Source organism: Acanthochromis polyacanthus, chromosome 8 (assembly GCF_021347895.1).
Source record: "Acanthochromis polyacanthus isolate Apoly-LR-REF ecotype Palm Island chromosome 8, KAUST_Apoly_ChrSc, whole genome shotgun sequence".
In the NCBI taxonomy this organism is placed as follows: domain Eukaryota; kingdom Metazoa; phylum Chordata; class Actinopteri; family Pomacentridae; genus Acanthochromis; species Acanthochromis polyacanthus.
Genome location: NC_067120.1, coordinates 24,584,215 through 24,642,568, shown reverse-complemented (window position 1 = coordinate 24,642,568; position 58,354 = coordinate 24,584,215). Strand labels below are relative to the sequence as shown.

General features: G+C 39.6%; 4 protein-coding genes across 7 annotated transcripts; 1 reads left to right on the top strand and 3 right to left on the bottom strand.

The window, feature by feature from the left end:
* Nucleotides 1-4,871: 4,871 nt before the first annotated feature.
* Nucleotides 4,872-24,712, bottom strand: LOC110963847 (mixed lineage kinase domain-like protein). The gene is given in 12 exon segments (XM_051952251.1): nucleotides 4,872-5,467; nucleotides 5,608-5,748; nucleotides 6,203-6,252; nucleotides 6,514-6,613; nucleotides 6,616-6,655; nucleotides 6,732-6,816; nucleotides 7,372-7,507; nucleotides 10,908-10,987; nucleotides 12,477-12,675; nucleotides 14,539-14,637; nucleotides 17,860-18,313; nucleotides 24,555-24,712. Coding segments are annotated over 11 exon segments (1,443 nt in total). The 5' UTR covers nucleotides 18,308-18,313; nucleotides 24,555-24,712; the 3' UTR covers nucleotides 4,872-5,402.
* Nucleotides 24,713-29,671: 4,959 nt separating this feature from the next.
* tmed6 (transmembrane p24 trafficking protein 6) lies at nucleotides 29,672-36,431 on the bottom strand. Its single transcript, XM_022212347.2, has 4 exons — nucleotides 34,801-36,431; nucleotides 32,130-32,256; nucleotides 30,948-31,123; nucleotides 29,672-30,045 (listed from the first exon to the last, which is right to left on the bottom strand). Exons 1-4 carry the CDS (start codon nucleotides 35,011-35,013, stop codon nucleotides 29,812-29,814), a joined length of 750 nt encoding a protein of 249 aa, XP_022068039.1. The 5' UTR covers nucleotides 35,014-36,431; the 3' UTR covers nucleotides 29,672-29,811.
* A 111-nt stretch (nucleotides 36,432-36,542) lies between these two features.
* LOC110963841 (zinc finger DHHC-type palmitoyltransferase 7) lies at nucleotides 36,543-49,017 on the bottom strand. Of its 4 annotated transcripts, none has more exons than XM_051952243.1 (8): nucleotides 48,923-49,017; nucleotides 47,428-47,536; nucleotides 46,933-47,241; nucleotides 45,145-45,269; nucleotides 44,939-45,035; nucleotides 41,937-42,018; nucleotides 41,715-41,845; nucleotides 36,543-39,229 (listed from the first exon to the last, which is right to left on the bottom strand). In XM_051952243.1, exons 3-8 carry the CDS (start codon nucleotides 47,233-47,235, stop codon nucleotides 39,050-39,052), a joined length of 918 nt encoding a protein of 305 aa, XP_051808203.1. In that variant the 5' UTR covers nucleotides 47,236-47,241; nucleotides 47,428-47,536; nucleotides 48,923-49,017; the 3' UTR covers nucleotides 36,543-39,049. The 4 variants fall into 4 exon arrangements, with proteins under 4 accessions (XP_051808203.1, XP_051808204.1, XP_022068033.1 ...); XM_051952244.1 differs by having other exon boundaries at nucleotides 47,428-47,514; nucleotides 48,923-49,013; XM_022212341.2 differs by lacking the exon at nucleotides 48,923-49,017 and adding an exon at nucleotides 48,715-48,916.
* Nucleotides 49,018-52,365: 3,348 nt separating this feature from the next.
* LOC110945315 (serine hydroxymethyltransferase, cytosolic) lies at nucleotides 52,366-57,731 on the top strand. Its single transcript, XM_051952250.1, has 9 exons — nucleotides 52,366-52,772; nucleotides 53,529-53,579; nucleotides 54,582-54,734; nucleotides 54,909-55,004; nucleotides 55,490-55,571; nucleotides 55,688-55,750; nucleotides 56,704-56,820; nucleotides 56,995-57,105; nucleotides 57,190-57,731. Exons 4-9 carry the CDS (start codon nucleotides 54,981-54,983, stop codon nucleotides 57,360-57,362), a joined length of 570 nt encoding a protein of 189 aa, XP_051808210.1. The 5' UTR covers nucleotides 52,366-52,772; nucleotides 53,529-53,579; nucleotides 54,582-54,734; nucleotides 54,909-54,980; the 3' UTR covers nucleotides 57,363-57,731.
* The last annotated feature ends 623 nt before the right edge of the window (nucleotides 57,732-58,354 follow it).

Genomic DNA, 58,354 nt, shown 5'->3' with positions numbered 1-58,354 from the left:
TTACAGGTCAAAGACTTGATTTCCACCAGAATGGGTCTTTAAAGACTTTTGTTTTGTTTTTTACCACAAACAACCATTTTCTAGGCAGTGTGCAGTCCAAAACATGTATTCTCACCATCCAATCTGTCATTTGTATAATTTACAGACATGAACATGTCCTGGTCAGTTTCTTTCTTTTTATTCCGACTGCTTTGAGTATGCTTGTTTGGGTACTTCTTCATTGCAACATATTATTCTAGATTTGAAAACTGCTGGGAATAAGCAGACGAATGGGGTTCACAGTGCTGTGCTGTCTAGTACAAAAATATCCTTTGAAAACATGTATCTACACATTATTTCTTCTCCAGAGGACGTTCCTCTTGTCCCCCGCTGTGACCTCAGCTTGAACAAAGGCACTTGCGGAGATAACAGTATCCACTGGTGTTATGACAAGCAGGCCAACTCCTCGTGCACAGTTTTGGAACAGAGGCTGTGGTGGAAATGAACAATCGGTTCCAAACAGAAGTCAAATGCAAGAAGACTTGTGTTCTGCTCAGAACAGTAACCTTGTGCTTTTATGTTCATATTATATTTTGATGTTTTTTAATGATTTTTTTTCTGACTGTTATACTTTCTGTCCCTTTCAGCTGATAAAAAGAGGAGAAGCCATCCGAAAATGGACTTACTGTTACTGCTCTGAAATCCGCTGATTTGTACCTTAATGCGATGCATTCTGTCACGTGTGTTTGGAAAATTTCATGCACTTTTCGAAACCACTTCAGTCCTGAGACATGAATGCATTTCTCTTTCAAATAGAAAAGCTGCTGACCATCAACTGGTTTAACCCAGTAAATGTCTTACGATCTTTTTGACCTTTACAAAAACTGACTTTATACCTCAGAAAATGATATTGTGCTTAACACACCTGAAATGGTGAAATGTTTATTCAGGGTTTTCTGTCTTGGTTTAAAAGGACTTCTGTGACATTTAACTTATAGATCATTCCTTGGTACCTCTCTGAGCCCACGTGCTTTATGTACGCTGATTATATTTTTAGTCTGACAGCAATAGTGAGAGTTTTACTTTATTTTGATAAGATTTGCTAAATGTGTTTGGAGTACTTTTGTGTGTGTGCTGTTTGTTTTTATTGCAACATGTCCGTTTGGATTACAACTGCTGCTGTAATAAAGGGCCATTTTTATCTGGGCACTGCTTCAGAGGTCTACTGCGATGTCATCCTGTGATGAAGATTGAGCCTTCTGCGATCTATCCATAAGGCCTGCCTATTTTGGCAGTGTATGTGTGTATCTGAATTTATGTTTTGAAATGTTTTTTTAATAATAAAATATGAAAAGCTGTTGTGTATGTGTTTTTTTTTCTTCTCTTTTTTGTCTGCAAGTCCGCTCAAAATGACACCAACCAACCATGGGTGTCATTGCTTAAGCTTCATGTGCAATTTTTTTTTTCTTCTTGTGACTGTGACCATCACTGTCCTCATGCAAATTACCTATCATGTTTATTTCAAGCTGTTTCCTACATTATGCCATTGAGGGCTGGCACACCCAAGTGAAACATAAAAACAAACACAGGACAGACAGAAAGGTGAGCATAACAGTGTTCTAGAGAAAAGGTGCATTTTATTTGTTTGTGCTCTTTAATCACACCTTAAAACCAGTTACAAATCTAAGACCCTTCACAAACACCAAATACGGACAAATCCCAACTGGATCAATCATGAAGACGTCAGGAGGCCACAAGAAAGGATAGATAAGCAGAGTGAGATCCACAGACACTAACCCAGCAACCTCCACTGACTCAGCGACCGGAGGACAAACTCAGATGTAAGACAACATTAAATAAATCAGAGATACACTCTAGACTTTGCTGACTTAGGGCGAAGGCAGGGGACACCCTGGACAGGTCACCAGTTTATCACAGGGCTACATAGAGAAAACAGTCTCACTCACAGATAATTTAGAGTTACCAATTAACCTCAGCATCATTTTGGAGGGGGATGTGGGAGTACCAGAGAAAACCCACACATCCACAGGAAGAACATGCAAACTCCATGCAAAAAGAGCATGAGAAGGCGGGGCTGCGAACTGGGGATCTTCTAGCTGCAAATCAAAAGTGTTAACCAGCATGCCACTGTGCAGCCCAGAAACAAAGTACAGATATCAAAACTATGAAATAAAATACGGAATTGTGTAGTGTGAAAAACAAACAAAGGAAGCAAAATATGTGTCAGTATGTTGTTTAGTTTCTTTGCAGAGATGACAGCTTTGCACACTGTCATCACCATGTTCATGCAACTGTCACCTGGAATGGTTTTTCATTTATCGGTAAGTGTTGTCAAAGTGGAATTTCTTGCCTGATTTAAAGTCAAGTGTAACACCCTTTCCAGGAATATCTAAAGGATGTTTGTGATGTTTATAGTGCCTTGCCTCAATCCCTTTCTTCCACTACCACTACACTGCCTGGGGGACATCTGCTGCTATAGTTTGTGTCTTCTTGGCCTATTAGAGTGAAGGGCCACTGTAAATCAGTATAAAGTAATTATGTGTGATTGTTAGGATTGTATTTGTTACCTTTTCCTGTTTTCCCTTCTGTGTTGGGTCTTTTGTCTCCCTCTGGTCTGTTGCTTTCTGCTTCTTGTTTTTGGTACTGATTGCGTCACCTGACACATCAGCTCAGAGTCATTTCACCTGTTGCCCCTCTGTATTTAAGCCCGGTAATTGGTTCAGTGTTGCTGGCTCATCTTGTCTGGACTCACCTTGTTTTCCATCCTCGTTCCTCCTTTTCCCTGGAATTATTTGCTCACAGGATTACCACTGTTTTCCCCTGTTTGGATACATTTGGGACTTTGAGTTCATTTTGGCCCTTCAGTTAGTTGTCCCTGGTGTGTGAGTATTTCCTCAGTTCTTTAGTTTGCTGTTGTTTGTCATAGAAGCCATCTCAGTCTTGTTTCAGTTAGCCGTTTTTATTTAAATAAACCTTTTCATAAAATAAGGCTGACTGTCTATTGTGTCTGCATTTGGGTTCTCCACACGCCACAGCCTGACAGTGATCACCTTTACCATATGATGAAACTTTCTATCCTGGCAGTAATGCCGCTTCCAGCTGATATTGCCACATCCCCTAGGTCGCAAGGACTCATTGAGTTGGATTGTATGATTCGTATGCTATGATTTTCACAGTCACCAGATCTCAACACAGTTGAACCATCTATGGGAGGCTTGGACCACTGTGTTAAACAGCCCTTCTTACCACTTCCATCAAAACACCAGATGAGGTAACATATTTTGGCAGAACACTGTTCATTTCTCCACTAAAGATCCAGAGACTCAGTGATCATGCCGAGATGCACTGAAGTTGTTGTGGCTGAGCTTGGGGGCCACCACACTCCTAAGACAACTATGGTGGTTTTTCCTCCATTCTGACACTCCTTGTTACTCAGCCAAGGAACACAGCAGAGTTAAGTGCCCATGGGCATTGGTTTGTCTGTCTGTCTGTTAGCAACATTATTCAAAAATGGATAAACGGATTTGAAAGAAATTTTCAGGAATGACAAGGACCAACTGATTAAATTTTGGCAGTGATGCAGCTTATAGTCTGTATCCACAAATTTGTTAAAGATTTCTGTTTCATTATGAGATAGTGGCATGGCGTCACTGTAACTATGACAAGTGAACCCTGCATCAGCTGCCTGCTGATGATCACATGATTCCGATCCTACTACAAATCAAAACTGCGGGCCACAAATTGTTTAAAGATTTCATCTGTTGAAAATCATACAATGACTGAGCAGCTTTGGCAGAGTACTCTTTGACTAATTTTCTTGTTTAGTGTATAGTTAAACTATACACCGTAATTTCCAGACTATGAGCCGCTACTTTTTTTCCTCACGCTTTGGACCCTGCGGTTTATACAAAGATGCGGCTTCATGCCATCATTAAGTTTAGTCTCCTCACATCAGACCAATAAAATTACCAAACAGGTCACAGTGGACCATTGACACTGTTCGAATTAAATCAAAACACACACTAAATTCTTAGATCATCATTCTGTGCTTCATGCACACACCCTCATCATGGAAAACACGAAGAAATGCGTATGATGCAGCTGTTGCAGGCCAAGCCTGCTCTCCTTTAACCTATAGGGCAGTGTGTTGGTGTGTGGTGTGTGTGTGTGTGTGTGTGTTGTGGTGTGTGTGTGTGTTGTTGCAGAACGAGTGTGAAAACGGAGGCAGAGTGAAATTATCTGATGACAAGGATACTGAACAGGCAGGTGAGCAGAGGAACCACAAATCCCTCTCCACATATATATACGTAATACAATACAGTAAAAAACTTAAAGATAAGTTTTAGCGCTAGCCAGAAGTATTCAATTGCAGTTGGAGTTGACCGCAGTGAACGACTCAAATGTGTTACAGCACTGTCTGGGAGAAAGTATGCATTTAATTAACAAGCTAAATAAATCTTTCTGTGTAAATATCTCATGTACAATGTGGACACCGTGTCTTATAGTCAGGTGCGGCTTATATATGTACAAAACTTTTTTCTTTTTAAATTTAGTGGGTGCAGCTTACATTCAGGTGCGCTCAATAGTCTGGAAATTACGCTAAATTTCTGCTGAAAAAGCTTCAGGTGACATGACCTTGTAAAGCTGGTTGGAGGATTAGGAATATTCAAAGTTTTTATCAAAGCGAAATGTGTTTTGTTGTTTTGTTTTTTGCCTACAATATAAATCTAAGTATGTGCTTGTACTAGGGAAAATTTGTCTCTAGCCACTGTGGCTAAAGTGCTAGAATTTTGTTTAGCCACACTTTTCCAGTATCTGTACTGCGGCGCGCGAAGTTGCAGACAAAAGACAAGACAGTTGAGGACATCATCTTGGGATTTGGGAAATACCGATACAATATATTTTTCACCCTTTTCTGACAGTTCATAGAACAAATAATTAATCAATCAAATGAGAAAGTAATGGGCAGATTCAAAAACAATGAAATGACCAATTAATTGCCAGCCAAATAGCAGCTGAAGGCCTGAATAGCAATAATACAGGAAGGAAAAACGCATGGGTTAACAAGTTGGGATGCACAAGGACCAGAGGATTGGGATGGGAAGTGTGTGTGTGTGTGTGTGTGTGTGTGTGTGTGTGTGTGTGTGTGTGTGTGTGTGTGTGTGTGTGTGTGTGTGTGGCAAAGGGGGAGGGGTGTTGGTGGAAATGGAGTAAGCCAGGTGCAGAGCGAGAGCTGTAGTCCGGCAAAGTGGCGAATGGCTAGCGCAAGCACAGTAAGTGTGCAATTGAATACTTCTGGCATCAGCAGTGAAATAGAAAAATAATGAAAAACCACTAAATATGCAAGTGTGCCCAAACTTTTGACTGGAACTGTGTTTACTGAAGTTACAGGCTAGTTTTATTCAAAGTTGGGTTTCTTTCTTCTCCTCCATCTGGGCCACCACGCTGCGCAGTTGGTCCACCAGCACTGCAGAAGAGAAAATTTACCACTGATTTATTATCCAATACATGTTTCTTCTCCAATGCAGACACACCTCTGGAATATGTTTTTCTATTCTGTTAGTGGGAAGAAAAGCTTACAGAACATGGTGAAAAATAGTAATTTACCTCCAGCAGATGGCCTCCGGAAGCTCTCATAGTCTCGGCAGGCATTGATCAGCTGCCCCAGTGGCTCAGGACAGTCATCGGGAAGCGGTTGTTGATATTTCTCCTGGCACACTTTCTGATAAATTTCTGCGTTTCTATAACCTGAAAGGAGTGTGAGAACACTTTAAGGACAGAAAGAAGTAGAAGGCAAGAAATCCATAGCTTAGCTTAGTTGTATTTTTAGTTATGGTAGTGCCGTGGCTCTATGGTTGGCAATCTGAAAATCTAATGAATGGATTACAATTAAAAATTCGTGCACATGTTCATGTTACTTTAAACCTACTGCTAAACCCTAATATTTCATTCTTTTCATTGAATACTTTGGTTTATGACCAGATACTTGCAAAAATATTGGTATTCCTATGAGCCTCAGCTGTACTTTGTATTTGGTGTTTCTTAACAAGTACTAGCAAGATAGCCAAATTATTGAAGTGAAAATGTCCAGACCAGTATATACTTCACTAATACATAGCATATTAATGATTATGCATTAGTATTTGAAGAACTTGATACTATGAACCTGCAACTTTCAACAGAGTTCTCTGCAGATACACACCTTCAAAAGGTTTCTCACGAGTGGCAATTTCCCATAGGACGATTCCAAAACTGAAAGACAGTAAGTCAGAAGGAATGCTTTCTTTGTTTAATTAGATCATTAATATTTGTATATTCTCTTCTATTTGGTTCTAGTAGATTCTATTTACAGAACCAGGTAAAAAGGGAAGTCAGCCATGAATTAGTCTGACTCACTGGATGGTTGCGAGTATAAGCTTGTCGCTGGCTGATAATCTCAGGCAGCATTCATTTTAAAATCATGTACTGCTGGTTTTCAGTAGCTTTGCTTGCTGAAATTTGATTGGTGCTCACCTGTACATCTCACACTCTTTGCTGTAGACGTGGTTGATGTCGTTGAGCATCTGGGGAGAGGAGTAGCACAGGGACCTGACATCCTTATCCTTTGTCTGCTTTTCAGTGATGTCTCCGTTTTCGACAGCTCAAAACCTCCAAGCTGAGAACAACAACCACAATGTTAATGCTACTGTTATGCGAGTTGGAAGTGATCCCGCATGCATGCACTTGAGTACCTTGACTCTGTAGCCTTCAGCGACAAGGAACTATGTAACTGTTGATGCACCCGTGAACATTACATTTTCTTCTGTCTGGTGCAGTCTGCAAAGTAACGGTAACATTCATTAGTGTATTTCATCCTAAACATGAAATATCACAACTATACATTTAATTTATAGTTTCCATAATCAGTATTTTCTATATTAACATAGAATTAAGTGGCTGAGAAGGCTTCATTTGTAGTATCACCAACTCTGCAGCCCTGTGGAGCATGTTAACCTCTTTTGGCTCATTGTTCTGGTTTTTGGCATAATCAGGTCTAGAACAACATTGGTAGTTGAAATATTGGTAAAGGTCAAAAACATCTAGCTAACAAGGTCTATTTGCTATAATTTAGCGATATGAGTAATATATCATGGTAAAAATTTGTCAACTCTCAGACAATTATACTGTGATAGTTTCTCACAATTGTGAGAAATTTTGGAATAAATAAACATGATTATATATAGTAAAATTTGATGAGTACATTATTTGTGTATCAGTGTAATGAAGTACCTTCATTTGAAGATTTTGTGTCCAAAGATCCATTCTATTTGATATTAAAATCTGTGCTGTCCTGCTTAATGTCAGGGCAATAACAAATCATAGCACACTGACCGATAGAGTCCTTGCGCTGCATCCAGACACATACGAGTTTCTTGGTCCAGGACAGTTTGCAATCAGAGTCAAGAAGCTGTCGAAAGACTTCCTTTCTCACAGTATTCCATGACGATGAGGAACTCAGGGTTGGGTCCTACGGGATGTCGCAAGACATTTTACAATACTAAAAACTTGAAAAGTATCCGCACAATGTGAGATACAGTTGTGTTCAAAATAAATAGCAGTACCAATCATGACTACCCAGATTAATTATGGTTTTTTGGCAGAAATTTTATTATTAGATGGCAAATAATTTACTCGATGTGTTGTAGTCACAGACACCAGCAGACCAAACATTCATGGAATGCATTGCTCCTGAGTTGTGATTTGAATAAATAATTGAAAGGGGCGTGTTCAAAATAATAGCAGTCTAGAGTCCAATCAGTGAGCTTATTCGTTATGTGACGAAACAGGTGTGATACAGGTGGTCCTTATTAAGGATGAAGCCAGCACATGTTGACCATGCAATTCTCTGTGAAAACCAAAGATGGGTCGTTCCAGACATTGTACAGAAGAGCAGCATACTCTAATTAAAAAGTTGATTAAAGAGGGGAAAACATACAAAGAAGTGCAGAAAAATCATAGGCTGCTCAGCTAAAATGATCTCCAATGCTTTGAAATGGAAAGCAAAACCAGAGAGACGTGGAAGAAACGGAAGACTACAGTTCGGATGGATCGATCAATAGTCAGAATGGCAAAGACTCAGCCAATGATCAGCTCCAGGGAGATCAAAGACAGTCTGGGTTACCTGTGAGTACTGTGACAATTAGACGACGCTTGTGTGAGGCCAGTCTATGGGCAAGAAGCCCCCGCAAAGTCCTACTGTTAAAAAAAAGACATGTGCTGAAGAGCATACAATTTGCCAAAGAGCATATGACCTGGCCTAAAGAGAAATGGAGAAATATTTTGTGGACTGATGAGAGTAAAATTGTTCTCTTTGGGTCCAAGGGCCACAGAGTCTTTGTCAGGCGACCTCCAAACACAGAATTCAAGCCACAGTACAACCTGAAGACCGTGAAGCATGGTGGTACAAGCCTCATGATATGGGGCTGTTTCTCTTACTATGGTGTTGGGCCCATTTATCGCATACCAGGAATCATGGATCAGTTTGCTTATATCAAAATACTTGAAGAGGACATGGTGCCTCATGCTGAAGAGGAAATGCCCTTAAAATGGGTGTTTCAACAAGACAACGACCCCAAACACACCAGCAAGCGTGCAACATCTTGGTTCCAGACCAACAAAGTTAAGGTTATGGAGTGGCCAGCCCAATCCCCGGACCTTAATCCAATAGAAAACTTGTGGGATGACATCAAAAGTGCTGTTTCTGAGGCAAAACCAAGAAATGCAGAGGAACTGTGGAAGGTTGTTGAGTCATCCTGGGCCGGAATACCAGTTGACAGATGCCAGAAGTTGGTTGATTCCATGCCTCACAGATGTGAAGAAGTTCTCAAAAACCGTGGCTATACAACAAAATATTAGTTTATTTATTCACAGGAATGCCAAATCAAACTGTTTTTTTTAAGTTTGAAATGAACAGTGCTGATACTATTTTTTTTGAACGGGCAAAAATATTTGTTCCTGTAATTTTCTGCAAATGATTTAAAATATTGAGAAATTTCTCACCATGTTTTAATGTAAAATGTAAAGTGCATTGTTCTCAGTTAATAAAATAAAAACTTTGAATTTTCCAAGCAGGATTTTGAGCTCTACTCACATTTTGAAGAACACTGCTATTACACAACGCAGTGGACAAAATTGTTGGTACCGCCTCAGTTAAAGAAGGAAAACCCACAATTCTCACTGAAATCACTTGAAACTCACAAAAGTAACAATAAATAAAAATTTATTGAAAATTAAATAATCAAAAACAGCCATTACTTTTGAATTGTTGATTAACATAATTATTTAAAAAAAACAAACTAATGAAACAGGCCTGGACAAAAATGATGGTACCTCTATAAAGATTTGAAAAACTATTTGACCCAGAGTGACATGATTAACTCAGGTGTGTGTTCATTTAATTGACATCACAGGTGTTTCCAAACTCATAATCAGTCAGTCTGCCTATTTAAAGGGAGACAAGTAGTCACCCTGCTGTTTGGTGAAAAGGTGTGTACCACACTGAACATGGACAACAGAAAGCGAAGGAGAGAATTGTCCCAGGACATCCGAAAAAAAATTATAGACAAACATCTTAAAGGTAAAGGCTATAAGACCATCTCTAAACAGCTTGAAGTTCCTGTGACAACAGTGGCTCATATTATTCAGAAGTTCAAGACCCACGGGACAGTAGCCAACCTCCCTGGACGTGGCCGCAAGAGGAAAATTGATGACAAATTGAAGAGACGGATCGTTGGAATTGTATCCAAAGAGCCCAGAGCAACCTCCAAAGAAATTAAAGGTGAACTCCAAGGCCAAGGTACATCAGTGTCAGATCGCACCATTCGTCGTCGTTTGAGCCAAAGTGGACTTCATGGGAGACGACCAAGGAGGACACCACTGCTGAAAAAAACTCATAAAAAAGCCAGACTGGAATTTGCAAAAATGCATGTTGACATGAGGCCACAAAGCACCTCTGCGGAGATTGTCCTTTGGACCAGCATGAGACCCCATAACTGATAAGCATCATAAATCACTAAAAACTGCGAGAGACTGCTTTTTGGTTAAAGGACCATCAACTCTAGTTACAATAGACTCAAAAACCAAGCAATGACGAAGAAAGATACCACGTCTACGGTGAAACATGGGAGGGAAAGGGAGGGTAGCTCAGTAATGTTTTGGTGGTGGCTTGTGCTGCATCTGGCACAGGGGTGTCTTGAAAGTCGTGCACAGGGTACGATGAAATCTGCAAGGAGCTATCAAGGGCATTCTGGAGAGAAATGTGCTGCCTAGTGTCAGAAAGTCTTGGTCTCAGTCGCAGGTCAATGGTCTTCCAACAGGACAACGATCCAAAACACACAGCCAAAACAACCCAAGAATGGCTGAGAGAAAAGCGTTGGACTATTCTAAAGTGGCCTTCTATGAGCCCAGATCTGCATCCCATTGAACATATGTGGAAGGAGCTTGAAACATGCCATTTGGAGAAGACACCCATCAAACCTGAGACAACTGGAGCTGTTTGCTCATGAGGAGTGGGCCAAAATACCTGTTGACAGCTGCAGAACGCTCATTGACAAATACAGAAATCGTTTAATTGCAGTGATTGCCTCAAAAGGTTGTGCAACAAAATATTAAGTTATGGGTACCATCATTTTTGTCCAGCCCTATTTCATTAGTTTGTTTTTTTAAATAATTATGTTAATCAACAATTCAAAAGTGATGGCTGATTTTGATTATTTAATTTTCAATAAATTTTATTTATTGTTACTTTTGTGAGTTTCAAGTGATTTCAGTGAGAATTGTGGGTTTTTTCCTTCTTTAACTGAGGGGTACCAACAATTTTGTCCACGTGTGTATTTTGAACACAACTGTACATGCTGTAGCTCACTCACCATTCTCATCGCGGACACAGATACCAAACATTCGCAGGATGTTGGGTGACTCAAACCGCTTCATCGTGTCAACTTCTTTATTGAAATAGACCTCACCTCTCTACATATGGAGAAAATGTTCATGGTGACAATGAATAAAATATACTACAGGGTGTCCCTAAAGGTCTGGACACACAGGAAATTTCATTTACTATAATTATTTTGCCTCCACAGATTAAATTTGGTTTGCCAAAAAAAGAAAGAGTTGAACTGGTACTTCTCAGTGGATGTGAAGGATGACATATAGGGCTAGGGTTAGGGTTCTTGTTAGGTTTAGAGAAGGGATTTTTTGGGGCTAGCATAAATTTTAGTCATGACCAATTCTTTAGCTTCAGCTGACACTTGATCGTCCAGTATGGGGTTGGTCCATGACACTGCCTGTTTCTTAAAGCTTTTTAACCACATTCACCACTGTGGAAACCCAACTGGAATCCTCCTTTGGATGATTAAATTCATCTCCTGTCCTTCAATATGTCCATCCTTCACGTCCACCACGAAGTACCAGTTCAACTCTTTCTTCTTCCAACAAAGCTATATTTAATCTGTGGAGGCAAAAAAAGACAGCTAATGAGATTTTCTGTGTCCAGACTTTAGGGACACCCTGTATAATACACACTTGTATATGCTAAGATGCAATAAAACACTCACATGTATTTATTCACAGCTAATATGTATTTCAGTTGTGACTATTTCAATTAAATTCAGGATCACTTTGATTTATTTTGCTAAATAATCCAATACTAATTCTTCCTCTACGCTTACTATGAAAATCTAATATGAAGTAACTGCAGTACACAACAGAAGTGAGAAAAAGCCTGCATAATATCACTAAAATGTCAAATGACTCAAAGTTATATCATCTCTCAATAACTGCATTATTTTTAAGTAAGTTAGGAGCACTATAACACAAAAACCTTATGATGTTGCTGTTGTAAAAAAAGAAAAAAAACAGGTCTTATTGCATTAAATCAGACTCTATGGGCGCCGCCCAAGAAGAAAACTGTTTCTCTCTGGCACTAAAATGCAAGGTGATACTCCTCTAAAGAACATGAAATGAAGCCTGATGAGTACTGGGAGCACATTCTTTGGTCAGATGAATCATTTGACACCTAAGTGATGTTGCACAGGGGTGTGAACACATCTGTTGTATATTGTATGTCCACACTGATATGTATGTGAAACATTATTTTACATGTCTCTTATTCAGACCATATTTAAGCACTTTTAACCCCATTTACCTTCCTCGTGGCCTAAACCTCATGAGTACATCTGTGTGATCTAAAAATGTGATGCAATGAAAATGACTTTCCTCCAGCAGTAAACTGCTTTGGAATAAGCACAGTGATAGTCATGGGGATAACTGTAGGTGTCTATTTGACAAATCTGGGATACTAGTGTATGTCAAAATCCATTTTGGAAGGAACAAGTTTAATTTAAAGTCAGGCATGCTCTACATGTACTTAGTCCCTGGATTCTGCTCAGGACAAAATTGATTGAGGCAGAAGTGATTATGAAATACTGATCAAAATCAAAAATGACTGTGGGACAGACCCTGGGCTGGTGTTCACGGGCTCGGTGTATCTCTTGATTGCCACTGTAAATCCACGATACTCTCCTTTGTAGACCTCGGTGGCAGGTGATGTCATGAAAGGTTTTTTGGGATGTCCGTACTTCAACTCGTCTGGTTTAATCATTCGGATGTCCACACTAGTGACTTTGGGCCTATTCACTATGAAAATACACAATCACAAATTATATTTAGCACTTTTCCAGTATTTGCCATGTGACTTGTTAAAATGTGTTGTAAACCTGCACAATTTGGCCACTTGTAGGCATCAGGGACAAGTTCTAAATACCACACATCATCACTATTAGAGATTACGATGCTATTTGGTTTTATTTTTTTACTTTTAAACTATTGTGTCTCTGTGGGTCATGCTACCTTTACATCTCCATTGTAGAGATCTGAGGAAATGAAGTCTCACCAACAAATGGAGGCTTCATTTTGCAGCCCTATAAGCCACCACTTAATAGTCTCAGACTTTTAGACTCCACTATACTGTTGTCAACTCTCTCATACAACTCTCTCACAGCCTGCAAGTGAGATAGCCATCAGGCCATCACATCAGTTACATATCTTTGACTGGAGTGACAAAGAGTAAAAGACTATTTTACATTTTATAAAACATCTAAGATAAGATAGATAAGATGTTATTTTTCTCGTCAGTCTCCGTCAATCTTATTATGCAAAACTGAGTTAAGAACTTGAAACTTGACCTTCATATGTTAAGATAATAATCGACTGTTACTTGTCTTTACTGAGCAGTTCTTGCCATAAGATGACTATCGTAGTTAAATAGAACTATGTGGTCTACACAAGCACAATTTTACAATACACACAATGTTATCAGACACATAGGAAGGCCAGAAATTTAACTACCTAAATTTTAACAAGTTTCATCTGTTAACTGGAAACTATTCCAGGAGACGACCTCATTGAAGCCGATTAATATATTGACAATAGTTTATGAAACTGTCATCAAGGCAAACGGTGGATAATTAAAATAATCTAAAATTCGATATATTTTAGCTTTTTCTAGTTTTGGTTTCATTAAAGTCTATGTAAAGAAATTCAGAGATTTTTTAGTAAACACATTGTACATCTTAGAAAAGAGTGTAACCCATAGACTGGATGCAAAAGTTGACCCCTCCCCTAACACTATAAAAACTAGGCATATTTGCTTCTCCTGCTCAGTCGAATGTTATACCTCCTACACCCTACAGTTTGCCAGCTATCTATGCTGTTGTCCAGCAAGTGGAAATTTTTGCAGAACAGTTTATTCAAGTTTCCTCTGATAAGGTTAAAAAGAGGAGGACTGATTCTATGAAGAGCCACACTGACGATATTGATCACCACCAATACCATCTTCTGCACATCTCAGACTTTTATGAACTGACTACCTCCAACGCTGTTGGCAGTACATGCCAATCAAGGATTGCAAGTTGCCTTGTGTGCGTAGTTTAGTTTATTATGGCAGGTAGCTATTCTTTATCCACTGTACACAGTTGTCATTTCACATGTGACCAGTGTGGTTTGTATAAAACCAGCTCATATCTGTTTGCACGGTTAATACAGTTCATCTGTGCTGCTGTGAAAGCTGTCAATCAGAGCCTTCAGCAGACAGGCCCCTATTTTTTCAGAGCAGAGAACATTGCAGAGTTTGTCACCATTTTGAAAACTGCTTCCATACACACTGATTTCTTTATCTGTCAAATTTGGTTGACTGTCATGGGCCTGACAGTACTTACTCCCATTCCTTTTGTTTCCTTTGGTTTTTTTCCCTTCCCAGGTATTTCTCCCTGTGGGGGTGTGTGCTTGTGTGACTGTAGCCACCTACTTCACGTCCCTCAGCCTTAGACTTTGTCACTTTTTCTTTACCGCATAACTTTATATGCTATTTTGTAGTTGTGATATCTTCGATTCAATTGTAGATTGTAAAAAAATAAAAGGAAAATTAAGTAAACCTCTTAATTATGTCCAAAACTTTGACTGCCACTGACATTCAGTACATGTAAATTATGGTGTACTCACAAATCTCCACGACTTTCTCCACGTTGACTTTGACATGTTCAAACTGTCTCTGCATGGCTTCTGCTTTCTCCTTCTGATCTTTCATGTACTCCAGCAGCACTACGTAACAAACAAACAGTCATCATACAAGGAGGCCAGACTATCAGCCAGAAGTCAGTTTGCTTACAGTTAGAAACAGGATAAACTTTAATGAGTGCTTTTATGATGTGCAGCTAAATTTTTTGGAATAACAAAAGTTCCATGACCTCATGTTTGATTTTCTGCGTCACGTTGACAAGAAAGTAATAAGACAAATTTGAAGGAACGCTTTTCCAAATGATGTTTGTGCTTTTGCATTGTACCAGTTTGAGATTTAAGGAGTGTTACTTCTTTTAAACTAATTATTGACTGAAATCTTTCTTCTATCAAGTAAAAGCACGCTATTATTTTAAGCTTTATTTAGCAGTGTTCAATTTTGCAAACACCTAAACTGCAAAAGTTTGGGGACAATAGGAGCTACACACGTGGACAAAATTGTTGGTACCCCTCAGTTAAAGAAGGAAAAACCCACAATTCTCACTGAAATCACTTGAAACTCACAAAAGTAACAATAAATAAAAATTTATTGAAAATTAAATAATCAAAATCAGCCATCACTTTTGAATTGTTGATTAACATAATTATTTAAAAAAACAAACTAATGAAATAGGGCTGGACAAAAATGATGGTACCCATAACTTAATATTTTGTTGCACAACCTTTTGAGGCAATCACTGCAATTAAACGATTTCTGTATTTGTCAATGAGCGTTCTGCAGCTGTCAACAGGTATTTTGGCCCACTCCTCATGAGCAAACAGCTCCAGTTGTCTCAGGTTTGATGGGTGTCTTCTCCAAATGGCATGTTTCAGCTCCTTCCACATATGTTCAATGGGATTCAGATCTGGGCTCATAGAAGGCCACTTTAGAATAGTCCAACGCTTTTCTCTCAGCCATTCTTGGGTGTTTTTGGCTGTGTGTTTTGGATCGTTGTCCTGTTGGAAGACCCATGACCTGCGACTGAGACCAAGCTTTCTGACACTAGGCAGCACATTTCTCTCCAGAATGCCTTGATAGTCTTCAGATTTCATCGTACCTTGCACACTTTCAAGACACCCTGTGCCAGATGCAGCAAAGCAGCCCCAAAACATTACTGAGCCTCCTCCATGTTTCACCGTAGGGACAGTGTTCTTTTCTTCGTATGCTTGGTTTTTGAGTCTATGAACATAGAGTTGATGTGCCTTACCAAAAAGCTCCAGTTTGGTCTCATCTGTCCAAAGGACATTCTCCCAGAAGCTTTGTGGCTTGTCAACATGCATTTTTGCAAATTCCAGTCTGGCTTTTTTATGAGTTTTTTTCAGCAGTGGTGTCCTCCTTGGTCGTCTCCCATGAAGTCCACTTTGGCTCAAACGACGACGAATGGTGCGATCTGACACTGATGTACCTTGGCCTTGGAGTTCACCTTTAATTTCTTTGGAGGTTGCTCTGGGCTCTTTGGATACAATTCCAACGATCCGTCTCTTCAATTTGTCATCAATTTTCCTCTTGCGGCCACGTCCAGGGAGGTTGGCTACTGTCCCGTGGGTCTTGAACTTCTGAATAATATGAGCCACTGTTGTCACAGGAACTTCAAGCTGTTTAGAGATGGTCTTATAGCCTTTACCTTTAAGATGTTTGTCTATAATTTTTTTTCGGATGTCCTGGGACAATTCTCTCCTTCGCTTTCTGTTGTCCATGTTCAGTGTGGTACACACCTTTTCACCAAACAGCAGGGTGACTACTTGTCTCCCTTTAAATAGGCAGACTGATTATGAGTTTGGAAACACCTGTGATGTCAATTAAATGACACACCTGATTTAATCATGTCACTCTGGTCAAATAGTTTTCAATCTTTTATAGAGGTACCATCATTTTTGTCCATGCCTGTTTCATTAGTTTGTTTTTTTAAATAATTATGTTAATCAACAATTCAAAAGTAATGGCTGTTTTTGATTATTTAATTTTCAATACATTTTTATTTATTGTTACTTTTGTGAGTTTCAAGTGATTTCAGTGAGAATTGTGGGTTTTTCCTTCTTTAACTGAGGGGTACCAACAATTTTGTCCACGTGTGTACGGTATAGATTAACACTCTCAGTTTAAATCCAGCTGATCTGGTAGAAGTTAAAATAAATTCCGTATTCATTTTCTGTCCATGTGACAGAAAAGACTAGCTTCACGAGATAACAACTAACAATTATGTCAAAATCCAACTTAGAAACTCCGATGTTTCTGAAAGCTTTAACTATCCAACTTAGTCCCTAAAAATACACGAATGCCTGATATCAGATTATTATTATTATTATTACAGTTACTGATGTGAAATTGGGGCTGCACAGTGCCTTGGTGGTTGCCTTGCAGCTAGAAAGATCCCCCACCTGGGCCTGGTCACAAAATGACAATGATGTCAATTACGCCGTCCAACCTCAAAGAGGTCATGTCAAAGAGGAGTGGACCAAAGTTCCAGTGGAAGCACAAAGAAAGAGTGTTAGTATTAACGCCAACGAACTGATTGATGTGGGGGCAAACAAAGATTGATTACTGAGAAAGGAATTATGTAAAATGTGAAAAATAAAACCAAAAACATCATTTTTAAAAATGTATCATTAACATCTCTAACACGGCATCTTACGGTCTTTTGACACTTGTTTATGTCATGTCCAGCTAGAAGAAAGCTGTTGGTTAAATACATATTTACTTTAAATCAAAATTTGAAATTAGTATTAATAATTTGGGGCTGAATAGAATATTAGAGTGCCCAGTATTTGTAACCCTTACACAGCCAACGCTGCAGCCATACAATGGCTCTAAGTTTTTAGATGACCTGAACACTTGTAAGATGTAAACATGGGTGTCGTACTTACTCTCCCCCATATACTATTTTATTTTTATTATTTGATTCTTCTTATTTTATTATTATTATTTATTTTATTTATTTATTTTTTAATTTGTGTTGATGCTTTGTTGTTATGCCTTTGGCAAATGTAACACTGTTCTACTCGTTTGAGGGCATCATTGTATGTGGTACGTGTCTGAAAATGAATAAAGACATTGTTGGGAAAAAAAGATGTAAACATGGAAATCTGTTCTATTGCTAGCATTCATCCTACAGGGTGTGAGTGCGATTTTTTCCAAAAAGCTTAAAGAGTTGTGAATAAAGGTCCTGCAGTGGACAAGGATTAAATTTCAGACCATAACTTTAAGAAAAGTCAATTGATTTCTACTCGACCTGCTCTACAAAGGCAAAGCCATCACAAGTTTCTCACACTTCTGCAGATCCTGGTCATCCTCCTTCCCATCCAGCTCATCTTCTTTTTCTCTGGAGGTCAGTTCGAACACCCTATATATCATGTTGCCCTGCTGCACCTGCTGAGCTCCGGACAGGATCTGGAAGGCGTCATTAAGACGTTCGTTCACACTGCTGAACTCATCTCCATGGCTGTTGGAGTTCAGAATGCGTTCCAGCATGTTGGCCGATACATATTTTTTAATGAGCTTCTGTGCTGATTCCAGAGTGATGCACAGTTCCTTGAGGGCATTTCCTACCTCCACACAGTTTCTGACTGCTTCGCTCTTTTTGATAGACTTTACCAGCTCCTCCAAGGCTTTTACTCGTTTAGAAACACGGTGGCAGCGGTTCTTATTGGCTTTCACTCTCTCAACCAGCCCGTAGATCTCTGTGGCAATGCTCAGAATGGGATCTATAAAGTCCATGGCCAGCTAGAAAGACAGATAGGACATTATCTTATAACAGAATAAAATGAAATGCATCAATGCCAGTTCATATCAGTTAGTACAAACCACAGTTTGGGGGAGTTGGGGCTGGAGTCTATCTCAGCTGACTCGGGCGAAGGCAGTGGACACCCTGGACAGGTCACCAGTCTGTCACAGGGCTACATATACAGACAGAGAATCACACTTATGGGCAGTTTAGAGTTATCAATTAACCTCACTTAAACTTTTTGGACTGTGGGAGGAAGCCGGAGTACCAGGAGAAGACCCACGCATGCACAGGGAGAACATGCAAACTCCATGCAGAAAGATCCCAGGCCCATGTCTGGATTTGAACCGGGGATCTTCTTGCTGCAAGGTGAAAGTGCTAACCACTACACCACTGCGAAGCCCTATATCAATATATAATTTTCCTAAATGCATTAGAAGCATTTTACTCCCAATTTACTGAATATGTCCAAGTATCAAATGACAAATTGTTCAAATAAAACCACACATACACTACCAGTCAAAAGTGTGGACACACCTTCTCGTTCAATGGTTTTTGTTTAATTATTTTCTGCATTGTAGATAAATACTGAAGACATCAAAACTATAAAAGAATATATACAGAATTATGCTGTGAACAAAAAAGTGTTGATCTTCAGTATTAATCTACAATGTAGAAAAAAACAAATAAATAAAAATCATTGAATGAGAAGGTGTGTCTAAACTTTTGACTGGTAATGTAGATGCAAAGAAAAAACACACAAGAAGACCTCTAATGCTCAGCTAAGTCAGCCTTTCATCTGAACAGAATAGCTGGGCGTTTCCTTGGCAACCTTAACATCCTGTTTTGATCCACACACCCAGACTTACAAGAAAATTCACTATGGAACTGGAAGTGAAACTTTTCTGGTGTCATAAAGGTTCCACTTACTGAATGGGAAGAAGCATTCAGGCAGATTTAGTGCTTCATGGTGTTTGTTGGCAGTTTGCTGGTAATGATAGACAATTACACTATTAGAGATGTCATGCTCTCAGAACATTGAGTCAGTACACAGACTGTTGTTTGATCTTGATCCTACAAGCAGATATCTGTCAGGTCTCACTATTAACAAAACCTTGAGACTGACTGAAAAATGAAAACTTCTCAACAGCTGTTTGCTAACTGATTGTAATTTGTGGCCCTAGCAACATAAACTAAACCAAAAAATTAAAAAGGTAAACATTTTCATGACAAGACCAGTTGCAATATAGCCAACTGTCTTAAAACAACTCCTGCTGCACTTGTGGGAAAACTTTATGTTCTCTGTTAGACTTTGAAACAACTGAAGGTTCTCTTTTTCAGATGGTTTGGGTTGAAATAGGAGGAGAGATTTGTGTCCACATTTGTCATGATGCTTTACAGAAAGGGCTTCAACACACACAACATTAATCAGCATTGTATACTGTTTCATTCAGGTCAAAGCACTTCACAGATTACATGATTACAAGATGAAAAGACACAAAATCTACAAATCTATATGTCTGTCCATTACTGATATCAGTTTTCAGAAGGGATTTATTGTGTTCCAGAACTGAACCCTTTCAGTTTCAAACATTATCAGTCCACCAAGGAACGGAGTGAAGTTATGTCACGATTGGCGCTCTGTCTGTCTGTTTGCTACATTACTCAAAAACGGACTAACGAATTTGGATGAAAGTTTCAGGGAAGGTCAGGAATGACACAAAGACAAAGTGATTAGATTTTGGCAGTGATGCAGCTTATAGTCTAGATCCATGTAATTGTTAAAGATTTCTGCATCACTGTGAGATAGCGGCACAGCGACACTGTAACTATGACAAGTGAACACTTCGTCAGCTGTCTGCTGACAATAACGATTGCATCCTACTACAAATCAACCACTGCAGACCACAGATTGTTTAAAGATTTCATCCGTCGGAAATCATACAACGACTGAGTAGCCTTGGCAGAGTACTGTGCTCTCTGAGTGCTTTTCGTCTTCTCAAGTCATTCCCCTGCTGTCCTTCACTCTTCAACCAAAAATCCAAATGCGAATCTCACTACAGAGCAAACTTCTGAAAGCAAAAACAAAACAAACAAAAGTGCATATTCAAGAAAAACGCTGCAAAACCCAAACATGACGTGAAGAGATTTTGTTGTCACAGATGACACTCTACATGAACCTTGGTCTTTAGTGTGAAAGTTTTGCACTTTGTAAGCATGTCATCTATCCTAGTCACCTCTGGCTGACTGCAGTGGCGTAAATACACCAATTCATTCATTGATTCCTCTCAATGTAATAAGACTATTCCAGTTTTGTTATCTGGATGGATGACAAACTGAAGGAAAAACCTTGGAAAAAAAATAAATCAAAGATATTAAAGGATATTGTTTGTTAGCATGTTTCCCAGATCATGCAAAAGAGAGTTGTTCTTCATTAGTGGGTCAGTAAACACCAGTCTTTGTTCAGTCTGCATACTTTTGTTCTTTCTTCCTTCCGTCACACTTTGATTCCGATTACCAAGCAAACACTACCTTAAAAGGGAAAGATGATACTCACCTACAGATCTAAATGTTTACTCTGGAACTCCACAAGAGTCACAGTTCATTTATCTCCCACTGCTTGTAATGCAGACTCTCAATTGAGCCTCTGTGTGAAAACAGTAGCTTTAGCTTCTGCTGTTTAAGGGCCCTCCCAAAAAGTCCACTTTCCTCTTATCTTCATGTTTGCATTTTTTTTCTGATCTATTGTGCTTCCATGTGCAGATTCTCCTGTGTACCTTGTTGCCAACTGCAGATTCGCCTTATCTGTGCTCCAGTGTTTCAAGAGCTCAAACCTTCACTTTGTAGTGTAATGTTTTTGGTTATGATGTGCGAAAAGTAAAAGATGATATAATCATGGCAAATGCTGTTAAACTGAAAAATAGAGTTAAAGCATGTATATAAAATACATAATGATGAATATTCTAGTATTTACTAATGTTTTGATGGTATGGTGTTTGTTTGAGGAAGACACACACACAGCTGGAAGATCATAAAGTAAAGCATGTATTTTTGGTGTGAAGACAAATCACATGTTTTGCAGAAAAATGATATATAGAGTACAGACATAATGGTGTCAACTTAAGGCAATACAACTTTTAAAAGAAGCATATCAAAAACAAAACAACACATAATGATGTAAAATGCCTGAAGATTGTCATAAAAATAGTAGGGGTGAGTACAGAACGCAGTCTGAATGTGTGTGGGCGTGTTTTCTGTGAAGCATAACCCAATAACGTAGTTTGCATGTCCTCTGTAGGGTGTGATCTAGTGGTGAAATATGATAACCTGAGGTCAAGAGCTGACCAATAGATTTAGTAAAGTATAATGGTGTCAAAACTGTCACTCCAATAATACTCTCTAGGCGTGGAAAAATGAACAACTCTCACAGCATAAAAGACAATGCACATCTCAGTGTCTTCAATGTTTTCTTGGGGTGTTAATCCTTGCTAAGAACTACTCTTGGATATTTTGTCGACAATAAATCCTGCTGCTTCTGAAAGGTGATTTTTTTTGAAGATCTTTAAAGAAGCTTTTTGGACTCTGGCCAATGATTTGGGACTTAGTTTCCACGTCCCTTTTATGATATACTTTGTGTTCTGTGTCTGGGTTCGGAAACAACTTAAACCTCACAATTACCTGCTCAATAATGGAATGATATATCCGTGTCTTATTTTTTCAGCCACAGTTTTCTATAAATGTCACTGTTAATAGCGACATCTGTTTTGGGAGAATGTGTACATGTGTATATTCAGTAAGAAGATCAGAGTCTGGAGGTGTGCTGCTGTGCCTGCACCAGAGGAATGAAAAACTAGAAAAAAAACTGTTTGAAAACCATTGTTCACAGCTGTCTAAGGCATGCAGTTTTTCTCACAGGGGTTGCTTTAATACAGTGGGTACGGAAAATATTCAGACCCCTTGAAATTTTTCACTCTCTGTGTCATTGCAGCCATTTGCCAAAGTCAAAAAAGTTCATTTTATTTCTCATTAATGGACACTCAGCACCCCATCTTGACAGAAAAAAAAACAGAAATGCACAAATTTTTGCAAATTTATTAAAAAAAGAAAAACTGAAATATCACATGGTCATAAATATTCAGACCCTTTGCAGCGACATTCATATTTAACTCACATGCTGTCCATTTCTTCTGATCCTCCTCGAGATGGTTCTGCTTCTTTATTGGAGTCCAGCTGTGTTTAATTAAACTGATTGGACTTGATTAGGAAAGGCACACGCCTGTCTATATTAAGACCTTACAGCTCAAATGAGAATCATGAGGTTGAAGGAACTGCCCAAGGAGCTCAGAGACACAATTGTGGCAAGGCACAGATCTGGCCAAGGTTACAAAAGAATTTCTGCAGCACTCAAAGTTCCTAAGAGCACAGTGGCCTTCATAATCCTCAAATGGAAGAAGTTTGGGACGACCACAACTCTTCCTAGACCTGGCCTTCCAGCCAAACTGAGCAATTGTGGGAGAAGAGCCTTGGTGAGAGCGGTAAAGAAGAACCCAAAGATCACTGTGGCTGAGCTCCAGAGAAGCAGTCGGGAGATAGGAGAAAGTTCCACAAAGTCAGCTATCACTGCAGCCCTCCACCAGTCAGGGCTTTATGGCAGAGTGGCCCGATGGAAGCCTCTCCTCAGTGCAGGACACATGAAAGCCCGCATAGAGTTTGCCAAAAAACACATGAAGGACTCCCAGACTATGAGAAATAAGATTCTCTGGTCTGATGAGACCAAGATTGAACTTTCTGGTGTTAATTCTAAGCGGTATGTGTGGAGAAAAGCAGGCACTGCTCATCACCTGCCCAATACAATCCCTACAGTGAAACATGGTGGTGGGAGCATCATGTTGTGGGGGTGTTTTTCAGCTGCAGGGACAGGATAACTGGTTACAATTGAAGGAAGGATGAATGCAGCCAAGTACAGGGATATCCTGGAGGAAAACCTCTTCCAGAGTACTCAGGACCTCAGACTGGGCCAAAGGTTCACCTTTCAACAGGACAATGACACACACACAGCTAAAATACCAAAGGAGTGGCTTCAGAACAACTCTGTGAGAACCAGAAGACACAATTTTGCTTAAAGGTTTTACTCTTATGTTCTGCACTGCCCAGCCAGAGCCCTGACCTAAACCCAATTGAGCATCTCTGGAGAGACCTCAAAATGACTGTCCACCAACGTTCACCATCCAACCTGACAGAACTGGAGAGGATCTGCAAGGAAGAATGGCAGAGGATCCCCAAATCCAGTTGTGAAAAACTTGTTGCATCATTCCCAAGAAGACTCATGGCTGTACTAGCTGAAAAGGGTGCTTCTACTCAATACTGAGCACAGGGTCTGAATACTTATGACCATGTGATATTTCAGTTTTTCTTTTTTAATAAATTTGTACATTTGTACATTTCTGTTTTTTTTTCTGTCAATATGGGGTGCTGAGTGTACATTAATGAGAACTAAAATGAACTTTTTTGATTTTGGCAAATGGCTGCAATGACACAGAGAGTAAAAAATTTCAAGGGGACTGAATACTTTCCGTACCCACTGTAAATAGCTGCCTCTCTCAGTCTCTTCGTACTCTCCCATAGACTGCTCTGTGTGATTTTGTACCTTTGAAGCTTCAAATAAAACACAAAGACAACTTGTGATTCTCAGTAGACTTAGTTCTTCAACCTGAATGACTGATAAAGAATTTTCCACAAGTTTTCATGGGAAACATGAAATTGTCTGGGTGACCCCTAACTTTTGAACGGTAGTGTACTTATCTTATTTAAAATGTTGTTCACATTTAACATTAGCATCTATTATTAGAACATTATATTTATGACAGAAAACAAGGGAAAGCATAACATGTCCACTTTAAACCCAAAACTGATAAAGCCTCTCCTCAGTAAAAACACTGCTGGCAGTTAGCAACAGAGGAAAAGTAATTTGCACTCTCTCATGCCCTGGAGGCAATTAGCTTGTTTTTGTCTATGTGTCAGTTTTAGGTTTCAAACTTTTGGGCAGGAGACAGCGTGAAATGTTTCACTTGAGCACAGCAACATTATTATAAACAGTGTTGTAACAAAATGACTAGATACCCTCCTTATCTAAATGCTCAATCTACAGCAAAGTTACCTCCTCGGAGAGACATCGAGCAGACGAAAGACTAGCTGTCAGCAGAGAACTTAACATTAGAGGATCAAAAGAAGATCATTTACCTGTAAGATTCTACAATGAAGTCAGTGAAGGCTGCCCGAATCGACAGAGGTATACGCTGTGTGTGTCAGCGGTAAGAAAGAAAATGAAACTGGATTCTGTCACCCTGCCCTGCTCTTTGTGCTGCTCACTACTTCCTCTCCGACAGTTGTAGTCCCTCCCTACTCTGTGCGTGACTTCTGCTCCTCCGCTGTGACACGCCTCAGATTTGTTTGTTATATCCTTGAGGCAGAATCATGACTCACATAACTTGGCTGAGGTGCAGAGCAGATGAAGCCTGGAGCCTTGCTGACTAACTGCTTTATTGATGATCTGTCAACTTGGTGTAAATCCTGTGAAGCACTCATGGTCAGGGGCCTGGTAGTATGGGGAAGATACATTTAGCAATGTACAATTGCCATTGCATCATATCATATGGCTTTTATTTTAAAACACATCACCACAGTTGTCAAACTAAATGTTCTACATAATGATGTTTGAGTGTTAAACAATAAAACAACAGATCAGTTCAGCTGCATCCTTTAGGTTACCGAAGTGCACAACAACTGTGCATGATGGAATCGTTCGGTTTCTGTTAACTGTGGTGAAAGTTTTCTGAAATGAGATGACACAGTTTTTCTTTCCATGGAATCTCATAGATGGTGCATAGCTTTTAGGTCAAGGCTCTGGTATTGTCATTTTATGACTTTGAATTTTTTTTTCTGAGGAAAAATGCTTTTTTTCATCCAAGTCACACAAGACAATATTTTCTCCTATCACACTAAGCAGTTTTGAAACATCCAGATAACTACAGTTTTACATTTGACATAATTACTCTGCTGCGTTCTTTGATGAAGTAATTATGTCAAATGTTTGTCTGTCTGTCCGTCTGTTTGTCTTTCTGTTTGCATCATTACTCAAAAACGGACTTGAATGTAATTTTCAAAGGTCAGAAATGACACCAGGACCAATTGATTAGATTTTGGCAGTGATGCGGATTATAGTCTGGCTCCATGGATTTATTGAAGATTTCTGCATCATTGTGAGATAGCGACAGTGTCTCTGTAACTATGACAACAAGTGAACGCTATGTCAGCTGCCTGCTGACGATCACATGATTGCAATCCAACTACAAATCAGCCGCTGTGGATTTATTGGGACTTATCGATCGGAAATCAAACAAGGAACAATTGATTGCATTGTGGGGGTGTTTCTGAATCCCATCAATTTTTTAGGTCATGTGATTTGGTATCTGTACATAACATACACATGCAAAACACATGCCCGTGCTTAGCACAAGGTCATTTTTTATTAAGGATTCCATCCATCAGAAATGATACAATGACTGAACAACCTTGGTGGAGTGCTACTCTCTGAGTACTTTTCTTGTTACCTCTGAATCTAGAGCCACTACGACAACACCAGGGAAAATATCAGGTTGTATTTTGGGGTTCTACACAGCAGGTAAGATGCTTCTAGGGTATGTTCCAGTTACTCAGAAATGTGTACAGAGCACACTATAGACAGCTTTTACTGTTTGTGTGCTGATATGAAGTGAATCAAAGTGGCTGCACTGAGCTGATGTTATGTGATGTTAAGTATAGATAGTTTCCCACGTTACCGTAATGCTGAGCTCAGCCTTCAGGTGCATGAGGAGACAGTGCATAAATAATCAATGTTGATGGTTTTGTAATCTCACTGAGAACATGACTGACTTCATCCTCAGAGTTTAAAGTAGAGCAGAGTAGTTATTTCAAATCACTGAACATTTTAATGCCAATGGTCTCTGTGTCCATAAGCCGATAAGCAGTACGTGGATGTGGCTCTGTTCATACTTCAATAGAGTTGTGCTGGTCTGCTTCACAGCTGGTTTCATTTCCTTTCATATCGAATACAAAAAAACAGACGAGGCAACAGCAGCTGCTTACAAATTGGGTTGTGGCACTGTGTCGTTGATTACTCCTAAAGTGTGCTGGGCACTGTGTGTGAACAGAGTGTAGGACTTCAGGAGAAATGAGGACTTGTTACTATGTTTGGTCTCTGTAGATAAAAGCATGAACAAAGCTCCTCCAGTCCACCAGTAACTACTTTAACTGCAGCTCTTTTAATGCTGAACTATAAAGGTGTGGATGACAGAGAATCTCCCCTTTCAGTCTCTCATCGTACTAAACATTTTTTTGGGCATTTACCGCCTGTTTTCCTGGCACGTGCTCAGCTGCACAGTCACAAAATTTAGGCTGCACATGGACCCTCATGGACTGCAGTAGATGAGGACATTGACGTCATGCACACCCCTGCCATAAATAGGCTTTTACATATCGATGCAAGATAGATCAGTTTCTGTTGACTTTCTTGAACAGTCAAAGGAGAAATTATATTGACAACTGGACAAATAGGGTCAGCAGCAACTGTGTGGAGTTAAAATAGATTTTTTTCAGAACAGAGAAAGTCTATACCTTTTAACAGAAGCCATATGTTTTCAACCAACAGTTTTACTTGAATGCAATTCTCTCAAGAAATGAATCGAGGATAACAGGAGGATTAGACATTGTATGTACATACAGTGGATTCACTTTTTTACACAATGTATTGAGTAGGTTTCTGAAATAATTAAAAATTTTAAAATTGACATTGTCTCACCAGCTGGGAAGCTTAAGGAAACCTTTAAAACTCTCTCTAAAATATTGTGTCTATATCTGTATATGTCTTTTAATAGTGTAGGGAGGGGCATAGCACAGGAGAAAGTGTAATTCAGTAGGTTCTCTCTATACAAATGTTAATAGCAGTGCTAATTTGTGCGATTGCAGTCCCTACAATTCTACTGTTTCATTTAACAGACGCTTTTATCCAAAGCGACCTACATCTGAGAGTAGATACAACACAAGCAAGGATCTAGTCAGGAGAAAACAACTGGATAAGAGCCATAAGCCAAGTCCAAGTGTGACAATAGGACCATAGTGTATATAGGCAGTGCAGACGTAATAGGATTATTAAAAATTTACTTTCATTTAATTTAATTTAGTTTAATTCATTTGCAGTCTGTAAAGTGCAAAGGTGTCGAGTGAAGAGCTGGGTTTTTAGTATTTTCTTAAAGACTGAAAGGGACTCAGATTAAACAGAGTTTGGTAAGTCATTCCAGCACAGGAGAACCATACAGGAGAAGAGTCCTGCTATCCACCGACTCTGTTGTAGTGGTTGTATCAGGCGCCTTTTGTTGGCCGAGCGCAGTGAGCAGGAAGGACTGTAGACCTGAATGAGAGAGTTAAGATAGGAGGGAGCTGTTTTCATTGTAGTTTTGAATGCAAGTGTCAGAGTTTTGAATTTTGTGCAGCAGCAGCTGGAAGCCTGTGAAACAATCTAAACAGCTGGATGACGTGCTGTTTTTGACTGTCTGAAAGCCAGAGATGCTGCTACATTCTGGATCATCTGCAGAGGTTTGACCGTGTATGTGGGGAGGACTGCCAGTAAGGAGTTGAAATAGTCGATGCGTGATGGTACATGAGCCTGGACCATTAGTTGTGCTGCAGATTTAAACAGGAAGGATCCCTCCAGAAGAGGCTGCTGTTTGCCTTCAACTAGAAGTCTCAGCGAGATGTGGGTTTGCAGCAGCATTTATGCAAGACGTGGAGTATGGAACATTGTTGGGCTCAGCAGTCTGCTAAAGTGAAGGCATTCTGTCATTTAAGCCCCTTTCAGAAAAAGGTCCCTTTTCCATTCATATTCCTCACAGCTGCATTCAGATAAACCCAATACAATTCCCACCTCGATCCAGTGTGTGAGTGCTCTAAGAATCAAAGTGGCTGCACTGAGGTGATATTATGTAATGTTAAATATTGGTAGAGTTTCCCACAGTGCTGTAATGCTGAGCTCAGCCTTCAGGTGCATGAGGAGACAGTGCATTAATAATCCATGTTGATGATATTATAACCTCACTGAGAATATGACTGACTCCACCCTTAAAAATGAATTCATGCTCACTCAGAGTTTAAAGTAGAGCAGAGTAGTTATTTCAGATCACTGAACATTTCAAGGCTCATGATCTCAGTGTCTGTGTGTGCAGGTATATGGCCAAAATGGGTTAGAGATCCATTGCTTCCATTGCTTCCACCGGGTAACACAGACTTTCCTATTTATCATTCAGAAAGGTGCGTATGGGTTTGACAAAAACCCTTTGTTCCCTTTGTTCATCACAGTGCCACATTTCTGTGATCTTGGTTACTCTACACACATGCAACAGCCGTCTTGATTATTGGTTTGGGCACATGCACAGCAGATAGTGAGCACCAGTTTACTTGGTTTGCAGATGTCTTCCATGGTCAGATTTGTTTGGCCTGGAAGGTGGGTCGATGAAGACCCTGATTAAGTAGCATTTCTGAGGTTTGTCATCATTCTTGTAGATGATGTTAGAGTGTCATGGCGAATATATGGACTCCATGAACATACCTTAATGTCTCCAGGTCCTAAGAACGAGTGTTGAACAGAGGGTTGATGCTGTGAGGTTGAAAATGGACAGACATGATACCACCACAATAATTTCTGCATTACACTTTACTCTATGTACAACCACAATTACATTGCACTGTATTTATTTATTTAGTCAGTTAGATTTTTATCTTGAATTTTGTAAGCTACTGGATTTACCTTGGGCTGCGCAGTGATTTGGTGTTCAGCACTTTCGCCTTGCAGCTAGAAGATTCCCGGTTCGTGTCCCAGGATCTTTCTGCAGGACAAGGCAAGCTTAGACAAGCATGGAGTTTGCATGTTCTCCCTGTGTATGCATGGGTTTTCTACGTGCTGAGGTTAACTGTGGTTCTAAATTGTCTGTAGGTGTGAATGTGAGTGCGATTGTTTGTCTCTATATGTAGCCCTGTGACAGACGGATGACCTGACCAGGGTGTCTCCTGCCTTTTTCCTAAGTCAGCTGGGATAGCCCACCCATGACTCTAATGAGAATTAAGTGGTGTATAATGGATGGATGGACTAAAAATCCAAACTTTATAGGTACTTTAACTTAATCTGTTTTTATCATTCATCGGTATATTTATTCTACATATTTTTGGTGTAATTTTCATTGACAGTGTTTTTCTACACACTACAACGTAAAGAGTTTTAGCAATGAAAAGCATTATTGATTAAATAGTTATGTTTATTCAAATGTTTTGTAATGAAGTACAAGCACACAAATAAAATAGCAGAAAGACAAGTCACATCACCATCTTTCAGCTTAATTTGTGGCTGCATTTTCATCTTAGACACCCTCAAGTTTTGACCTGGAGCCTGTCAGCACCGGGGCTTCTCGTCCTCAGTGGTTGTCTTACTGACAAAGAGGCTTTTAAGGAAGCGGAGCTGCAGGTAACCAGAGGTGACGATGAGCAGGCTGAGGGCTGTTGACCACCAGGTGATGTACTGTGAGTTGGACAGCAGCAGGAAGTAGTCTGCGCTCTTCCTCATGCGGCCAAAGCTGTAGTAGCGGAACATGTGGAAGATGGAGTTCTCCACCTTGTGGGTTGCACCCTGCCACATCACAACACACAGAATCAGTTCAAATACTACAAACATTACTGCCACTCTTGTCATTACAGCTACTGTCACAGATAGTACTACTACACCCACTAACAGCCTACTACTGTCACTACTGATCCCACTGCTGCAGCTACTACCAATGGGTCATTCCGTATATAATCAAACAAATCGGAAAAAGTTCCCACCGGACCTCAGGGTCAGCTGTTTTTAATGTGCAGTAACTTCAGTATATTTAATAGAGCTGTGCAAAGTTTCTACCTTCATGCTATGAATATTATCAGGGTTCCAAGGTCTAGAAGTACAATTGATGAGTCAAAAATTTGTGCTTTTTAAGTTGCATTACTTTTTTCTGCATTTTTTTGTTTTGATAATGTCAAAAATGCTTAATTGTACAAAATCATTTTACCAAAAAAATAATAAGATCTGGTATCTAAATGTAGGTAAAAGTGAGACTTTCCATTTTGCTATAAATGGCCAAACACCTATCTCACATGCTGATATGAGCCGTGAAACAAAATATGCTTTTTTTTTTTACATTATTTTTCCTTTTTCTGAGAAATTATCAAATAACAGTTATCCAGAGTGTCACTGCTTGTTTTGATGTGGAAGCTAAGTCCCAAATCATGGACCAGAGTCTAAAACTTCACTGCGTTCAAATGCAAAAAAAAAAGGACTGCATGATCTGGATGATTGATCTCTGGATCCCTGTTTGTTTGGTCAACTGGCATTATTTATGTGTTTTTGTTAGGATAAATTTGGTGTGCTTGCTACTGCAACAGAATGTGTTTTTACAGATGTGTATGTTTTAGATAGTAAGGCTTCAAAGTGTCCTATGTTTGGTTTGGTCCTGTGCCTAGTAGTGTACATTTTTATCAACAGGCAGTTGTATGTACCTCTATGAAGCTCAGAGTGTTGTTCAGGTCTTTGCTGATTTCCTCCTTCTTCTTCTTCTCCTCCTCCTTCCCAATGGAGGGGTCTTTATAGTTGTCATAGTAAACACCAAAGCTGAGGAAGACCTGCATGGTGCCGAAGCGGTTATGGAAGTTGTTGAAACACATCTGATAGAAACCTGGAAGGGTATAGCACAGAAAATCAAAACATACAGTACCAGTCAGAAGTTTGGGCAAAACTATGAATTAACACATTTGCATTCGTGCATTAAGCAAAAAAAAAAAGAAAAAAAGAGAAGCATTTCAGGTTCTTCAAAGTGGCCGTCAGCCACCATGTCTTTGATAACAGCTTTGCACACTTTGGGGATTCTCACAACCAACTTAATGGGGACGTCCAAAACACTCTTGCCAACAGTCTGCCAGCACTTTCACTGTGTAGACCACATCATCTATCTACGGTGCTGTTAACTGTAGATTTCTGAGGCTGATAATGAAGTTCTCCTCTGAAGCAGAGTCATAACAACTTTTGAGAAATTTGATGTGTGATGATTGTATGTCTTAAAGTAAGAATGAACTATTGTCTCTATTTTCTTAGGTGAGCTGTTCTTGCTATAATCTGGACTACTACAGTAGCTAAATAGGTTGTTTTGCTGTTCACCAACACTACTGTGCATGGTGTGTAATGCAGTGCATGGTGAAAGCCTTACACAGGCCCATAAAAGGCATTAAGGCAAGACAAAAAAAAACATAAGACACAATCGGGAAATTTAAAGAAAGAGTTAAAATGGATTAAAAACTAATTCAACAAGAAATTAAGAAATTTTCTGTGACGATACAACCAACAGATATGAAGAAACAGCCCAAGATTTCACATTACAAAAGGATAGTACCACATTAAGTCAGAAACAAAACTTTCCTCTTAAGCCACTGCTCAGTCAACGTCATTAAAATACACAAACGCTTCCCTAAAACTCAAAGTGGGACTGAAGATCATTAAGGCACATTTTAGTTTTATTTTTGACTTTACAGAGTTCTTTTATTTCCTGTTTTTATGTAGTTCATCTAAAAAACAAACTTTACATCACTTCCTTTGGCTGGTACACTGAAGCTTGATTCTCGAAAATTGGAAAATAAACGAATGGAAGAAGTCATGACGCGACTGATTTCATTAACTATCATACATACCAGTTTCTTTGGCTTTAAAGTTGATCTGACCCTTTGCATCATCAACTTGAGACACTAACAAACCACTGGGGGCGTTGACGGTAACAGAGAGGTGTCTGTCATGGCCGACTCCTGTCACCCACTGGACCTACAGACAGACAGACAGACAGTCGAATATGTTTCCATACATGGTGGCGGTCAATAGATACTTTGTGGCAGTGGTGACAGGTTTTCAGAACAAACTTGAATTCTGGCTCCTTGATCAGAGTCAGTTGTCTGATTTGCTCTTTGTGAGCAAGGTACAGAAACTGCTGATAAGATTAGCATATAATTCACCAAATATCCACAGAACCTTTAGGAAGAATCCTAACAAGTGTCAGCATTACAAAATATTTTTATACTTGGCTAATATGGAAGAATTGATGTATCTTTAAAAAAAGAAAAGAAAAAAGACAGCAAATAAAGACAGCAAATAAAGCTGCAAGCAGCGTTGATCGGGTTCTTGCATCATTGCTGGTCAGCGCATCTAAGCATGTCCACCAGGTGGCGGTGCAACTGAGAGGGTATTTTGGCCTATGGATGTGATGAGTGCTGGACTCTGATCACACATGTAAAGTTCCAGGTAGATTGGAGCATTTACAGGCTAGATATGCAGCGATTTCTGTTCATCAACCAGGTGATGAACCCATGACTGTATATTGGTCTGTGGAATTCATCAGGGCCAGACTCTGATCACACATGTTGAGTTTCAGGCTGACTGGAGTATGTACAGGCTAGTTAGACAGCACTTCCTGTTTCATGACGAGCCGTCAAAAATGTCCGTACTGTCACTGTAAATCAGGCTGTGAATGCAAAAATTGGTCCAAAATCGTCCAAAATATGACCCATCATTCAAAATGGCTGACTTCCCATTGTGTTTTAGGTATAGTTTTTGATTACATTTTTGTGCGTCTCGGCAAGTTAGATATGCTAACCAAATTTCCTAGTTGTAGGTGACACATACTGGCAGTAGTAAATGTTTGAAAATTTCCAGGTGATGCTGTTGAGCCAGTTTGGCTCAAATACATGCAATTTCCCTAAAACATCAAACTTTTTTGCCAATCCTGATGTGTGCAAAGTTTCAGTCAATAGGAGGCCATTGATGAACTCAACAATGTAGTTTACGCAGTCCAGTGCAGTGAGGACTGCCCAGCTCTTTACATTGGTGAGACCAAGCAGCGTCTACACAGACGCATGGCCCAACACAGAAGAGCCAGCACCTCAGGACAAGATTCATCTGTCCATTTACATTTACAGGACTCAGATGTACATATTCTAGACAGAGAGGACAGATGGTTTGAGAGAGGAGTGAAAGAGGCCATTTATGTTCATCTTAAGCGACCCACTCTGAACAGAGGGGGAGGCCTCAGACACCATCTCTCAGCAACATACAAAGCGCCCTTAAGAACTCTCTCCAGAAGATTTAACCACTCTTCACACTTTTCCCCAGGCGAGCCTAACGACTCACATGATGATGAGTCATAGATAGGAGGCCACTCAGTGGGCCATTAAATCAACGACTCTCACCAGGCCCCCCTCTATTAGCATATTAATACCTCATTGGGAGTCAACACCTGTTGTTGAAAGATTTCTTTAGTCTTTCAGTAGATAGCCCCACCTTCACCTGTAGTGGTTAAATACCTGGGACTCTCCAAACTAGTTTTTAGAACTGAAGAAACCGCTCGGATGAGAGACGAAACATCTTCAAGATCACAAGAAGAAGTCCAGTTGACTTGCCTGAACTAAAACCTTCACTTTAAGATGACCTGGACGACTGAGAACCTTCACAGACATGTTAGGCCTTCAAAAGGCCAAATGAAAAGTCAGCCAAAGAAAAGAATAAGAAAAAGAAACCCATAGGTTTCATAGGGTCTTTGTACCATTCAGTTCTCAGACCCTAATAAACCAATAAACATGAGTAGAAACAGACCTTCAAATCATGCGAGTTAAAAATTACAAAGCTTTCTCCAGAGGGAAGAAAATGGGTATGTGATGAACAATTTCAATTCATGTTTTCCACATGGTTTGAAGTTCTTTTAAATACACTACCAGTCAAAAGTTTGGACACACCTTCTCATTCAGTGGTTTTTATTTAATAATTCTATACAATGTAGATTAATACTGAAGACATCAAAACTATAAAAGAATACATATGGAACTATGTCGTAAGCAAAAAAGTGTTAATCTTCAGTATTAATCTACAATGTAGAACATAACATAAATAATAAATAAAAAGCACTGAATGAGAAGGTGTGTCCAAACTTGTATATGTGTGATTGCAGCCAAACTTGATAATTTGAAACTGTTGATTCACATTGTGGGTGAAAACAGACATGAATATAAATGTTCTTTTTGGGAATTTGTTAAAAATCCTGTGAACTATTGAACAACTCTAAAAATTTTAAGCTAACACTGTCATGAAATATATGAATCATATTCCTAAAGATGAACTTTTTCCTGCTACATGAATGCCTTCATAGAATACTGTTTGAAGCCTCCACCCGTTGCACTGAAAACTGAAAAGAAAGAAGGAATTTTGTCTGCAATGACTTCACTGACCACAAAGCTCAGTTCATGAAAATGCCAAGTGTTTCATCCTGGAAAAGCACGCCACATAAAGACATCTGTTTGTGTGCCCGGTGCTTCTTCTTACCATGAAGTTCAGGTAAAATGTCTCTCCATAATGAGCAAAGTGCCAGAAACAGTCCTGGCCAGCAGCACGCAGCACCACAGAAAAGTCGTATTGGTCAGCGCCCCAAAACAGCTGCTGGTCTGTGATGCTGGGGTGAGGGTCTGTCAGGGGCCCACCATGACCTGAGCCCCAAAACATAAAGACAAGAAACAAGCAGGGAATTCTATACAACATGACCGAACAACTGGGTACAACTTCCCTAAATGAAACGTGTATATAGAGTCTCTGTGAAAGCGTGGACAGATCAGAAATGATTAACTTGAACCAAAATGTTGCTTCCAGTAGTGGGAAATGAGGGCAGCCTGCACATATGGAACAACACTGATAGAGACATAACTGAAGAAACAACAGGAAGGTCCTTTTTTTCCCAAGACTTATGACACATTCTGGCTGCTACAATTACAATTCAGGTTTTAGAAATTATAGGAAATTTTCCGTCTGCACTAGAATCTGTTGGGTGCTTTGATCCTGAAAAAGGGATGTTCTTTGTGTTAGTGTAACACAGGATTCTAATTAAATGTAGGCACAAGAGAGACTGTATAGAGAACCACAGTTGTGGTGACAATGCTGAAACATGACACAGCTGTGCTTGCTAACTGTATTCCAGTTATAACAATGCTTTGAGCTACATGCTAACATCAGCATATAGCATTTGTTACTTTGCTTTAAGCACAAACCCCAGCTGAGGCTGACAGAAATGGCATTTTCTTTGTGAGTATTTGGTCATAAATATGTATTAGACGAGTTTCAAGTTTAAACTTTGCTGATGATAAAAAGTCAATGGTCAACAAGGTCATTGCAATTTATCCTGATTGCAGAAGAAAATAGCACACCTTTTGCTACAGATACCTTCTAGTGTCACATCACTCCTTCATTCCACTGCCCACGGTTATCTACAGTTCTTTTATCTTCTGTTTTTTCTTACTGTCTACCAGACCCACCCTCACCTTTTGTTGTCGTACCTTTGCTATTTGCACCTGTCTGGCAGACCTCTTGACTCAACCACCTTTTGTTCTGTTGTCTTACCCTCTGTCACTGATTAGCAACCTTACACAAAAAATAACAACAAAACACAAATCCTTGCATTTAAATACGCCCACTCCTTACCCTGTGACCCACTCTCTGATCATCCCTATAAAATGTGTACTCTGCAAATGTGCTGGATCGGCTGACCTTCACAGTTTCACGCTCTGTATTGGTAAACCCACCGTATACCAGAAAACCAAGAAACACCCCACTACAGCAAAGTTCAAGGGACTAAGAGTGAAATTTCTTCAGCATGATGTAAACATGAATGACTGAACCACATTTCACGGCAATCCTCATCACATAGTTCTTGTGATTTCAGTAAAAATCACAAATGTCAACTTCATGGTGGCATTGGATGAAAAACAGACGATCACCAAGGTCAGTGAGATCATTCTCTGAAAACCACCAACATCTGCAAATAAAGCCATTGCAATCAGTCCTGGAGTTTTTCATAAATGTCAACCTCATGGTGTTGGGGTTACTAGAAAAGTCAGATGATAATCAAATATAACCGAATGCATCCTCAGGGGTTGATGAATACCATTCATTACAAAGGACTTATCCTCTGGGGACCAACACTACAACCTTTGTTGTTGTTGAACTTTCATGGTTTGGTGAGCATCAATCAAGTAGCAAAAAATAATTGGTATGCATAAAGTAGCAGGAAACTGAGATGTTTTCAAGAGGTAGAGATGAACTTGGTTTATTAAATGTGCGAATAGTAAGAAAAAAGATTCGACATATCAAAGACTCTAATCTGATAAAAATAAACAATCACTCAAACATAGATACATTCACAGGCAAGACAGACTCGCTGAAATTGTTTCTAATGCAAAATGTTTTAGATGGTTTCAGTACTTGCCCAAATTAAACACAAACGAAGTTGCCGTCCTCATTTGGTAGTGGTAGAAAAATATGCCCATTATGAAAAGTTTCAAATCATCAGACCTACCAGTGGATTATGTTAAACTATTTAAGACTATTAAAGACTTTTTCTATGACCATATTTCTTTAGCAGAGATAAACATTACAGGAGAGACATTCAATTAAATGTTTGTGGAGGACAATTTAGTGAAATAAAAGTAAAGAAGACTCACGCTTTTGGTCCTGTGTAGTTTTCAGGTCAGTTTCAGATTTCAGTCAGAGAAGTGAAAGAAAACCATCCAGTCTTGAGGGTCACTCTGGTTTGAAACAGATTGTACTAAACCAAACATATGCTTTACCACTGTACTGTATATAGCTCAAAAATACTACTAATACTAAACACACAATGACAATGCACTTTTGATTTCTACACACTGAGCGGCTACATTTTACCATACAGGAGTGGTCCTGGGCTATAATACGAGTCATGAGTCTGTCTGCCTGTTGGTACAGAGGGTTACACATTTATGTGACTGAAGAGTGACAAATGAAAATGAACTAAAGCTTAGACACATTATGATTCAAAAGCTTGGGGGTCACCAAGACAATTTCATGTTTTCCATGAAAACTCACTTTCATTCATGTGCTAACATAACTGCACAAGGGTTTCATCAATAATCAATTATCCTTTCAACACCATTAGCTAATTCAATGCAGCATTAGAACACAGGAGTGATGGTCACTGGAAATGCTCCTCAGTACACCTGTGTAGATAATCCATTTAACATCAGCCGTTCCCAGCTTGAAGTCATTTACCACATTAACAATGTCTACACTGTATTGCTAATTCATTTCATCTTATCTTCTTTGAAAAAAAACTGCTTTTCTTTCAAAAATGAGGACATTTCTACGTGACCCCAAACTTTTGAACGGTAATATGTTTCTGAAATCAACTAATAAAACAAATAAGTAAAACAAGTTTGCAACTCATACATTGTTGTACTCAAGTACAGTGGTCCTTTGAAGTCAGTACTAATGGCAGCATGCTAATACACGAGTGTAATGTTACCATGTTATCTGAGCATTACCATGGTAACATATGCCTTGAAACATGAAATACATCACTTCCATAGGTCCACAGGTCAGCCTGACATTCATAAATGCACTGCTTACCAATGAACGAATGAAAACATATTTCTGGTCTTTTTCCTTGTGGATAGGAAGGAATATGATGGAATAGGAATTATGATGCCAAACAGAAAATCACAGTATCATCAAGGCTACTGGAAGGGGAGCACAAATGTGTGAACCAAATCCATCCAAAAGCTGTTGAGCCATCTGGACCAAAGTGGCCACTTTCCATCTTCCTCTAGGGATAGAAAAATTAATCAGTTGGGAACAGTAACACTGAAAAATAATCAACATGAGTGTGCATCATAGCTGGCAATCAAATATTTTTCCTTACATTTATTCTACTTGTTTTTCTTTCTTTTTGATTGCCAAATACTGCATATGTCATTCTGGCTTTACTACTAATAAGTGTGATTTCTGTTAGCAGGAGTCTAGCCCAGCTGACTTAGGGTGAAGGCAAGGTGAAAGTGCTAACCACCAAGCCACTGTGCAGCCCCTGCTACAAACAAACCTGAGAAAAAAATTCAGAGAAGTATAGAATAAGAGCTGTCTTACATGAGGTCCAATGTATTGTGCTTTCTGTGGAACACAGAAGGTTGATATTAAGGAAAAGTGTGGAACTCAGAGAAAATATCTTGGTGTTAAACTGACTGATAGAGATTACCAAGCAACAATTTAAGATTCTGTTCACAAGGAAGGTGAAACAATGGTGTATTTTAGTGTGACTGCTTAAACAGACATTTGTCATAGCATTTAAAATCAACAGAAAAAAAAATCCTCATAATACTTCATCATTTCATCTCATTGACCATCAGTTGAGTTAATGTACACAACACAGTACAACTTTGACACTCAACAACATTCTCCAGAGAAATGGCCCAACTTCACGATTGTTAATAACTGCTCTAAGAAGATCCAGCATCTTAAGGAGCAAATGAAAAAAAAAATTCACAATCTGACTGCGATCATATAAACATGAAATTTTCCACACATTCAGCAGCATAAATCCAAGATCAGTTTTTGCTGCCTTACAGCAAGTTCAGAATTTTAGACTTCTGAGAGGACCAGTCTCCAGGTAAAAAAACGCTGCTGAGGAAACAAGCACTCCACTTCAGCCTGCTGGACTCCCATGCAGGCCCTGCACAGCCACCAAGGTTTGATGATTTGATTTGCAGGCGTTGGCGTGTCAGACAGAGAACTCTGGGCCGCTCTTCCAGGTGCGTTTGGAGAAAAACGTTGGTAGTCTGAGACCAGCGAAGGGGCTGATCCAGAGCAGTGATGGATGACCTCCAAACACCGACCTCAGCCCCGCCCAGCGAGTCTGACGCTCCCATGTTGGTTTCTCATTCTTCAGACGCTCAATTTTCTGACAGACACACAACCTCATTAGAAACAGGCACACAAGCTCTTTTAAAACATGCAATCACTTCATAAACTGACACACAACTTTATCACACACATAAATATCTTATTATATACAGATGAACAATCTTACTACACACAGATGCTCAAACTTGCTATGGATACACTACCAGTCAAACGTTTGGACATACCTTCAATGTTTTTTCTTTATTTTTACTATTTTCTACATTGCAGATACATACTGAAGACATCAAAACTATGAAGCAAGATATATGGAATTATGTAGCAAGCAAAAAGGTGTGAAATAAGTCAAAACATGTTTTATAGTTCAGATTCTTCAAAGTAGCCACTCTTTGTTTTGATTACTGCTTTGCACATTCTTGGTCTTCTCTTAGTGAACTTCATGAGGTAGTCACCTGAAATGGTTTTCACTTCACAGGTGTGCCTTGACAAGGTTAATTTGTGGAATTTCTTGCCTTCTTAATGGGGTTGGGACCATCAGTTGTGTTGTGCAGAAGTCAGACTGGTACACAGTTGACAGCCCTATTTGACAACTGTTAGAATCCAGATTATGGCAAGAACCAATCAGCTAAGTAAAGAGAAATGACAGTCCATCATTATTTTAAGAACTGAAGGTCAGTCAGTCTGGAAATCTGCAAAAATTCTGAATGTATCCACAATTGCAGTTGCAAAAACCATCAAGCGCTACGGTGAAACTGGCTCACATGAGGACCGCCCCAGGAAAGAAACACCAAGAGACACATCTGCTGCTGAGGAGAAGTTCATCCGAGTGACCAGCCTCAGAAATCTAAAGTTAACAGCACCTCAGATTAGAGCCCAGATAATACTACGCAGAGTTCTAGTAGCAGACACACCTTTACATCAACTGTTCAGAGGAGACTGTGCCAATCAAGCCTTAATGGTCAAATAGTTGCTAAGAAACCACTGCTAAGGAAAACCAACAAGCAGAAGAGATTAGTTTGGGCCAAGAAACTCAAGGAATGGACATTAGACCAGCGGAAATCTGTGCTTTGGTCTGATGAGTCCAAATTTGAGATCTATGGTTCCACCCGCTGTTTCTTTGAGCAACACAGAAAGGGGGAACGGATGGTCTCTACATGCATGGTTCCCACCATGAAGCATGGAGGTGTGATGGTGTGGGAGTGCTTTGCTAGTGACACTGTTGGGGATTTATTCAAAATTGAAGGCACACTGAACCAGCATGGTTACCACAGCATCCTGCAGCGACATGCCATCCCATCCGGTTTGTGGTGGTTATTCAATTGAGTAAGTCCAGTTGCCTGAACTAAACCCTTCACCTTAAGATGACCTGGATGACTGAGAACCTTCACAGACATCTGGTTTGTGTTTTAGTTGGACCATCATTTATTATTCAACAGGACAATGACCCCAAACACACCTCCAGGCTGTGTAATGACTATTTGACCGAGAAGGAGAGTGATGGAGTGCTGTGTCAGATGACCTGGTCTCCACAGTTATTTGACCTAAACCCAATCCAGATGGTTTGGGATGAGATGGACCGCAGAGTGAAGGCAAAAGGGCCAACAAGTGCTCAGCATCTCTGGGAACTGCTTCAAGACTGTTGGAAAAAACATTTCAGGTGACTACCTCATGAATCTCATTGAGAAAATGCCAAGAGTGTAGAAAGCAGTAATCAAAGCAAAGGGTGGCTATTTTGAAGAATCTAAAATATTAAACATGTTTCGATTTATTTTACACTTTTTTGTTTACTACATAATTCAATTATTCATTCATAGTTTTGATGCCTTCAGTGAGAATCTTCAATGTAAATAGTCATGAAAATGAAGAAAAAAACATGTGTCCAAACTTTTTACTGTTAGTGTATGTAGACAAAGTTTGTGCTGAAACTGTTTTGCTCATATTAACAGTAAAACAAGTATAAGCCAGATGGATTTTTTTCCTTTTTTAACACCTGTATGTTACTATTTTCTCTGTCCCAGGTGACAAAAACAGCAACCTCTGGGCAGCAACCTAGTGCACTAAAAATGAAACTGAACCTGAAGGTTTTGCAAAGGATTTAGATTGTGCAGCCAGACAGCTCTGCTAGTTTTTTTCAGTAGATTATCCATTTTAACCACATTGCTGGTCTCCCTGCATGCAAATGATTCACTAAAAGAATTCCACCTAACACTGTTTTGAGGAAACACTGAAGTCACATCATTCACTTAGTCCCACCCATGATGACTGTGATTTGTTTCAAGGAATACAAACAAGCCAGAGGATTGTTTCCCGCCTAAAGCAGAGTGATCGTGTGGTGTAACCACACCATAATGTTCTACAGGATAGGCTGGCTAAGCAAGACTAGTTTGGCTGCAACATGTTCAAAATAACTTTCACATGACAATACTTATTTATACACCCAACACATAGCCTTAATCATGAGAAGCTTAATCATATCTGTTATTATTGATACAGGAGAGTGTTTAGAGCATGAGTTTCATCCTCACCATCTCATCATGGCAGATGGAGTGGAGCTGAGTGCTGAACATAACAGCTGTGAAGGTGAGGAATAGGAGACTTTCCATACAGAGGAAAATCATCAGCAGCATTGTCACTGGGGGAGAGAAATCACTGCACTCTGGAAACAAAAAAAAAGTTATACTGACTCTAGTTTAAAATACAACACAAAGGCTAAAGCAGCAGAATGGAGTTGTGTGTTTAAGACGAACCTGTCCACTGGTCTCTGATGCAAGTGATGAACTGGTATCCACAGAGAGCCAGGGCGTGACTGGAGATGATAGCAATATACATCTGTGAACAAAGGAAAGTGCAACAGACATCTTGACTCTGCTGATGTTTGAGCATCTCAGGATCTGAGGGGTCTAATAGGATTTAACGTATGAACTGGGATACAGTCAGGTCCATACATATTTGGACACTGATACAGTTTTCAGCATTTCAGCTCTGTACAACACCACAATGGATTTGAAATGAAACAATCAAGCTGTGCTTAAAGTGCAGACCTCCAGCTTTGAGGTTATTTACATTCAAATCAGGTGAACAGTATAAGAATTACGACACATTTAGATGTACTGTACTGTATAAGGTATGCATAAGATAAGACTTTTGGGGAAATAGGACAGATGAATGAGTGACATCAAAACGCTAACTACCTGTGATTCTGAGCACTTTGAGAGTCTGGCAGGAAGGAAAGTAAGTGTGTGACTGATACACAATTCACCTAAAAGTGGGTTTTACACATTTCTATATTTAATGTTTTACCCTTTGCCACAGAAAACGCCTCAGTCATGAGGACTCTCTTGTTCTTGGTTTCATGGCATCTCAGGCAAACATTCCCAAATGGTGAGGTTTTCATGCTCTCAGAAAGTCTTGGTTTAAAAAACAGATGTTGAAAATGAGTAGTTTTAGTCTGTTGTCGTGTCAAATGGGTGATGTCGAAGGTGGATAATGAGAGTAGGTCTAGATGCTATACTGTAAACAACAGCTGGCTGATGGTAAAAGAAATCTGCACGTTTGCTGTCATAAACAAATCTTCTTGTGTGATAGAGTTGTGTGGCTGAAACAACAAACATCTGAAGAAATAACAGGTATTGTGCTAACAGTCTAAAAACCACAACAAAAATGTATTTGCTATCTAAAAATATTTTCCAAACCTTTCTACTTGAAAGAAATCACCACAATATGCTCACATTGACCAAATTCCATGTGTTTTTGTGTAAGCAGCAAATGGTTTTATATTAGTGGTCTCTGATGAGCTATTACATCAATGTCCAACTGCTCTATTTGTGTCCTTCAGCTCCAAGTTTACTGGAATGCAATTTTCACAAAGAAGTTCAGTAATTCCTTAATAGAGCAGGACATTAGTTTTAAGCAAACAAACAGAATGTAATGGAGCATTGTTTTGGGATTATTTTCTGCAATGGATTAATCCACTTTCAGTGCTCCTTTACCTACTTGGGGCAGTATAATGGTGGGTGTAGATAAACTACAGTGTGTGTTCATGACATTGAAGAAACATGTCAGTTAGTGTACCACCGTGACTCACTGATGTTCTTTTTAAGTAGTTTTTAGAATCAATGGAGATCAGTGGCACAGGGGAATAAGATACACTGTCTGTTCAACAAAAACAAACAAAAAAAAAAAGTCGCCACCTGGATTTAACTAAGCAAATAGTTAAGAGTCTTCCATTGGATAATTACTGCAGTGATTAATGTGTTTCAGCAGGCAACAACTTATTTAACCCTAGCTGATGCAGTGAGTAGCTTCTCATTTCTTAAACAACTGTGTTGGAAAACATATCCTGTGGTCATGGAAAGGATGTTAATCTGTCTCAGAAGGGTCAAACTATTGGCCTGCATCCAGCAAAGAAAACAACTAAGGAGATTTCTGAAACTACTAAAATCATATTAAGAACCATCCAATGCATTATTAAAGCCTGGAATGATAGTACTAAACCATCATCTTTGAGGAAGAAATGTGGCCGGTCATGTTATCTGATGAGTCCAGATTTACCCTGTTCCAAAGTGATGGGCGCATCAGGGTAAGAAGAGAGGCAGATGAAGTGATGCACTCATCATGCCTAGTGCCTACCGTACAAGCGTATAGGGGTTAGGGTTATGATCGGGGATTGGTCAGGTTCAACAACGTTATGTTCCCAAGAACAAGGTCAGCTGACTACCTGAATATACTGAATGATCAGGTCTTTCCATCAATGGAGACTTTCTTTCTTCCCTGATGGCATGGACATGTTCCAAGATGACGATGCCAGGATTCATGGGGCTCACATTGTGAATGAGAGGATCAGGGAGCATGAGACATCATTTTCACACATGGATTGACCTCCACAGCGTACAGACCTCAGTCCCAATGAAAATCTCTGGGATGTGCTGGAGAAGACTTTGCACAGCGGTCTGACTCTCCCATCATCAATAAAAGATCTTGGTAGATCATTAATCCAACTCTGGACAGAAATAAATGCTGTGACATTCCACGGTGAATGTGTGTCATTCTCAGAGCTAAAGATGTTCCAATGAAATATTAGAGTGTGCAGCTTTTTTTTCTTTTTTTTGGATGGGCAGAGTATATAGAGATAACACTCATTAGTAGGATCACTTTGTTGCTGCTATAGAATATTAACAGATTTAGCCATAAAATTCTTTCATTACTGATTCACCAATGTGGTGATTTCATGCAGTAAGCATTTGACTCTTTGACAAAAAAACACTGTGGATCTGTAAAACTAACCACTTACTAGTGACCACTTCTAATCTCTAAAACACTCAACACAATCTTTTCTATTCACATACACGTGTCACCATTGTTGCTCTCTCAGTCAGCAGATGGAAGCTATCTGATTCCCTGGAGTCAGGACTGAACATTAAAATAATGAGAGAGGGGAAGATTATTAGGATGCAATTCAATAATGTCACACACTCTTCTAACTCTTCTTTTATCTTCTATGCTGTTGTTCGAGTTTATTATCTCGTTTTAGTTGCTTGACCTCTGACAATCTGACACTCCTTGCTGCAACACTGCTTGTAATTTATTTGATCTGACTTCAAGCTTGTTTTCACATTAACCTGAGCCTTTAGCCTACAGTTAATGTGAACATGGACCATTATATGTTGATACTTTTGCAAAATATCTTTAGTTGTCCTGTGAAAACGTGACTCTGGATTAGGTCATAAGTGGACAGAGACAATGGACTTACAGTGAAGAGGACAAAGAAGCGCTGGTTTTTCTCCCCAACACAGTTGTTGACCCAGGGGCAGTGGTGGTCCATCTTTCGGATGCAGCGCTTACAGATACTGTAGAAGAAGAGCAGACAAAACATGGCTTACTTTCTGGGCACATATAGAAATCCTGGAGGAAATACTGACTTCACACAACAGCCCAGGTTGTATGAACTGGCCTGACCTGCAGTGATGAGCCCTCTCAGGTTTGATGCTGCAGCACTTTGGACATTTGTAGATGACCTCACCCGGCTTCAGCTGTAGACTCTCCAGGTGTGTTTTAGTCGCGTTTCCTTTAGGAACGGCTCCCTGAGGAGATGAAAGAGCAAACTCAGAGGGTGTAAAGACAGGATAAGAAACATCTGATGGCTTAGGTGGACCTTTAAATCAGTTAAATCAAAACGACAGCAGTGCTCAGCTGTGATGCGGTTTATCTCCAGCAGTGAGGAGCAGTCTCTCTGCTGTAATGTAGATTCTGGGAAAACCATCATTATCCAAACTGCTTTACAGCAAACCTGTTTGGAAATGAAACAGGCTATGTAGGCAAAGTTTCTTCCTTTAACACAGAGCTGGTTGAAATTCTATAAAGTTGTGCAGTATGTGTTGGGACACCAGTCTTGTTGGTGGCAGAGTTATGTGCTCCACTGGGCTAACATTGGTGTGTTTGAGATGAGTACGAAGTAGAGATGCTCAAGTAAATCCTAGGGAGCAGTATTGGGGTCAAGTAGCTCTATTTGCGGCTTGATGGCAAGCGAAAAATAAAAAATGGTCTATTGTTGGATGTCAGTGCCATCTGCAGAATGAACTCTGCTAAAGATTGTTTATGAGGTAAAGGATGCATATAACACTGCTGCAGCACTGACTGTTTCCGTATCTCAGCAACCTAAACACAGTGAGATGTCTTCTCTCTTGTCGACTGTGTCATGCCAGTTTCAGGAGTCACATTCTTCCATCTAAACTTATTAAACTTAATCATAGCAAAAAAAATTTTTTATCTCATCAGACGTCAGTATTTTGTCAAGAACAAGAAAAACACTCAGAGCGCAGTACTCCGCCACGGCTGTCCATTCCCCCATATGGCATTGTCAGAAATGCAGCAATTATTTATTAGTTATTGATGATCAGAAGTCAAGGCAACATAGAATGTGGCCATTTAATATAGATGTACCCACAAATGAAATGACTTCGCGCTGAGTACAGGCGTGTGTTATGCATGTGTACGTTATGTATGGATACCAAATCATGTGACCTAAATATGTAGTGGGCGGCGGGAATTGATGGGACTTGGAAACACCCCCACAATTTAATCAAGTGTTCCTTGTCTCATTTCCAATGGAAAAGTCCCGATAAGTCTGCACTGGTTAATTTGTGGTAAGATAACAATCATATGATCGCCAGCAGACAACTGACGTAGCGTTCACTTGTAGTCATAGTTACAGTGACATCGTGCCACTATCTCACAATGATACAGAAATCTTCAACAAATCCGTGGATCCAGACTATAAGCCACATCAGTGCCAAAATCAAATCACTTGGTCCTTGTGTTATTTCTGACCTTTCCTGAAAATTTCACCCTAATATGTTTGTCTGTCAACAACATTACTAAAAACAGACTGACAAACAGACAGACATACAAACATACGCCGATCGTCACATAACTCTGCCACATTCCTTGGTGAAGTAATGAATTACATGTGTCAAAAGCAGAAGGCTGCAGCTGTTATTTCAGAGTGTCCAATATAATCTTTAATCAACATTTAAAGCCTGATCAGGACACCTCACCTTGTTCTTACAAAGCTAGTTACTAAGCAAAGGGTCCAAATGTGACCAAACCCTTGCTGCATTACGACGACTGCAGCATGCGCAAAGTACAGTGACCGGGTGTTGCACTGTGCCCTGGGAACTGCATTCCTCAGTTAGCCAGCATAACCCATCACCCAACAGTGTCACCTTGAACCCTCAGCCTCCTTACCGGGTCAGTCAGCATGGTGCGGAGGTGGGAGGCCAGAGCTAGCACAGCCAAGCTGTTGAAGGCCACCCCGTTGACCACAGCATACCAGAAGCTTCTGGAAGGCAGCAGCATGACAAAGGTGACCACAAAATCAGCAAAGAAGACCAGAAACCAGGTGATGAAGGCACACACCATGCCACAGCAGTCCTGAATGAACCAGAGCTGCTTGGCTTCACTGCTGGAACTTCTTCCCATTACGCCCTCCTCCCCATTCAACAGTAGCCGCTGCTGCTCCACATCCCTCAGACGGTGGGCTGAGGACATTCTGCCCTGACAGAGGGAAGGAGAAGACAGTGGATTACAGTGAGGTTCTAGAAAAAGGCTTTCCAGAAAGCAAAGATATATTTTGTATCTCAGCTGCCAGTGACCACTAAGCAAGAGTGGCAGAGAATTTGAAACATGGAAAAAAATCTGAAGCAAATCTAGCACAATGCTCACAGTACAAAGCATACTTACTTCACCTGTAAGGGCCTCTAGTTCACAGCATTATCTCTCCTCTTCCCGCTACTCCATCACAAGTTGCTTTCTCTCTGGGTCACATTGCTATAGACAGCACAGATAAAAACTGTAAGGATATCAAAGCAAAAAAAAAAAAAAAAAGACTTTGAGAAGCAGATGTGGGACAGAACCAACAACATTCTCTTACATTACTGTTCAAAAGTTTGGGCTCACTTAGAAATGTCCTTATTTTTGCAAGAAAAACAGTTTTTCCAATGAACATAACATTAAATATGTTGTACAAGCAATACTAGACCTACAGTGTATTCTAGATTTATGACAGCCAACCTGTCTGGAGTTCTGGGAAACTTTCTCAAATCTTTCTCCTTTCACACTTCTCCTTCTCATTGCCAATCACCAATTAACCAGAGCATGTTTTGGCTGTGGGAGGAAACTAGAGTACCTGGAGAAAACCCACACATGCACAGGGACAACATGCAAACTCCATGCAGAAAGATATCGGGAAGTCCAGAACACAAACCGAGGATCTTCTAGCTGCAAGGCGACAGTACTAACCACCAAACCACTGTGCAACCCTTAGAATGACATACATTAGCATTTTTTATTTTTTAAAGCTCTCATTGAAAAAGAAACAGAAACAGTGAATTGGAGTGATAGAATAAAGTCTCTGTAAGATGTGCAGGTCTGAGATCAGCAGTGGACAGATTGAGGGTTAAAGTAGCTCCACCTGGAGTACTACAGTAAAATGCTGTTTAGTGATTTTTAACATCCAGATGTATTTAATGTTCGGACCAGATAGGATCACAGAGAAAGAGCCATTTAGGTGTACAGCATAAAAAGTTTCGCAAATATGAAACCGTGCTTCAGTCTTCACAGCCGTCTGTTAATTTCATGAGGTCCTGACAGGTCCAGGTACTGTGGGGTCAGATCCACATCCTGGACAATAGAAGCAGTGAAATGGTCCTTTTGTAGAAGCTAACTGTAGCCTCAATGACTGCTAGCTAACGTAAGCTAACAGCTAGCTTAACCCATCTTTAAAACATGTTATTTGTTTAAAATATCCATCACTTGCTAAACAGGTAAACCAACACAAGAGCCGTAACTAACGCTACGAGACGACTCGGTTTGTGTTCCCATAGGAAAGATATGAGATACAATTAAATAGCAACAACTTCATGAAACTGAACTGAGGTTTAGTATTTTATAACGCCAACATCCTTTCTGTTCGGCTCTGCCATTTTTAAAATCCCCGTAAACTGCTTGACGATATTTATGATAACTCACCATCAGAAGACAGTAGAAAAGAGTTTGTGCTCAGATGTCATATAAATTTCCGTGGTACAGCCATAGACAGCTGAGTGTGTTCAGTTTCCTGTCTGCTATGTTTTGGAGGAAGTGTTTCCCTGCAGGGCTCACTGACCCTAGATGTACCCAATAGTACCTACTCGATGTACCACTAAAATAGGTAGTGTCTACAGATACGGACCCGTACCTGCAACCCGGTCTCCGGGTTGGTACCCGTAGCCTGTGGCCTACGGATACGGCACTTTCCCCCTGTAGCATCAACCACTAAAATAGGAACGGTTCACCTCATTTATTTGGTTTTATTTAATATAGATACGTCATCAGTGGGGCTCATAACAGATTTTCTGTAACTTATATTTTGGTACGATATGATGAGTTTGATTGGTTTACTGCTGTGTATAACAGACCTGAGATTAGTGTAAAGGGTTAAAAATGTTTTTTTTTAGAGATTAATGGAAATACAGTTAAAAGGTTAAATATGTCATATGAATAGGTTAAAATATAAGATAAGATAAGATAATCCTTTATTACTCCCCGTGTCCGGGGAAATTTCCCATGTTACAGCAGCATACATCATACAGTAGAGCAACGTTCTTGCTCGGCAACAGGACACACACTGTAGAACGTTCTCCAGCTGTAGCATTTGGTTAGCTCTAATTGTAGAAAAGAAGTATTTCTTAATAAGCAATCACGCAACTGTCACAGCAGGGTAAAGTTGGAAAGATATTCACAGGTTCGGACTTCCTGCATTAATAACTCATGAGATATACGTTGTCAAAAAATAAACGATGCCTCTTTCAAATCGTTGTAAGCTAGACAATGTGCTACAAGGCCAGTTTGATCAAAAGTCACTGTCTTTCAAGCTGCAGAAATAACATTGGCGTCTATGCGCAGCTGGCGGTGCGACGAGTAAACAGGGACCGTCTGCAAATAGCAAAATCGCTGCAACAGCGAAAAGAGACACTAGACAAACATTCAATAACTTCACTCTTATACACTGTACAGTCACCAAAATCACTGGAGCCATCAATGGGCTCCTGCTGGTCATGCTACAACTCTTGCTTTGGTGCTAAATGAAAATTTTAAATTTTAAGGATTTTTTATTATTATTATGTTTTTAGTAATACAAAAATACCCCTTGGTATTGTGTGTTGTGCAACAGTCACAGTTGAAGAGGCTGCACACAAGTTAGGCTTTTATCAGATAGAAGAGGGTTTTGGTGTGGGGTAAGGATCCAAAACTGTTTCAAAAATAATTCCAGAAAAAATGTCCATTGTTTTGAATTTGTTTTTTTTGTGACAGATTTTTTAAAGATAAAAATGATCACCCACTGTTTTTAGGGACTCAGTTTTATTACATTTGGGTTGTTTAATCGCCATATGATGTTGTGTACAATATTTAGTGTGTGTGCTTGTATGTGAAGTTTAAGGATTGAGTAAACTAGCTTTGATGGCACTTTTCTTGATGTATGTGGTATATTTTATATAGCACACAGGATAAAAGGCATAGGGGCATAGTGCACTAGAATTATGTATTTGGACAAACAAGTGCATCTTAGGACGAGCTAATATTCGCTAGCTCTATGCTAATCTTGAGGCTAATGCTATTCAAATATGAGACGTGTGGACACGAAGCTTTCCAGAGCCGTTTTATACGTCAGACGGTCATAATATTGTTTTGTTAATAGTATCGACTGTATTTGGGTTTCCAAAATGATACAGATGTGCTTATTGTGCAGTAGCTGGATGCAGGTAGCTGCAGGTGAGGATGCCTCAAGCTACACGGTAAAGATAGAATAGCACTTGTTCCCAGTTTTCTGAGAAAGTTTCACAGAAAGCATGAACTAGAAGCACAAAAATAACTCAGTGATGGTGGCAGGAGTGTCCATGTCCCGTTTGCACACTGTCAGGCAGAAATACATGAGCAGAAATTTGTAACATCTCTATATTGTGGGTTTTCTGCACTGTAGTCGAAAAGTACATTACACAAATATTATCATTTCAATAGTAGGAAGATTAATAATTAATTTGTCAATTAATGCCTCTTTCTGGTTTGCTTGCTGCTTTTGTGGTATTACAATGAGTGCAAATCATTACATTTTTCATGGCACTCTAACAGAGGAAATGCACACCCTCTCCTTCATCATTCCTCCAGTGACAGAGCTGGTGATTAGTTTCCAGTTTCTCCATACATACCCAGTCAATGACTCCTATTCTATCATCCAGGATGACTGAATCCAGCTATTTTAATCAAAATCACTTGAGGATTTGACCAATTGACCTACACAGTAAGTGTAAACAGGATCAGCAGATCCTGGATCAGCCAGATGATCCTGGATCTTTGAATCAGCCCACAGAAAACAGGCCCCTGGTATAGCTTCAGTGTGTTCCTTTTGTTTTTACAACAAAATTCAAAATTATAGAGACAAGAATGCGCAATAGCACATCACAAGTACATCCTTTTCAAGTAAATACAATTCATGAAGACCATAGGATGGAATAAGATGTCAAAGCCAGAGTTGAGCAGCTTTTAACAAACTTTTTAAAGTTGGTTTTGAAAGTGCTGACAGAAGTGTAGCTCTTCACATCATTTGTGGCTGTTACAGGAAAGCTGATTACCAAAGTGCAGTACAGCGAAATGGTACTCAGATGTGCATAAGTATTAATATTGAGCAGATTTGATCTATTTTGCACAGATTTGTCCATTAGGACCATTGTTATTATTATAGAATGTCTGTGCACCTTAGTTGGTTTGATACATCTGTTTTCCTTCTACCTGTCAGTCACTTTAAATCACTGTGCCTTCAAATGTGTAAATATTGTTTATTGAATTTTAATTACATTTAGTGTTCTATAGATTTTAAAATTAGAAGTGCTTTTAATTTGATTGTACAGCAAGGTACAGCTACTAACCTTCCTGTTCTGTCTGTTTGTTATTTATGTTGTTGTGTTTATGTTATGTTGTTATGAGTTACGGCAAACACTGGGATGAGATAAACAACAAACACACAGTTCTCCTGAGCCAGTCCTTCAAAAACCAGTCCACACAAAATCACACCAGTTGCACTCTAGAGGTCAATTTATTTCCATTTTTACTGGTCTATCAGTTCTGGCTCATATTTATTAGACTGAAGACTCTTTTATTTCAAACCAACACATACTGTTCATGTACAGATCATTTTGATTACATTTTTATGCTGTTGTTTTTTTCTAGCAATATATGATTTTTTTTATATCCCACAATAACAGAGTCCCCATTTTGTTATTTCAGTTCAACCTCCAGGTACCTGAGAAAAATTTAAACAACAGGACTCAGCTTCTGCACTCTCACCTGACTCAGTTTAGGTCTGAGAGCTGCACACACTTAAAAATCAGTTACAACAATCTGATGCCACTGGTGACTGGATTACACTGGAAGAGCCCCCTGAAAGATGCCCTGCAGAAGAAATGGGAGAGCTTTTACTGTATCAAATTCCAGGCGTTTCAAGACACACTGTCTAACTTGCAAAATTACATTTTTCGTGATGTCTTGGTTGCTGGACCTCCCTCTAATTTCGTGGAGATTTTTTTCTTTTTGATCGTCTGCTGATGTTTCCCTCCAGCCCAGTAGGTGGCGTTGATGCGTATCTAAAGTCTCTTTACCTCTTAGGTCAGAGGTCAGTCAGCGCGCCTTCCATCCATCCACACACAACAAGGAGCAGCTCAGTGACTAACTAAAAACTTTTAGCTCGACTATTGTTCAGGTTTTGTCCTTAAATCTGACATTAAAGCTACAACAACGACAGGTGTGTTTTGGACAGCGGCTCAGGGAGCGGGCTGGCTGTTGCTGGCTTATCGGTTTGCCTTGTTAGCCTCCTCAGATGAGGAAATAACTAGATAAGTAGCTCAACTTGAAGCTAGCTTAACCGATATCTCTTTGATCGGACGACGGCAAACTGAAGGAGCTACTGGCCAACGTGGACCACATCAAGTTCGACCTGGAGATCGCCATGGAGCAGCAGCTGGGGGCGCAGCCTCTGCCCTTCCCCGGCATGGACAGTAAGTGCTGGGATGCTAGCTGGAGCTTAGCCGGTGCAGACACAGGGAGCTAACCGGTGATAACTGCAGGTTAATGGCCACCTGAATGTCCCTCTTAGTTGAGTTTAGTACTGTCAAGTAATTATTATTATTAAAGCACATTTAAAGAGACAGACAGAGCCGAAATGTTTTCCTGTAGAGAAATATAAGTGTCAAATGAACAAGTTTAAATGTTAAGACCCTCCAGTGTTGGGTATGGTGATAATGAAGAAGTATAATAGGGTAGGAAACACGGTTTTATTATCCCTTTAATCAGGCAGAGTCATGTTAAAATTAAAGTCCTACACAATGCTACTTTAGTTGGCTATAATGTCATTTTTGTATTTTTGTTTTTTTAATGATTTTGACTTCAAATGTGAACTTTAACTAGTGCAAACTTCACATGGATGTTTCTGTGCTGCGTTTCTTTATAATGGTTTAACCGTTCTGTTGTCCTCATTTACGCACACTCAAAAATAGCGTTTCCTTGTCTGAATTTCTTCATGCTCATGCCAGTTTTGATTTATTGTGAATTTTACATACAGTATGTTTAATTATGGACATGAAGATTATTTAAATTATGACTCTACAAACATACATCCAAGGATTCCCTGGATTGCTTATGAGCAAGCTTTGTTTTAATTTTTTGTTTACTTTATTTTGTGTTTTATTTCTATTTCTTGCTATTTGTGTATCCGCTGTGTGTTGATAATGACATGATAATGTGTGTCCCTGCAGAGTCTGGGTCTGCTGTGTGTGAGTTCTTCATGAGAGCAGCTTGTCTGAAAGGTAAAAACACAACACTGCAACATTTCAACGCGTCTACGTCCACATTTACTCTCACATAAATAAATATTATAGCTGCAAGAGTTAATCAAGTAGTGTTCAGCTGTGATGTTAATCAACAACTGTGGTAATTACTGAATTGGTTTGAATCATTAATTCAAGGATACAAATGAAAAACTGTCTGATTCCAGCTTCATAAAGGAGAATGTTTTCTGTTTTTTTCCTCCTCTGACATTTTGAAACCAACAGAATGAGAAATTACTTTTATTGAAGGGCTACTCCAGCGGTTCAGTGTTTAACTTCCACAAAGGTGGGAAACCAGAAGACCTTTCCTGCCTGTTAAATAGTCACTAAGCTCTTTCAAGCAAATGGAACTTCTTGTTCTTCTTGTATAAGCTAAACTCTGGTCTTCACAAGTACAAGTAAATGGTTACAGTGGGTAATAGTTTATCATTGTCCTGTATTGAATGCATTTCATGATTAAACAATTACAGTGTGGATTTTTAAAACAGTACTGTTATGTTTTTCTACACGTCATGTATTACTACACTTGTGATCAGTGATCCATATTCCTGCACACTTTTCTTTTTTATTTACGTTGACAGGAGGGCTCAATTTTCGTCTGTCGGACAAATTAATGTGTCTTTCACTTGTCCTGCTGCAAAATATACATGTTTGTTTTTTTTTAAATGACAGTGATGTACACTACCAGTCAAACATTTGGACACACTTTCTCATTCAGTGGTTTTTATTTAATTACTTTTTACATCAAAACTATAGAAGAATACACATGGAATTATGTTGTGAACAAAAAAGTGTTAATCTTCAGTATTATTCTACAATGTAGAAAATAGTACAAATAAATATAAAGCACTGAATGCGAAGTTGTGTCCAAACTTTTAACTGGAAGTGTATGTGTTCAGGTAACCCTCAAACTGATCAGAGAGACACTGACTGTCCTGTAGGTATGAAGCAGAGGTTCATGGTCATTGTTGTATCTTACAGGTGGGATGTGTCCGTTCCATCACATCAGTGGAGAGAAGGCGGTGGTGTGTAAGCACTGGCTCAGAGGACTGTGTAAGAAGGGAGACCAGTGCGAGTTTCTCCATGAATATGACATGACCAAGATGCCTGAATGCTACTTCTACTCCAAGTTTGGTAGGTTTACTCAGGATCTCACAAATTAAAAAAAAAGCTAATACTGACTGTATTTGTCTTACGCATTGTAATCAGCAACCAGTTTTCCATGTCCAACATGAATATTTCTTCTGCTTTTCCCGGTCAAATGAATGCTCTTTTGGATTGTTTTAACTTCCGTGTTGACCTTCACAGGTGAGTGCAGCAACAAGGAATGTCCCTTACTGCATATTGACCCAGAGTCCAAGATCAAAGACTGTCCCTGGTATGACTGAGGCTTCTGCAAACACGGTAGGCCAAGCTCAGTGGTGACCATAAACATAGTAGCAGTTTGACCCAGAACACAATGCTTACAGTGGTCCCTCGCCATGTCACAGTTCACTTTTTGCGGTCTCACTGTATTGCAGGATTTTTCACTGTATCATGGGATTTTGCAGTATATAGGTATTGTTATATATTCATTGTTGTAGTGAGCAGCATTGAATAGCAACACTGGAGAAGGATATCTGCCTTTTATGCACTCTCCAACTGACAGATGCTTTTATTTTGACACACACAGAGAGCAGCACTACAGGAAATGTGGCAGGAAGTCCTCAAACACACTTCACACTCACAGTCCTGACAACATAACATTTTTCCAAACCAACCAGGCTGACTAAAGCACAAAAGCACAATAAAACACAAACACTGATGACTGATTGTGCTTATGTAGCGTTTATGTGATGTAGCTGATGTGGCATACTTGTCTTCATGTGGTCTACTGCTTCTGTTTCAAGGTGAATCCAGAAACTGGCTACATTGATTATGACAGACTGCAAGAAAATGCACGCCTGTTCCACCCCAAACTCATCATTGCAGGTACTTTAGTGTGTAAATTCATAAAGGCAGGGCATCTCACATATCAAGATGTATCACTGGCCCCCTGAATACATCAGTAGGGGCTTATATATCAAAGGTTTGTCTGTCTTTTCCAGGAGCAAGCTGCTACTCCCGCAACCTGGACTACGCCCGCTTGAAGCAGATTGCTGATGAGAACGGTGCGTATCTGATGGGAGACATGGCTCACATCAGTGGACTAGTGGCTGCTGGAGTGGTGCCCTCACCCTTTATAACGGGAATAATCAGGTCTGATGAAGCCGTAATGACAACATGGTGCATGAAAATGTACCTCAAGCTTTCAGTCAACGCTAGTTTGTAGAGACCACTCCAGAAGGCCTGCTTCGTTGTGTCAAATGTAATCCAAAAGCCAGAATTAGGGATGCCCGATATTGGCTTTTTTGCCAGTAACCGATACACCAGTATTGTCCAACTCTGAATTTCTGATTCTGATATCAACCGATATCGATATATGTGGGCTATTTAACAGATTTTAGGTAACATCACATATGTCCAGCTGTAGAATTAACACATCATGCCTGATTTTATTGTGATGCCCCATTGGATGCATTCTCGAATGCAGCAAGGCTTTCCAGATGTATTCATTGTCTTTGCAAAATAAGAAAAATACTTCAACTGAAGTTATAGAAAAAATGGCTTTTTTAAAAATTGTTTCAAACAATAGTTCACTCTCTTCCTCTATGAGTAAATGCTGGCAAAATCCAGGCATTATTTTATCGGTTTTCATGATAGGCAAAAAAACGATAACAATATTGATCGATATTACATTTTTATGCCAATATCAGCCAATAATATCGGAGAGCCGATATTATCGGACATCCTTAGCCAGAATCTTAAAGGATATCTGTAGGATAAGTGTCTGAAGTCCATTAAAGAAGATGTCAACTGGCACTAAGAAGGAGCACTTTAAGCAGCTTCAGTTAACACTGACTAAGATTAAATGCTTTTCTAGAACAACATAGTATTGATTATTTTACAATAATGCGATGACAAACCTGTGTTTTCCTTTACTTATGGTATAGTTCAAAAGAACTTTTCTCAAGAGGTGCATATCTTTGTGGTCTTTGTAATGCCTTCTGTGTGTTTCTGTTAGGTGGCTCTGACAACCATCTGATCCTGCTGGACCTGCGCAGCAAAGGAACTGACGGAGGCCGAGCTGAGAAGGTGCTGGAAGCCTGTGCCATCGCTTGCAACAAGAACACCTGTCCAGGTAGCGTGTGTGATAATCGACTGTTCAGTTTTTGTTTGCACAAAACTATAACTCAAAACTAGTGTGTGTAATATTAGTGTCATTTTCTACATGTAGCTTGAGATGTATCTGGTGCAAATGCATTTTTCCTACTAAGTGCCACTCTTAATTATCCACCTACCTCACTGTGTGTAGGAGATAAGAGTGCTTTACGCCCTAGTGGTTTGAGGTTTGGCTCTCCGGCTCTGACCTCCAGAGGTTTGGTGCAGGATGACTTCAGGAAGGTGGCTGAGTTGATCCACAGAGGTAATGTTTTAAAGGAGACATTACTCTATTTGTCGCCTTTCACGAGATCAAAATTAAAGCAAACTGCTTTCCCCTCTCCTGCAGCCATTGAACTGACCCTGGAGATACAGAGAAGCATGGATCCCAAAGCCACTCTGAAGGAGTTCATTCAGACACTGGCTCAGGGAGAGAAGTTCCAGCAGCGGGTTGCTGAACTCAGGGCTGAGGTGGAGGCCTTCACTGGTCAGTTCCCCATGCCGGGCCTTCCCGAGCTGTAGAGGGCAACAGTTCAGACATTGAAGGCTTGACTGATGATCACATGGACAATACTGTGACAGTTCTGCTGGTGTGTTGCGTAGTGAACACATTTGTTTTAATGAAAAGAAATTTGTGGAAGGATTTGTAAGGATTTTCTTGTAATTTCAGTTGTATATGCTACAATTAAATTGCAGCTTTTTCTCCATTTTTATTTTTTTTTTGTATTGAGTTTAAAATTCCAGACTTTTCTCACCAACTACTGAAGATTGAAGGAATGAGCACATGAGCATTGTACATGTAGACAGTACACATGTACAGTGTATTAAATGTGATTTGATACATAAGACTGATATTTTTACATTCAATTCAAGTAATAATTAAGAAAACCACATCTGTCATGTACTATCATTCAGTCTGGTTGCAAACGGGGCAGTGACCTTTCAAAATAAAACCTCAAAAATATGCACACACTGAGGAATTCAACATGAGGGTGATGACTGGGCTGCATATTATGTGAAGACACTGATTCATGGCTGTGAGGCTGCATCAGTGCTCTGAGTTCTAATATTATGATATTGAGTAGATTTGGTCATAATACTAACACAGAAGTCTCACGTACACTACCAGTCAAAAGTTTGGAGACATTTTCTTATTCATTTGAATGAGAAGTTGTCTCCAAACCTTTGACTAGTATTGTATGTTTCTCCAAGCAGCATTAGTCACCTTTTTATGAGCTGTATGGTCGAACAGGTTTTAGGGTGGTGATGTTTCTTGGGGTTTTGTTTGATGATAAGCTCACATGGAGACAGCACAAATGTAAAGACAAAATGTAAGAAGATCAAAAGGACAAGACTTAGAAGCCATCTTGGTTGTTGTTGAATATAGGGCCCCTTATGGGAGTAACACTGGATGTGTTCAAGCTTTTAAAACATGCAGGTTAAAATGGGAGAGATGCCGTTGTGTATTAGTAGAATAAAATTAGGTTAATGTGTAGAGGCATAGTAAATCATCA

What these genes read in the sequence shown, in the direction of transcription:
- tmed6 (XM_022212347.2), bottom strand. Translation starts at nt 35,013, where the DNA reads ATGTTGTATAGAATTCCCTGCTTGTTTCTTGTCTTTATGTTTTGGGGC. An exon ending in CTTTAAAGCCAAAGAAACTG is followed by an intron (nt 31,124 to 32,129) that starts GTATGTATGATA and finishes ATACCCTTCCAG; the next exon opens with GTTTCTATCAGATGTGTTTC. An exon ending in ACACTCTGAGCTTCATAGAG is followed by an intron (nt 30,046 to 30,947) that starts GTACATACAACT and finishes GTGATGTGGCAG; the next exon opens with GGTGCAACCCACAAGGTGGA.
- LOC110945315 (XM_051952250.1), top strand. Translation starts at nt 54,981, where the DNA reads ATGACTGAGGCTTCTGCAAACACG. An exon ending in CCCCAAACTCATCATTGCAG is followed by an intron (nt 55,572 to 55,687) that starts GTACTTTAGTGT and finishes TGTCTTTTCCAG; the next exon opens with GAGCAAGCTGCTACTCCCGC. An exon ending in GCAGATTGCTGATGAGAACG is followed by an intron (nt 55,751 to 56,703) that starts GTGCGTATCTGA and finishes TGTTTCTGTTAG; the next exon opens with GTGGCTCTGACAACCATCTG.
- LOC110963841 (XM_051952243.1), bottom strand. Translation starts at nt 47,235, where the DNA reads ATGTCCTCAGCCCACCGTCTGAGGGATGTGGAGCAGCAGCGGCTACTG. An exon ending in CATCAGAGACCAGTGGACAG is followed by an intron (nt 41,846 to 41,936) that starts GTTCGTCTTAAA and finishes TTTTGTTTCCAG; the next exon opens with AGTGCAGTGATTTCTCTCCC. An exon ending in CCATCTGCCATGATGAGATG is followed by an intron (nt 39,230 to 41,714) that starts GTGAGGATGAAA and finishes TGTGTCTGTCAG; the next exon opens with AAAATTGAGCGTCTGAAGAA.